Consider the following 55378-nt stretch of genomic DNA (forward strand, 5'->3'; position numbering starts at 1 on the left):
GTGTGGTGACAGTGATCGGTTACATCTTCGATCACAAGGGGCTCTGTGTGTGTGTGTGTGTGTGTGTGTGTGTGTGGGTTGAGGAAGGGCAGCTGCGTGCAGACAGATAATCAGACCCACCCGTCCATTTGTTTCAGTCAAAACTAATTAGACTCCAGATCGGTTAAAGGGCACTTCCGCTGTTGTGGATAATTGCTGACCGGAGGCCTCTTGATTGATCTTAAAGTTTGGTGCAACATGAGCTTGTGATATCAGTTATTCTTCCAAACGTGTGTTTAATTTCAAGTGTTTAAAGGAAGTACTTTATATTTTATGATAAGTCAATCGACATGTAAACTGTGATTTAATTCCTGCCTGTTTAAAACTTTGGGTCGTTTACTTAAGCTGCTCTCAAGGAAGGTAAAAGTTTTTCAGCCTCAGTGCAGCTGAAGTAGAGTCTAATTGCATATCGGAGGAGTTGCAGCATTAAAATAAATGAACTACTTTCACAATTTATTTGTGGTTACGGTTCATTGTGTTCCCAATCTAATCTAGCGGCTGCCTTAATAATTGTTGCTCTGATCCATTAATGGCGAAAGACGAACCTGGAATCTAATCTTGCTTCACAAAACTTCAGAGGTGCTCAGTGCTTGAAAATTAGATTTTTGAGATTCGATGAGGTGAGGAAAAAAGACCCAACTGGTGTTTGAAGTTAAAGGTTTAGGATATTTACCTTTTGTCTTTTAGTTATTGTTATTGTTAAAGTAAGTCAAAAAGTTTTTGTAAAACATTCATTGAAAAATCCTTCCGGATAAATATTTGCAAGGTTTTTTTTTGTTGTTTGTTTGTTTGTTTGTTTTTAAATACAGATTTGTTTTTGTGTGCATAATTATCCACCACTGACACCCCTCCACAGATACTGGTAAAAATATGAAAAGTCTTTGAATATATTTATTCAGTAGGGGGGGATTTTAACTTTAAGAGTTTTATATTATTTTTACAAAAGTATTAGTACTCAGATAAAGAACAGTACTATGTTCTTTATCTGAAGCATACAGATAAAGAACATAAGGCTCATCTTCTGTACTATCAGTTCACCACACAAGTTTTCTATTGGATCTGCGTCTGGGGCCTCAGATGACCCTAAACTAAGTTTTTTTTGTTTTTTTGTCTTTTTGGATTTGCTCCCCAAATTTCCTTGTAAAGCATTCCGGTATTTGAATCAGTTCATCATTCCATACATTTCAAAAAGATTCCCTGAGTCTTTTGAAGAGAAACAAGCCCAGAGCACCACACACCTTCCACCATACTTAACATTAGGTGTCAGGAGCTTCTGACAGAATCCATTCTTTGTTTCACAAAAGACTCCCGTGATGCGCTTGTTTCTGAAAAGCTTATGTCTTGGTCTTATCTGCCTAAAGCACACATTTATAAGTCCCAGCAGAGTTTCACAAACTCCCCATGTTTACGTTTGAGATGCCGTCTGATGGTTGTTATGGAGACTTAGCAACCCAATAATATCCCTTATTGTTGCGGTTCTGACACTGACGTTTGGAGAGTTTTTCCATCCATATTCATCCTCATCACTGTGTGTGTTGTTAAGATAAGCTTGAGTCCCTCTTCATCTTTGTTTATCACACTTCCAGTTGAATTAAATTTAGAACTTCTCCTTTTATTGCGATTTATGAAGAGGATGATTCAGTCTGAAATGGTGGTTATTAATACTTTTTAATGGAGGGCAATACCCTGCACGTTTAAATGGTTGCCATTGGTTGCATTCCCTCCTCCCTACATCGGAGCTCTTCTGTTATCCCTTTCTTTTGAGAAGCTGTCTTTAATAAGCTGTGTTGAACCAATGAAATGTGTAAACGATGCTGGACTCTGACCTCCTGGGGAAAGGAACCCTACTAACGAAAACCTTTCCAAGCATTTTAAGTAAACGCCGGTATTGTATTAACTTAGACTTCATCCCATTTGTATGGCATGTTTATAAAGGATGTCACGATCTCCTCAGTCTCATGATGCAGACTGTACTCTAGCTGTACCCTAATGTGAATTTATCATTTCTCAAAGTTTCCCTGCTTTCAGGGAACATATCTGACCGTGTCATTGAAATGCATGTAGGTAGAAATTAGGCTGTGGATAAATGGTAAAAAAAAACAAAAAAACAGTGGGTCTCTTCAACAAACCCTGCACGGATGATTAAAGCTGTAGGCCCAGAGTTTATCTCAGACAACAACAAGGTCTATTCTGGTTTCCAATTTGTGGTCTTGACCTTGAGGGAATAAGCAGCAGGATGCAGATTACTGCTTTAACTGGAAGTGCAGAAGTCAGGCTTTCCTCTGAGGAGACGCAGTGAACTGCTGACAGCAGCTACACTCAGCTTGCCCCGCCAAATGCTCCGGATAAAGACAAGAAGCTCCGAGCTGCACAAGCGTTAACTCCCAGGAGGAGACGAGTGGCGGCAGAGTGGGCACAAAGTTACAGATCAACATGTTACAGACTGAAATTTTAGACTTTTACTCTCTCTCTTCCTGATTCTCCTTGTTGTGAGGCTGTGTTGTGTGTAAAGAAGGCGGTCAATAAATGTGGCTCGGCTACACCAGTTTCCAAGACAGTATTTTACTAGATATTGAGAAAATGTGTGTAAGCTTGTCAGTTTGAAAAATCTGAAGCAAAAAATGAACTAATTCTTGGTCATTTTGTGCCAGTTTTTGGGAAAAGAAATATCTAGATCAAAATTTCTTATAAAAACAGTGGTGAATGTTTTTTTTTTTTTGCCAACTATAATATGAGGCCAAAATAAATTTTTGTCAAAAAAATGTTAGATAAAGGTGTATTCGAAGATGGTGATATAGTAGCTCCTTCAAACAGCATGTATACAAATGCAAAATGAAATTTGTTAAATAGCAAGAAACCAAGCCTCGAAGTTTAAAGCAGATATCAAAAACAGAGGCTACTTCCCAGTTTCTGAGCATTGAATTTAGTCATGTTCAAGAATTTCCAGGGTCCATGAGAAACCTGTCTTATTAATAACCTGATATTGTACCGGGGTTGTTTGCTGCAGCCGCTGCCCTTCCACTTTCTCCCTTTGGGCTGCTGTAATGAGAGTCATGTTGTTGCTATTAATCTCATGTTTTCTCCTCCAATCTGCTTCTAACTGCTGAGGTGACTAACAACAGTGATGGATCGTTTTCAGGGGCAGGAGCGATGGCTCATTCACTGATGATAAACTATACTCCTTTCTGTGACTAATGGACTAATCAGGGCTGTACGCCTCGACGGTACACAAAAGGGAGGAGGAAACCGATCTAAAAGAATGGAAGTAAATATAGAAACTGTGTCAGTGAGGGATAGTTAAGTTGATAATAGGTTTTCAGTTCAGATGCAACCTTTACTTTTTTCTGAAACTCTCTAATAATTTGCTTAAGTGTTTATTTTTGTCTCCCGACTTTATTATCAGAAGACAAGCGAGAAAAGCTGTGAGTGATTTTCACAAATCTAGAATCAAGAAATGCAAATTGACCAAAACTGCAATCAATCGAGTGGACTAAGATCTCATCTGAGTAGTGCGCAGATTTTTTTTTAAACAGCCAATTTATGCTTTTACAGATAGGGGGGAGGGGAGGGGGTGAGAGAAACGAGATAAAAAAAAATAACTTATAAGAAACTTTAGCAGAGAAGGGAAACGAGAAAGTAGAAGTGAGCACATAGGCATGCTGTTAGAAAGGAGCCTAGAGGCAACTGTTACAGAAGATAAGGGAGAAATAGAAGAGTAAACTGCAACTTTGCAAAGATGGAAAAGAAAAGTTAGCGTTATTGGGCTGCTCAGCTAGAATAATCCATAAAGTTTGGTAAGGAGATGAGTTTGCACGGCTTCTAATTAATAAAACTGACCTATAAAAATAGACAGCATACTGTAACAATGAGCAGCAATTAGTAAACACCTGGTGGAAGTGTATGTCTGCTGAGCTTATTAAACAAACTTCTTATCAGTCCAACGCTCGTCAGAATGCTGTGAAGGGCTTCATGGAGAAACATTGTTGTGATGACGTGCTGAAGGCGGCGTGTCGGAAAGACCAAGAGCTTCTTAAAGAGACAAAGACCCAATTTCAAGGAGTTAAATTGGAAAGTCAAATTTATTTTAAATCATGTTCGATATATACAGCAACTGAAGGTAACAAAAATACATTTCATGCTTTAAAATCATCAGGGGTTTAAAATGAAAAGGCAGCTACTTCTAAGACTTCAACATTTGTGAGTTCCATAAAAATAATTATGGAACAGAGTCACCTTTGAGCAGAAGCAGAGAAATGTATCCAGTGAATACCCAGCATGAAGATCCTTTTGTGAAACAGTTAAAGGGCTGTATTATGTATTTTCCAGCCACATAGTGCTGTTTTACAGCACAATCAATGTATTTTTTTGTTGTTGCCGTCAACAGCAGAACAGACTAAGCAGACAATACACACAGGATTTTATTCCCCTCTCCCCCACCCCATGAATGAATTATTCGGCAAGATTGAACTTCACAAGTTTCTTAAGTGACATCTGCCCAACGAGTAAACAGCTTGTGCTCTGTGAGAGTAATTTTATTCATAGAAAACAGTGGCAGCAATTAAATTTGTGGGCTTTTTTTCCTCTCTAAGGTTTTCAATCCAGCAGGCAACTGAAAAGCTGTGTTTACAGCAATACAAATTACAGTCCCTTGTAAAGACATTCACACCCCTTGAACCTTTTTCCATATTTTTTTCATGTTACAACCATAAACGTCTATGCATTTTTTAGTAGAGTTTAATTAACACTTTTCTGTGAAGGCGTTAGAAGTTTTTTTTTGTTGTTGTTTTGTTTTTTTAGAGAACATCAGTGAATAAACAGCTTCATTAAGACCAATAACACATGAGACAGTCATGCATGTTGTCTGGACACCAACAGACCCAAAGTACATTAATTTGTATCTTTTCTCTGGCAGGACATTGCTATTTAAAGCTGGTTAATGCAGTTACATCCTCACATCTGTTTATTCTTGTGTTGACTGGTGGCTCATGCTTCAAACTTACATTGGTAGGTTCACTGCTGATGTCTGTTTTTCCTCAAAGATTCACCAACTAGTTCTCAAATCCAGGCCCTGAGAATCAGTGTCGTGAAAAGTTTACTGATTAAACTTTGAAATATTTTGTGAATATTTGTCCTTCTGCTCTAATCACAGCTGTAAGCCTTCTGGATACATCACAGCCAGCTTTGCACATCTACAGAGTTAAATGTGTTCCAGTTCTTAATTACAAAATAACTAGCATAGATATGGAGCATCTGAACAGTTTTTCTGCAGGCTGTCAATAAGATTCAGGTGTGGAATTTGACTAGGCCATTCTAATGGATGAATATGCTCTAAATTAAACAAACCAATTCTAGCTCTGTCTGTACGTTTAGAGATTTTGGGCATTTGGAAAACCTCGTGTTCAGCTCCATCTATCTCCCCAACATTGTGGCCACAGCATGACGCTGCCACCACCATGTTTAATCATACAAACTTTGCCTCACACGCAACATTTTTATGTTGGTCAGAAGTGAAATTTTGGTCGTATGTGGACAGAATATGTTCTTCCACGTGGTTGATATGTCACCTACGTGGCTTATGGCAAACAGCAATCCACAAACACAACTTCTAAAGACTTTCATCCACCGACAGATCCTCCAACATCGACTGAATGTCTCCAGCTCCTTCAGAGCTAACTGTGTCTCTGAATAATGCACTCTTTTTCTTGTCTGTCAGTTTAGGTAAACAGTCATGTCCTGATTTGCAGTTGTGCCATGCTCTTTCCATTTTGAGATCCTGGGTTGAACAGAGCTCTGTGACATATTTACAGCTTGTGATATCATTTTATAACCCAACCTTGCTTTTAACTCCTCCACACCTTTCTTCCTGATCTGTCTGCCATGTTGCTTGGGGTATGAAACAGAAAGCTGTAAGTCCAATAAATCCAAGTTAAACCATTGATGTTTGTGTTTATAATGCAACAAAATGTGCAGAAAGTTCAAGCATATGGACCCAGCTCTTTTCAGGAAACATTGACTGTGGAGAATGGGATTTGTCACAGCATCATGTCACCTCTAATGGCCGTATCTGATGGATTTCATGCCGTCTGTGATCATCTCTAAAACCTTAAAATGAATCTAGAGCCTGACTGTCAGTCAAGTTATATCTCAACCTTCACACTTTTCAAACAATTAACTCAATGTTTTGTTTTTTTTTCTGTGTCTTAGTTGTCAGATCATGGGTTTACCTGCAAACCATGCTCTGGGGTTGTTTTTCATTCAGCCTTGTTGGTAGAGTGATGTGCAGTGCACAGCACCTGTCCTGTCTGTTTGCTTAGCGTTTGTGCACGCCCCCTGTGTGTTTGTCTGATGATAAATGAGGCTGGTAATGACACTTTAACAATGAGTGCATTAGTGTTCCTGCAGGCTTTACGTCAGCAGCCTCCAGCGGCGCTCTGAAAGCTGTTGACACCTGAATGCAGCGGCGGCACAACTTTTTATTTATGAAGCAGTAAAGCGCCGTCTGCTCCCTGAGCATCTGCTCTCCCTCAACTTCTGGCTCATGTTCTGCTGCTTTTATTGAATTATAAACTCAGTAGAGCTGTAGATGTACATCTTCTTCTTCTATAGCTACTTTCACTTCCAATAACTCTAGTGGCCATCAGGCTTTGACACTCCAGTAATGACTCAGGACATGTTTTATGGCCAACAAACGACTTTCTAACATAGAAGTTAGTGAAGCGGGTTCCTCCAAACAACAGCACGGCTTGTAAAACCCGTAATAAACCAGTAGTAAACTTCAATGTGTTTTATAGCTAACATCTGTGAGCATTTCAGCTTCTTCTCATAGGCACTTTGGAGCATCGTTTAGCAAACCCATAACAGACACCCTCTGTTATACAGTCATGACTTTTATTGAAAAAAAAAATACTTTTTATAAAAGTTGGATTTAACACAATGAGCTAATGATCAAAAATTGTATTAGTTGTACTAGTAAGGTTACATAAAAAATAAAGATTATTCAAATTATTGTGGTGGACATTATTAGTCATGAATATCTCCATTGTCTATCTCTGTCTCCAGCAGTCATCGGGCGAGTAGAGAGGTTACAGAATATATTTACTAAGAAAAACTTTGAGGTACTCAATTCTTATTTTACACATTATATGTTTAATGCATCATATGTTTTGTTTAAGTTTCACCACTCTGAGTATTTCAGGTTTAGAACTAAAGATCAAATATGAAGTTTGATCAAGATTCTGTAAAAACTGTTACTTTTAATTTTGTGCTGAGTCTAAATCAGCTGTAATAAATTATTCCAGCATAGTTTTTTTCACAAAATGGCGACTAATACTTGCAGAAGAAACATGCGAATAAGAGATACTAGATGACTGATGCCTTCTTTATTGTTGTGACGCCCCTTTAACACATGTCGCCCTGGGTGGTGAATAACATAACTAATTATAACCACTACAGAGTTTTTAAATTGAATCACTGAAAAACATGAACTTTTTGATTATATTATTGTGCGTTGAGCTGCACCTGCATGTACACAACAAAAATGTTTTCTCATTCAGACCGAGCTGCCATATGCTCTCTCTCCCGTCTTGGAGGAGCTGAGAGGAGGCTGTGAGGTAATAGTGCGCAGGAGGGGGTGTTGGTGGTGGCGGTGGTGGAGAGAGAGACGGGATATAGGACGGGCATCACACGGAGGTTTGGCTGCAGACTCGCCGGGATCCCTTTCGCCTCGCCCTCTCCAGACGCATCAGGTCAGTAAAACCAAACGCGCCGTGCGCAGAGAAAATATCCTGGGAGGGGCTGCGGGGAGGGTCGCTTGGTGTTTTGCTTCTTTCTCTGATGAGCTGCTCCTCTGTTGCAGCTCGTATGGTTTTAAGGAGGTGAGGTTTTTATCTAAATTATTATTGCCACTGTTGTCGGTGTGTGACGGTGCAGATAAGCGTATTCAGGCGGCTTTGGCGAGCTGCAAAATCCAGGAAACAGCGCGCTCTCCGAAACCGCGGGGTTTGTGTTAGTTCTGCACAAACTGCGGATGATTATACTCCCTCCTCCGTCACCCACCTGCGTCTTCTCCCTCCGTCCAGGTGAAGGCGGAACCTGCCGCCATACCGCCTGGATGAGAGAGTACGTGATGAGACAGGGAGGAGGTGGCGGTTTTTCCACTAAAAAACCATTGATGGGGAGGAGGCAGGAGGCCGGCTCGGGTCCTCCGCAGTGCCTTCACCAGCAGCCAGCATCTCGGCTGCTGATGGATGATGGAGAGTCTGAATTATTTATAGCAGCCACAGCATTGATTAGCTTTATGTAATTCGCCCCGGAGCTGAGAGGGGGCTGCCACACTGGTCGGTGTTGTTTGGTGCTTCACGGAAATACGATTTGCAATCAATGGGTGCGTGTGCGTGCCACTGTGCACGCGCATATACAACAAATCCTGTTTGATGGGAGGTGTGTGGAAATGGGTGAGAAACAGCCAATCACATGGAGAGACCTGAGCCATAGTAACTCACTCTGCAGCGCTGAAGAAATATAAATAACACAAAAACCAGACATTTATTTACTTTAATTACTTACATCTGCCTCATCTTTTTTTTTCCGCTTAGCTAAATAAATCAACTTTTTTTATTTCTTTTTTATTTCTCTGTCTAGACAGCAATAAATTCAATTTCACCACACAACAGCTGTTATGAAATTTAAAGAATAGAGCACTGTTTATTTTAAGATCTTGATTTAATCAAAATGTTAGATTTTTCTTTCAACCCAGTTTTTTTTTTTTTGTCTCTATTCTTGTCATCTTTGTTTCTGTACAATTGTCTCTGCCTCTCCGATCTGCTGCTTGAACCAGACGTGACCAGATGAGATTATTAAATAAAGTCTAAAATGAATCAGGGGTAAGACTGACTGTTTTGTGTATGCATGGAAACAACTAAAATGAATTGAAAAGAGCTCAAACGAACAGAAAAAACTGAAGCTGAATTGGTTTTCTCCCATACTTGGATTAAAGAGACGGATTTTGTTTCGCTCTTCATTTCTCGGGTTTGGTTATCAAGAACATTTCCTCAAGTCCTTAAAACTCCTTGTTATAGTTTAGAAAACAAATTATCACCACAGAAGCATAACTTTTATGAATCCATAAACGAGCCACTCTGACGGTTGTAAGAAAGCACAATAAATATTTACTGAGAAATAACGTATTGATCTGAACTGAATGTTTCTACATACATTTCTATAAAACATCCTCTACAGCTGGCTTAAATACCTTGGCTCTTGATTTATTTTGACTCTTTGTAACACTGACTGTGCTCAAGGCTTGTTAAGCAGATGCTTCCCTTGCCCGCTATTATGTTTTGGTAACACCTTCGATAAACTGTTAAAACCCTCAAGAGGTTTCTCAGAGCAGGAAAGAATGTGACTGAAAAACACGCCAACGTGTTTTTACAGTCAGCTGAAATCTGTATCTCTCTCCGGCAGCAAGTAGAGTTTTTTTATTTGTTTTCATTTTAGAGGATATAAAAGCACCACATTAGCATTGCACATTTTCTTTATGTGGATTTAGTCCTAGCTGGGCTGGAGACTGTGTTTATCATTTGTAAAAAGCCATTACTGAAGTTGTTCTAACAAATGTTAACCGCAATATTTAGTAATACATTTCTATTGTCTATATTTTTTGTTCTCAATGATTACTTATGTATTATGCGATCTTTTGTATAGATGTGGTTTAGTGGATTTTTTTAGATAAACTCCTCACTGCAGGTTTGCTGGGTTAAAGCAGAGAGTTTCAATTTGCCAATTTATTTCTCTTTGGCCATTCTGCATCAGGAAATACAAAACCTTTTGGCTCAGATAAACTAGACCAGCAATATAACATGACACTCTGCCAGCAGTTGCCTTGTTTTTCTGTCTGCAAACCTTGACAAGAACTAAGATGAGTGTTTCTCCAAAGGATTGTGTTTTTTATTTCAGTTAAACAATGCACATTTTACTGATCCATTCTTGTTGATTCATAATTTTGTCTCAATGTTGGATTTGATCTGGCAATTCGAGCTAATCCTGAAACCTGAGATCTTTTGTACTCAACCAGTGCATTGAGTCTCTGTACTCTTCTAAAGAAAACACAAACTTTACAGAATTGTTTGAATTTGCAACATCTGACTTTTCTATTTTATTTTATTTATTTATTTTTTTGTCTTTTTTAACAATTAGTTAGACTCTGGTTTAAATGACAACTCAGCAGTGAAGCATGCATCTTTTTAATCTAATCGCTGAAATAGCGTGTATCGGCAACCAAACTATTGTATGCTTCCATCTCTGAGCTGTCTGCTATGTTTTGAGGAGAATATGCTTTCATTATCGGCGTCACTGTGCTGTTCTCATGACAAAAAAAAAATGCTGGCAGAGCTGAGCAAATGAATAAAGCTGCAGCTTCGATGGCTTTGTTCTTCTTAGCAGTGAGAGTTTTGAGTGACAGCGGCGCACAAAGGTTTGCCCAGTGTGTTGGCTTCCGTGCTCCCATCTGATGCAAACACGGACCTCCGCATATGTGAGCCGTCTCGGTTCTGATCCGCCATCAACCCGCATTTAACATCCTGCTCTTTCACTGTTTCTGAGAGGAAACCCTACAACTTCCAGATTGAGACTGCATGATGACATATGAGAACATCTTACTAAATTAAAATATCATCAAAAAACAAAACTCATAGACATAGGGAGCCTCATTACAATTTACTGCAATAATAGACTCAATATGGAAAACACCTAAGTGAAAAAAGTTAGTCCCTTTATACAACATACAGTGCTCTCTAACTCCAGCTGGGGGCTTGGAGAAAATCTACGCATTTCATGAGGAACCATTTGATAAAAAGTCATTTCTAAGAACGGAGTGGGCGATTAATTTTCCCAAAAGCTCACTGGAGTAACTGCATTTTTTATTTAGGGCCAGATCAGTAGCTGGACTCAATCTTTCCAGTAACATATTTCATAATGAACTCTGAATACTTTTTGAGTTGATTTCTGGCAATAGCAGTCATTGGAACTGAACAATAGAAATTAAAACCAAAATGAAAAATGTGCAATTTACGACATGATTAGGTAAGGCTTGTCAAATATTGCAAGTTTTGTGAAGAGATGCCAAATGTTTAGGGAAATAACTTTTAATTTCTGTTGATTTTATACTATGTAACACTCTCTGTGATCTTCATTAGATGGGGCGCTGTCGTATGTGTCAGTGAGACTCCATGCAGGCTGAGTTATTGGAAACAAAAAATAAATGTTTCAGTCTATTATAATATTAGTATTGTGGAAAGGTTAAATGATGTTATATTATCCAGCCTTTACTTTAAAATGATTTTATCATCCTAGTCTGGTTTAAATGCATAGATTCTTTGCTCTCACATTGTAATGTTCTAAAATATTCAAAATCCTCAGACCTAACTCTTACCTTAAACACAAGCTACACTCACAAGATGCGAAATTAGATATTTCTTGTCATCCTGTGTGCAATTGTGAACTGGAAGAGAGTTTAGAGAGGTTTTTCTTTATGTATGATCTTTTAAAACAAAAGTAGAGCACAGTGGAGCCTGCACCTTTGAGTTGTCAAAAGTTGACATTTCTGAATTTTTAACAGTTGTACGCTCTGACACAAACTGGTGTAGCCAATAGTTGGAGGATATCCCTAACTGTGGAGAAGAGAGTATCTGGTGTCTGAAAAATTGTCTCCTTCTCAAGAGTCACAATGCAAGATCAGAATGTCATCACAATTTTCTCTCCTTTGTCGTTGCTCTTTTTCTCGGTGTCAATAGCAGGTGTAGCTCTAGTCGCTTTTACCACGAGACAAATACACATCACGGCTCACAGCATGACAGCTTTGCACACATTATTTTCTGCCTCTTTTGCTGTGAATGAATGTGTTTCAGAGGGTGCTGTTTTCAGTGTGAAAGCCTCAATACAAGCTGCTCCGGTGAGGCTGCTTGTGTGTCAACGCATGTCGCTTTTGGTGATACCGCCCTTCTAGAGTGGCCTTGAGAGCCTGCATTTATGGGTTATTGGGCTTTAGTGCACACACAATGGTCCTGACATGGGTGGACAGACAAAGAAATATATTTTTTTATTATTACTTTGTTTAACCTTTATTTTACCAGGATATCAGGGGGATTTGGCCAAGAGGCAGCAACAGATACATCAACAGTAATCTTGAAAATAAGAGCATTTTTTTATATATATATACAGTGAAATATTAATTATTATCCAAAATTAATATCTCATGCACTTTTAATTTTGTATTTCTACTGATCACCATGAGCCAGTTCAGGTTGGACCAGGACGTCTGAGGGTGCACTTCATTTAAGAGACGACCTTTTTCTTTTTCTCTGAACTGGACAATTGCTTTTCCTGTTGGCCATTTTATTTGTCTTCCCTTGTGATGAAGGGACGATGACTCAAAACATGCAAAGTTTTTCTTTTGTGTTCAAAATTAGTCGATTTACCCACCCGCCCGTCCTTTATTGACATATCTGAGCGTGAAAACCATAACTCTGCCAGCGCTCTCTTGATATCATTCTCATAGATATCTCAGGCTTCCTGTTAGGTATGTCTGTGTCTCTGCACATCTTTGTTCCTCTGTTTGTCTCGCCGTCCACCTGTCAGTTTCCTCCCACCTACTCAGGTTCCCTCACCAGCTCATAAAACGTCTCGACTCCAAATCGATGAGTCATTCTGAAAAACTGAGTCACTGACGCTCCTCTGGCTGATTATGAGTCTCGCACCTGTGTTAGATTTCATCTTTGTTTCCCCATTAGATGACTCACTGTAAAATATTTGACATTTATTGCTTCTTAATGACCACTCAGACAGTTAATGGACTTTTGGTGGGCCGCGGCTCGCAATTGCGCGACATGATTTTGACCTCTTCAATTTTCCGCTGGAATGACTGAACTCCCTCATAATTTTTCTCATATACTGGTCTGCATGTCCGGTGAGGAACCTGGGAGCCTGGCATCTCTGTTACTTCAAGAGCCACATTTCAACAAAACATTTGCACTTTTTTTTTTAGACTTATGTTCAAACTGTAATAATAAAGAAATATTTTTAGACTTTTGGGGGATTTACAGGCTTAGATGCAGCCCTGGTGTAAACATCACATGTTCTCCCAGTAACTCCTTGTTGTGTGATTGCATCAGTTCATTTTCTCCTGCTCAACTCAGCAGTGTGCAAGTTCTTCTTCTTTCCACCTGTCTCTCCATCGCTGATGCAAAGAGCCTCCGTTGCCTCGGTAATGACCCTTTGGCACCTGTTGCTGTGGATCTCCGAGTTGGCGTCACTCAGACAGCAAAGGTGTAGTTGACTTAGGAGGAGACAGAGCAGCCTGTGAGGCAGAGACAGGCTGCTCTGCTGCTTTTACTTCTCTGCTGATTTTATTTCCTGTCTGTAAGTCCTGCTTGAAGGAGAAAAATCTTCCCCTTTTTGTTTGATTGCACAAACACAAACAAAAAGGGAAGCCAGGTTCTGCTGAGAAGATTGTTCTAAGAAGAAAGCGCCTGAAAGACATGTTGTAGCAATTATAGAATATTTGTTAATGGATAAAAATGATTTCAAGGTAGTGTTCTTACAAGAATAAGTCATTGTGAGGCTTTTTTTTTTTGTTGCTTGCTGCATTTACGATCTTGATAAAACTAGTGATCAAAAGTAAAGCCCGGCCAACTTGTAAATTTGATTTTGATCGGTTTCTCTGGTTTTATTTCACACAGTTTTATTTTATTCTTGACTTTTGTCTATTATCTACCATTACTGTCCCTTTCTTATTATAATTTCTGTAGTTATGATATACTTGTGAGGGACATAAAAGAGCATTTTATGTTATGAGATCCTTTTTTCCCCCCCAACAATAATTTTCCATGAGACTCTTGTCCACAGGTGTCCTCTGACAAAGCTCCACCCCCACATTTCAACCAGAGCTCAGCATGTTGTGTCACCCCTCAGAAAACACACAAGGTTTATTGTTCAGTCAGGCGTTTAATGAATCTCTTCATCCAGAAAACCCTGTTAATTACCTGCACAGCAGTCTTCAAAGCCTAGTTAAAGAGGTTGAGGTCGGTTCACCTGGAAGCCACCTTGAAGAGCCTTTTCATGTCCCGCGTGAAGTGGTGAGGTTAGGGATTTCCTTTGAGTCGCCTGTTCAACATGGCGCTGTCACTGCGTTTATCACAGAGCTCCTCACACTGACAGCCAGTGATAGGAAATGAGACGGTTCGTTTCCCCATCTACAGTGTTCGACATCATGTAGAATAATGTCAAAGAAGGCACATAGATGTAAGAAGCTTATATACATATGTATATTTTTACAACATATCAACACAGGGTGCAGCAATGGTCAAAAGAGCAATGCTTTTAGCAAGCCAGTCAAGCAAGTAGAGAGCTGGGTTTGGCTTTAGTCAATAATAGTCTGATAAGAAGTTTTCTTTTCCGATCAAGTTGGCTCAGCCGCAGTCACAGTTTTTCCCATCCTGTCACGATGTGCATTGGGATCAATGGTGTGAAATTTATTGTTCTGCTGCATTTGGAGTTACTTTTGCCATGAAGTCAACTTCTTATATTCTTTTTTTTTTCATTTTTAAGCATTAACTGACCGTCTGGTAATGACATTTTGATCTTCTGAAGTTGACCAAACATCATAAGCTAAATTAATCACAAAGCTGTGAGTTTCACTTTCAACTCCAAACATCCAGAACATAAATGCATATTATTAGATCAATGGTGCCGTATGATTTGAGGTATGACATGAAAAATCTGTGCCAACATGGCTTACCTGGTGATCAAATTGTGTTTGCTGCTCTGGGAAATGTATTATAGTGATTTCATTGGTGTTATTTACCTGTGTCATATTTGAAGGGAGTTTTCTGACCCACATTCAGAATCAATCTTGGACTTAAAACTGTGAAAATGAAGACATAACAAAGTAACTAACGGGTGCAGGAGGATCCAAACAGGAACAGTATTTTGGCAGCATCTGAAATGGAAGGAGATTAAATAAGGGAAGACGGATCACAGAATAGAAACGGTGGATTGATATCGAATGTTCTTACAGTTTCGACAGGCTTGTGTTATTGTGGCAAAGATTATTGTCGACCCAGTGATCAGAAAGTGGAAGTGGTTCATAGCAATGGGGCAGATTGCTGGAGAGCAGACAGCCACGCCAAGGCTGAACGGTGGCAAGGCTGCAGGGAATGACCAGAGTGAGCTAGAGGACCGAGAGCTTTGTTTTCATATTGGAAAGTGAATTCTGGATTGATACAAATCTGGAAAAAAATCAGATCCCAATCCAGACCGTTTATACATGCATAACAAAAAATTAAACCAAAACAAAAAAGTAAACAATTCAAGCTACTTCCTGATAAAGTCATACTACAGCCAAACTATAAGGAAGAAATAGTCTAAATTAAACCCCGCAGGATCGTATCTCTGTGGTTAAGAGGTTAGTAATTTGGATTGTGTTACCAAATTAAATAATCATGACATAATTGGAATAATCCCAGGTGACATAAATGCAGAATCCAGTGTTTCCCGCTTTGTTCGTCTGTTTAGCTCTCCATCTCCCAGCAGCATTCATCACTGCACTTGAGCAGTTGGCAGGCGTAACAAACCTCGCCGCCCACACAGCCTCGCCGCCCACCCTCCCAGCATGCCTCTGGCCACTTACCACACTCCTCTTAACCCTGATGGAGTGAAGAGGAGGGGCAGCGAAGTGAGCACTTATCGACAGAAAAGGACAAAAAAACAACTAAGGCGAGAAACAAACGGTGCCAATATTCTTCTCCAATACATCACAATGTCGCCGCTGAATGCCTCACATCATGTCTTGTATTCCCATTCGGGACGCTTTTGAAAAATTTAACTTTATTTCCAACCTCAATCCAGGTCATTTTGGTGTATGTAACATTTTTTACTTACAGTTATATTTTTGAGCTGTTAGATCACAAAAGACTTTGATATTATTCTTGTAGTCGACTTGAATCACAAATTTGTAGTAACTCAAAGGGACTTTTGGCTATTCTTGAAATCCAGATGCTATAATGTGACTGGTTTCATGTTTTACTTTTACTACACACGATAGTTTTCTTTAATTAAATCTCAGTTTGTGTAACTTTACCCGTTGTGTTTGAGCCAAATCTGTCCTGCACATGAGAGCAGACCGTCCAACTGCGTGTAAAAGTGTCCAAATTGTTTCTCTTAGGACATCTGTCCCACAAAGACACTACAAGAAAATGTCTATTTTCTTTAACATTTATTTATTCATTTTGTTTTCCAGTCAGTGGTAAACATAGCTTGGTTCTAAGGTCTTTCTTTATATTCTATTGTACTCTACTCTATGCAGCAATTGCATTTCAACAAGCATGAAGTGCAAATGCTATCTGTGATAAAACTAAGCAGATCCAATTATCAAACAGCTTGTATTAACCTTTTGCAGCATTATCTCCCACTAATACTTTCCTGAATGACTTCATCAGTCTCCTATATTGTTCTGGAGGAATTTAGATCCACTTTTCTCACTCCAGTTCATTGAGATTTATCGATTTATATCCTTTCTCTTTCACATTTATACTACAGCATTTCAGTGAGGTTAATATTTAATTATGACTGGGTTATTGGTACACCTTAATTATTTTCTCTTTTTAGCCATTCTGTTCTCGTTCTGCTGAAGTTTTGGTAATCATTGTTCTTTTTGATCTGAGCTTTAGTTGTCAAACACATGGGCTCACATTTAAGACTAGAATATGTTGGTGTGCAAAAGAGCTCGTGGTTGACTCGGTGACAGTGAGGGGAGGTCCATCTTGGTGTTGTTTTAACAAATAACTATAATTCAGAGCTGCAAACTGCTAGATGTTTTGCTTTCAATCATTGTGATAGCAATCACTTAATCAAACAAGAGTGTACTTAGTTTTTCGCACAGCTTTTCCAACTGGGCTTTGAAAATATTGGATATTTTTGTGCACTTGAGGCCTGATTTAAGAAACAGAATGTGGTTACAATGAGATAATTTTCAGCAAGAATGAGGTGCACTTTTTTAATGATTATACTTTACAGCTAAAGCATTTAAAAAAAAATAAAAGCAAGCAGCCTTTCATGACTGAGCGTTTTTCATATTTGCTGGCAAAAATAGGGGCTTTCCAATATGTTTTTGACTATTTTCTCTTTGCTCTAATTGCTCTTTGCTCTGCTTCTGGCAGCTTTATGCTTTAATCTGATTCATTTAGCACTGGAGTGCCTTCGCTGCTTTGCCTTATAATTTTCCTCTCTTACCCTGAGTTTTGTCCCTTAGTCTTCCTGACATTTTCATCCACTCCATGCTTTTTTCTTTCCCATTATCTCACTTGCATCCTTTGCCCTAATTTCTCTTTTAATTTATCTCTTCTGTCTCTCTTTTTCTCCCTCTTGGTCTTTCTCATTCTTCAGTCACATGACTGCAAGACAAATGAGTGAATGCCTCACTGGTGATGTATATCCTCCTTCCTGCCCCTCCTTCGTCCATCCCCCTGAAGAGAGGAGACAGAGAGGTCTGCAGATACTTGGACTTTATCAAAAGTAGACAAAGAAATGCCTCCATTTCCAAACATCATCATCAAGCCCCAAACCTCGTGCTATTTTTTAAACCTATTTCCCATGAGCCATGGGGATTGCTAGTATCGCTTTATGAAAGCTGATATGTATGTTTTTATCTTTAATCGTGTGAACTTTAATCAAATTTTTTTGAAGATTGGTCCATTTTATTTTTTTTAACCACAGACATATCTGGCAGCATTTTAGTTTTACAGAACATTTTTTTTTACTTTTCTAAAGTGAGATGCTTGAATTTATAAAAGATATTTAGAATTTTTTTTTCTAAAATAAGATAACTTAAACAAAATAAAGAACCAATACTTTCCTTTTTAAAATTGAAGTACTTTAGATATTAACTTGAAAATAAAAATTAACACAAGTCACTCATCAAAGATATTCAGAAGGCTATTGGGTTGGAATTTAAATTACACAGTGGCTTTTTATAGACTAAAAATAAACCCTATCTGTCTTCTGGTCCGCTACATTACCAGTCATTAATGAAATGGAGTAGGGTGATGAATTTAATGAATTGCTAAGATAAGAAACAGTGGAAGCAGAAAGCTAAGAGATCAAGAACTTTTATCATTGGCTTTGTGTCCATTATATTTGAAACTCTTACAAGAGAAATATCCCCACCTTTACTTTTAAATTTGAGAGTTTTGCAGGTTAGCAGATTTAAAAAAAAAAACTAAGAAGTGGTGATGGAGTAGCAAATGAGTGACATTTTTGATGAGAGCTGGTAGGGAAATATCAGCAGATGATTAAATGTCAACAAACGAACAGCTTCTGCTTCTGTCAAAGGCGAACGTGTCGGCAGTGTTACATGATCTTTTGTCTTTTCAGGTTCTTTTGTCTTCATGCTGAATGGATTCACTCAGAAAATGTCACCAGCTGTTTAGTTCCACTCCATCACCAGTTGGCTTTTCGGTGACTGTCGTTGTTTTGGTTTTTTGTTAGCCTTTTGTAGCTTCTGTGAGTTTCATGCAAATTACAGTTCCAGTTGTAAACCCCTCTGTTTGTGCCACATCGCTTTATTCATTTCTATTCATAAGTAAATTAGTATTTTGCCTATTATCCACTTGAACATGTTTATATGTCTCTGCCCAGTTGTTTGGCCATTTTTTATTGTCTGTTTTGCTCTGTATTTTATTGGCTTTAGATAGTGTTCATGATTCATGCAGTAAAACATAAATAAATTAAATAAACTGACCTAGGTTGGGTGCCAATTTTCCTCTGGTATTAAATCATGTGATAGCTAAGGGCTGATTGAGCTGAAAAGCCATTTTAATCTACTGCTTACACACTTGTTCATGCAGATATTTTATTTTGACTGAACTCATTTTCTCTTAATTGTTTGAAGAAATTCTCAAGTTATCTTTCACTGTCCTACAAAACTGTTAAAACCACATCACATCTCTGCTTTCTATGGGTGATGGTGCTTCAGCTGGTTCAGGCACTGTATGTGAATTTTCTGCGACCAATTTAATTTTTTTTTTTTTTTTTTTTTTTACCTGGACATACATTTGGGACAGGATGAATGGAAATTATATCCAATTTGGTTTAGATCACATCATTTATGTGAAAATTAAAGACAAGCATATTCTAATGGCATTATGTGGAAATCTGACATACAGCCAGGGACACACCAAAGCATGACACTATCAGACATGATGCTTGTTATCTGTCACTTAAGAGAGTTTTATGATGATTAGGTCAAAAGGGTTTTCAGCATGTGACTACATCTTCTCAAAATAAAGAATGCTTTCATTTCAAGAGGGCAATAAGAGCTGGGAAAATTCGCATGAATTTAGTCACTATCTTTGCATTCGCAGTCGAGGTGTCTTTCTACGTGAACATCCATGGGTCCTTGTCAAGTCTAGCATACAGTTTCATCCAACGCTGCTGCAAAGCGTGGTTACACTGTGAGTGTAATAAAATGAGTGGTTAAAAATGGTAGTTACGAAGAATAAAAGATTCTAAATTTAAGCTGGTTTCCATCCATTACTGTAATGTTCAGGCAGCGTCACATTCCAGGCAGATCAAATAGGCTGCCAGCATTAAAAATTCAATCAGATCCTGCACGGAAATAGATTGTGAAGGATCATAGTTCATCTGTGATGCTGTTGTACAAATGCAGAGCCACACAAACGTCTTGTTAGGTTTCATTAAAGTCTGAAATATGTAAGCTAAAATTAGTTTTCTAACTCTGAAAATCCGTCAACATTAACCCAGGCCAAAAGAAAAAATGAAGTCAAAGTCAGTGGAGCAGCCTCTTTTTTTTCCTGCCAGCTTGTGCTGAGGGAATAATTTGTCGGCAGGAAGTCGTATGAATAAATAATGTTTTTGAGTGGTGAGATTGCTCGTTGGCAGATCTGAGAGCGTGGCACATCGTTAGCAGGTCATCATTAATTTATCCACCAGTGTCTGCAACATTCGTCTGCAGCCTTTGGTGACTTTTGCATTGTAAATGAATTATTTTGTAAAACGAACAGAAGTTTTTCATTTCAGAGATACAAATATTTATTGTGTTATCACAGCCTACAGCTTGTGTAAAGGAGGTGATTTTAACCAAGAAGGAATGTTAAAATGCATTCTGAAGAATGTACAAAAGAATCAGGTTGCCACCAGTGCAGAGCTTGCTCAACAGCGGGTGGATGCAAATCCATATAAATGCATAGTGAGGACTTTTGAGCAAGAAGGACAGCAAGAACTGTTCTACAAAACATGTCAGGGACACACTGACGTTTAGCAGGAAGTTCAAAAAGTTAGTTTGTGTGATGAATCCTCTTTTTCATCTACAGGAGAATCCCTCAGATTTATCCCAAAACCACTGCCATGAAAAAAAGATGCAATAAAAATATCCTCCAAGAACAATTTCTTCCAACAATCCAGGAGAATATTTTCAGCATGATGAGGCACTGGTTTTTAACAAACTTTGAGAATTTGGTTGGCAAACTCCCCAGAAGAGTGTTAGCTCCCCAGATGCACATCCACTGTGATATGGAGGACTACAGAAGTTATGCAGAAGAAGGATCAATGCTGTAATTTTATGTATTTACTAACAACAGTCAATGCAACAAATACAATCTTTTAAATGGCTGTACAGTATTAAATGAAACAAAAACAGAACACATTTTTGCAACAGCCAAGTTTCTTTCATGATTTTTTTGGCAAAAAAATTTGGAAGCTTCACTTTGTTGGCGTTTGAAAGTTTTTTTCTTTTGTTTTTTTTTTATTAGATTGGAAAGTAGAATTAACTTTGTCTGCTCCTTCTCTCCTCTTCCCTTCTTGGTCTGGTTGTCAGTTTTGTGTCGACACAGGATGACAGGCTACCTGCCAGGCTTCTATCCCAGGCACTCTACAAATGAGTTTCATTCTTTTCATGTCCCTTAAACTTGAGAGACAGCAGATATTTACTGATAATTGATGTGCAGATGAGTTCTGTTTCGATGTCTGGTGGTTGAAGCTTCACTTTGACCTTCATAAAGACCAAAAAACCAAGACTGACACTGTTTCAGCTACAATAAATGTAATTAGGATACATCACTGAAATTTATGCTATCAGCACTTTAGTAGACTTTGGAAATGTATTGACTAAGTCTTTACTTATACCTTAACATCTAATCTTTGTATACAAACAAATTAAAGGGGGCTTTGTTTACATTTCAACAATGTACGGGCTGCACAGCCAACTGAGACAAAGTGTTAAATAATTTTATCTGGTGGAACGAAATAAAAATCTGTAGGAAAATTATGTGATCCTTCCCTACATATCTGATTCTAAAACCAGCAGAGAAACCATCACTGCTATAAGAAATGTGTATATATTTTTGTTTTGTTTTGTTTTGTTTTCCGTCTTTTCTTTTCTTCTCTCATCTCCTCTTGTTCAGCTGTCATGTACATGCGCTGCTAACGTATTCATGGTGCCATTCCCATCCCAGTCTTCAGCCGGTAAACTAGGAAACAACTTCCAATTAAATGGGTCGGATCAGTGAGCCACCCTGCCTGGCCCTGATAACATTATCCCACGTCATGCACTGCTGCCAGCGCCTGGATTATAAAATAATGATAAAGAAAATTAAGAAGAAGACCAAAGAGTGATGGAGGGAAATGGTTTTGGAAGATGAGGCGAGGGAGGCTTACCCTCAGGCACTGTCATCACTAATTGTATACTATATATTTGGTTCTCTGTGAATACGCAGGGTTATGTAAGATTTCAAAGCTCTTCCACTATCACCAGAACCAAAAACTTCAATATGCTGTTGAGCTTCCGGTCCAAAGCTATCCGCCTACTGATAAGGCTCTTACATAACGAATTCATTTCTCCTGAGTCTGAGGAGTCTTCCTGGAGGCAGGTAGAAGCGTTTCCTATGATAACTTCCTATGAATTGTTATGGAGAGCAAATATTATATTGTTTTTTTTTTATATTGTTGTTTTTTTTTCTTCTATTGTGTTTTCTACAACTGAAATGTTGCAGATTTACTAAATCCAGGAATATTTCCCTTAGATTAGTTTTTTAGATCCGAATAGTCAAAAATTATGGTATGCCAAACATGAGGACTGTGAGTCCTTTCCTTGCCGATGCTGTTGTCCAAGAGCCGCGTCTTTCCTTTATTCTATTACTGAGTCCTGGAGTCTGTCTCTGCAAAGATAAGAGAACTGCTCTTTTGCCAGACCACAATCACCACACAGACCATGTCGTTAATGCAGAAGATAAAAGCCAGTTTGCTGCTGGTGGGAAGGAACAGATGGAAAAAATCCATACATCTCTAAATGTAACAAGGGGAAATTATTTCTTTTTATTATTTTATTTGTTTATTTTTGCCGTAATTTCCTACAGGAACATCTGGTATTTATATTATACACGGGACGTTCTGTAACATACGGCTGTAGCCAGATTAAAAGACACATTTCTCTCTTATTTCATTATTACATCAAACTAAAGTTTTCCTTTTGATGCCCAGCTATCAAAGTGATGTGTGAAATGTGTAAGTCAACCCAAGAACAAAACCAACAGACTCTGAGAAGGTGAGAATAACATTAATCAGAGTGAAACAAGTCCTGAACTGACACGAGCTGACCGAGGGCCGCTCACCAAGGAAGGAACTATTAATCCAAGACTAACATCATTTTGTTATGATGTTTAGCTGCAGGAGGGACTGGTGCACCTTAACATGAAGTGGAAATACTGAAGCAGCATCTCAGGAGATCTTGGGCACAAATATGTCATCCAACTGATCAATGACTTAAATCAGACAGCCAAATTGGTTACAAAGTGGTTTAAGGACAACAAAGGAAATGTTTTGTGTTGGTCATGTCAAAGCCCTGATATAAGTCCCACAGAAAATCTATTGGAAAAAAAAGCAATACGAAGGAAGACGCATGATCTGGTATCAGCAATGCTAACATTTTCTGTCCAGACAGAAGATCCATGTTCATGCCAATTGAAATCAGGCGCTTGTAGCCCTGGAGAATTAGACACAGTTAAAAATGGATTGTTGTCCCGCTCTGCCACATCTCCCCTGTTACCTCCCAGAATAAGCGGCCCAATCTGCTGTCCCATATCATTTCAGCCCTGTTCCATTCAGCACTGGCAAACATTGGTGTAGCATAATGACAATGGGCAGTCGCCGAAGGGAAAATCAGGGGAGCTCCGATTTAAAATAGAACGCTGTTCTGGTTCACTAAGTGTTATAAAGTTGGAGGATTTCATCCTGGCTGACATTGGTGGAGGAGAGCCAGTATTTAACAGGGCAACATTAAGTGCATATACGGGAACATGTTTTGGTTAATTGCTCAAATGCCATAGTCAAAGGGATTAGAAACCATGTGAAATAATTTTACTAACTGTGCTCAAAAGCAAGCCAATTTCACATTATGGTTTTAACTTGGGATATTATAAAAAAAAAGAAACACCTGACCTGTGTACTCTGTAGTCTACTTAAATCTGTGTGTATGTTCAAGAAACCTCGGCGTTCTTTACTGGACAACTGTGTTTAGACAGATAAATTATGTTTTTTTTGAGTATCGGAGTTAAAGGGACTGAATACATATGTGTATTTATTTGTTCCACTTCACAATTATGTGGTACTTTGTTAACATGTCACAAAAATCCCAACAAACTAAGCTTTAAGGAGCATTCATAATTATTCACAGCACTGTATTCTGCAGCTCAAAAAAACAATGTTTTCATTGAACAAAGTAAGCTATCTTCTACATAGATACAAATCATTTATCTTTTCTACTCAAGTAGTAATATTTCTAGCTCTACATTTTGTTCCTGTTTTTCTTTTGAGACTGCAAGTTTAAATAAGTCATGATTTTTATTCAACTCAAAAATGTGGCTGTTGATTAGCAGGTGTAGAACTTTATTGTCCAGGTTTCATTTTTATTTTATATGTGTGTATATGAGACCTGACTGGATTTGCAATGGGGGGTTTTCTTACAAATTGGGTGGTTCAGATGAATGAAGTAATCATAGCATTAACTTTCCATGAAATATTTATTTTGGTTTGGCAGAATGTGATGACTGATGTGTTTGGATTCAAGTACAGAAAGAGGCCTCAGTATTGATCCACGCTCTTCCCAGAATGGGATTCCTGCCACAGAGGGAATGAGTGTAATAAAGATCTCATTATCTGTCCACGACTTGTACATTTCCCTCACAGTGGCAAAGACGTCAGTGTTTAAAGCTTATGTAATGTGTGTAAATTGAAGCTATATGACTTCATGATGTTCTTTGATTTTTTTTTCTTGCCTTGCAGAAAGTTGTTTGACATTACAACAGAAGAAGAGAAAAGTAAAGGCGACTGGACCAACGAGATAGCTTCAGGCTTGGTGGTTACATGCTTGGTGTTCTTTGACTTTGAGGAAAAACTATTCTACCAAGCAGAAGGAACCATGGATTTTGTAATGAAGCAAGCATTGGGTGGTGAGTATGTGACTACAGTTTCAATGCTCTAAACATTTTTAGTTAGGAAGTAATTGTCAAAGATCCAGAAAATCTCCTGCAGATTCCATTGTAAACTAAACTTTACAGTAATGATGTTTAGTGCTTATTTAATAAAAATCATGTGATCATTGTTTTTGTTTCTGTATTTATCAGTACAGAGCATGCCACATTGCTAATAATTTTGCTATTCATCTAATTATCCAAATTAAAAACGTCCCACCTTCAAAGAGAAAGTTGGCACAGAAAAATTTCAAGGAAGATGCTGTTTCTAACAGTATCTTGACACTCTCCTGAATCCTTGTTATACTGGACAAGACATTCAGAATCCTAGTATTAAAGGTTTAGAGAAAACAAAAAACAGAGACAATGGGGGAATCTAGGTGAGTGAAAGAAAAAGCCCATATACTGGAACAAGTGACAATGGAGTGAAAAAGGTGAGGATGATCAGATGAATGTAGGGCACCTGCCAGGGAGAAACCCTAACCTGAAAAACCTAAAAGTGCACAAAAACAGACTGACAAACTTTTTAAAAAAGTTACACATTGGAACAGACTCCAAACCAACAAGCCTGAAGTACAGAACAACTAGTGACAGACTGTGCAAAAATAATTCAGATTCGTCCAGCCCTGAAACAAAGGTGAGGTCTTCTCTGTGTTTTTATGTTTTCATAAGACCAAAAAAATCAGAATGGATCTGCTGACAAGAACCAGTCTTGAAATATGGACTGTTTGACTCAATAACCTTTATGAAACATGATCAACAACATAAAAGTCTTTCCTGGCTGTGGTTTTTCTTTTATGGTCCCACAATCGTAATCTTGTTCTGCTTCAAACCCGTTGGCCTCCACGTCTCTTCTCATTCACTGAAAACAACATAAAGATGTCAATGTGAATCTTCTTGTAAGTCAAGGGCCTCCAGGCCCAGAGGTCATGCCTCTTTAAATCATTCCCCTCATCTACTTTCATCAGTTCAATGACCACCAAGCCACAATGAAATGAGATTTATTCCTTTACAGCTCAGCTTGCCCTTCGTCTCCCTCCTTCGGCCCGTCTCCCGTTAATTTATCCTCACCACTCATGCCCTGCCGTCCCTCAGCTTTTCCCTTTCTCCTCCTCCTTTACTGCAATCCATTAATCTGAATGCTATTTCGCGTCTCTCTTTACTCAACGTTTGTTCTCTTAATTCTTCCTCTTTTGACTTTTACTCATCTGTTTTCCACTTTTCAGCCGTGCAACCACTGATGGAGCTAATGTAGCTGATGTTAAGATTCAAGAAGTTTCGCTGATTTTGATAGCAGCCTGCGATCACTTTTAATATACTTTAATGTGACATTTATGAATACAAATGAAACGAATCTATTTGATGGAAATTATGACACTAAAAGAACAAAAGAGAATAGAAACCTCAGCAAGTCTAATTTAGCTGTGTTTACTATGTTCATGAAAGGTAAAAGAAAAATGAATAGATTTTAAGCAGAAAATTGGACACATTGCTGCTGTGGTGTAACATTTCTCATTCAACACCTGAAGATGTGTAACAACAAAGCTGTTGCTTGAGAGAAAATGTGTTGTGTGTTTAGGCTGAAAAAGGAAAGAAGTCTCCTGATGTGCAATGAACCAGCAAAGTTTTTTATGAACTCATCTTCCCCTTGTTAGCTGAAGCCTGAACTTTAACATTTTAATCATAGACAGCAAGTCCGTAATACTCTTCAACCTCCCGTCATTTAATTCTCACATCCTCCTATTAGCCATGTCACTTTGTCTTTCTATTGGTTCTTCCTTTTCACCTTGGATATGAACTTCTCCTTGGTTCTGACCCAGTCCCTTCATGCAGCAGGACCACACACTACCTTCTTCATTCTTTGCATTTTAATTGGCTCTCATCCAACCATCAATCTCAAGTTGAAAGGTCATAATTTACCACCCACAGAGAATCTGTAGAGTGTGGTTGACCCTTTCTCTTTGAACTAGACAGTTCTTATTTCCCTGACACTCGACTGGACTGTATTGGTATATAAAATCAGAAGCCAGCACTATTTGAAGGAGAACTTAAGTTGCTTTTCTGCAGTTCACTTTAGACTGTGTTGGAGAGCCTCAGGTTTAGTCAAAGAAGGTTCATGTCAACCCAAATGACTTCACTGATCAGGCTGAGGTAAAGAAATCATCTCCTGGCCCTTGTTTGACTTTATTGCATTTTATATTTGTGTTAAGTTTATCTAAAGAAAGAGTTTTTGCTTTGTTCAAGATGAAGAGATATTGATGTATTGAATTGTGATAATAATTCACATGAAGGGTTGAAAGCAACATCTCCAGTGTTCATTCTGCTGTCAGTTCTGTTTCAGACTCAAACATCCTGCCTTTCCTTCCTTTATCAGAAAATCAAACCTGTGACGTCCTTGTCTTTTCTCATAAAGAAGCTGAACTGAAAGATAAGGAGGAGATAATAACTGTAGGACCAGTGTTAGGCCGTTCGGACCCGACAGCGTCCAGCCTTCTGTTTCATTTCCTGTGCAGGTGTGAGAAAGATGAACAAGCGAGGATTCAGTGATAACCTGCAGCTGAAAGGCAGTTTAATCAAAGGCTCTAAGACCCGGACAGTTTGTGCTGCTCAGTAGCACTTTGGTATGGATGTGTTAGGTTTCTATGTGAGGATCAAGCAGGTGTTAGTGCTACAAAACAAACAGGATCATGCCGGCTGATGTATGGTGCAGGATTTTAGCCTCTCTTGTGACTTATGTGGGTGTAATTTGGAGGTAGAGGTGATCCATTATTTAAATTAGCTCAATTTTTCAAACCCTTCCACCCCTGCAGCACTGCAATCCATCTGACAGGCTGGAGGAGGAGTCAGCGGTGCACGCCTCATCTATCCGACTTTAACTTTCTTCTTTCACCCCTCATACTTTCCAACTTTGTTTGCACCTCTTTGTCGTAGCTACATGGTGTTAAAATGTGAAGTGGAAGGAAGATTATTCTTCTTTTTTTTTTTTTACATTTCCATAAATGTACATATACAAGGTGTAACATTCTCACCTGTAATTACTTTCATGCATCTTCTTTCCTCTTTAGAGAGGCCAGCAGGACACCTTGTGTGTATTTACATTAATATTTGTTTGAGATTCGATTAGATTCAGAAGACTGCTTATAACATCTAATAGCAGGTAAAAGAGGTGCAGTTTTTAATCATGACTTCACATTAACAGAAAAATATCAAATTTTAGCATAAAGCCAATTTGCAATGCAGATATCATCCATCTATGCTTTTGTGTCTCAAATAAATATTTTGGTAAAACTTTGTAAAACACAGACAAGGTTGTTGTTGTTCTTTTGTTTTTTTCATTTCTCAAGGGAAAAATGGAGATCCAAAGCAACTTGCCTTTTAATAAAAACAATAGTCACCCCATAAACCTAATAAGATATTTTGCTAACACTGGAGAAAACTACTGATAATACATGGCCAGTTATTTGTTTAAGTTGTTATAGAAACATTTTGGCAGGCTCTTTAATCTAGTTTATTCTGTACTCTGTAGACTCTGAGATTTTACCTTTAATGTTTCTCTCTTTTTGAATTCTAAGGTAGCTTCATTTAAATTAAATATTGTTGTTTTTATTTTAAAAAATGCTGAGGTTTAATTTTATGGAAAATGAAGGAAATCAAAGAATTACATCCTTGACACAAAGGTGTTTGCAAACATGCCTGCACTTATTTGAGTGTTTTAACACATTGAAGCACCCACATCAGGCAGCCTGACCTTAACCCGACTCCCCAGTGAGTCCACTGGAACATTTCACTGCCCGTTTCTCCCACCAGCTGAGTGCTAATTTGTCAACCTCAGGTTTGCTGCAAACACACCGCGCTGCAGGGCCATTAGGGCCTCTGCATGGGCCTGCTGCTGAGCGACAGGACCTGCCTCCCTCCAGCTCACTCACCCCAGAGGGTGTGTTTCAAGTCACGTTTGACGGCTTCAAGGAACAGTTTGCTCCAGATTGTTCTGCTTCTTCTGCTGTGCCTTATTAGGCCCCAGTTTTAGTATGTCACTGTTTCATAGACATAAATAACCCCAAGTTCATTCTTTTTTTTAAAGAAGGTTGTTTTTTTTTTTTTTGACACTAGTGGTTTTTATTACCTGACAGGAAATGGGCGGGAAGGAAGAGACGCAGCAAAGATCTGAAGGTTGGAGATTGAACCCAGAACTGATGCATCAAGGACTATACCTTCTGTATTTCTTCCACTACACAATACAACGTCCCAAAACTTCCAGTTCTGATTTAAAGTGCTACGACGGGTTTCAGAAAGAGCAAAAATACCGACTAATGCCGGGACTTAAGGTCATGTTCATTCGTCATCTCATACCCCACGATTCAACAGCTTGGAAATTTTGGGATTTGGCTGGACCATTGCAACATGTGGATATTTTATTTTTTAGTCGTTGTGTTTATGATTTGCTGATTTGTTTTGGGTCAGTTGAGCCCCTCTGGATGCCCCCCAATTACTTGCTACCCCACTGACTTTTTTTTTTTTTTTCAGTTCAAACAAACAAATGAGACGTAAATGTAAAGCCCAACACATCTCCACTGGCCTCATCTTCCCACTCCTATGAAAATATTCTGGAGGCGCCATTGTTTCAGGTCATTGTCCTGTTGATGACTCAGTTTGTGATGGCCTCACGTTTCACTCTTAAATATGTTGCTGTACGGATCAGCTGCCATATTATTTTTTACAAAAAATAGTTTTTCCCTTTCTGCTCTTTTGGGCACCTCACGCCCCGACTAAAGGGTGAACTGTTAATTGTTTTAAGTACAAAATCTCCCACCTGTTAATGTCTATTTTTTAGTGAGTACTAAAAGCATAGTGGTGTCCTGGTTGCCTTCACACAAATAGGTTTTCCAAATTTCCTGCTACCTTGAGAGTGTGACGATGTCATCGTCCTGTGTGAAGGTGGTTCGGTTCATGCTTTCAGTATAATCTCCAGCAACACAAGATCATGATAAACAAGAGCAAAACAATATAAGAAATGGAAAACATACATTAGAGTACATAACATGACCTAAAAAACATTCGGTTTCCAGTTGGCACGCAGCATTACCACAAGATTCATTGCAGAAAACAGATTTCCCTCTGGTGTTTCTCGACTCTGTTCTTGCTTTTCTTCAAATGAACAATCTCAGCTGTCAAACACACAGAATCTGTTTTCAGGTTCTGGTCTAACAAAGGGGTTTCTCAGAAAAGCAGGCCACCAGCCAGGCCGTCCTTACACCAGCGCCCGAGAGGCAGATCAATACTCAGATGAAGTTTTCTCTCTGCTGGACAATCCATAATTCATACACTCTCAGGTGGTCCTGTATTTACTATTGATCGGACTGAGGTAACAACAGCATTATTGATATGTTGCTTTGATGTCTGGGGAACATCTTTTCTAAAAAATGAAGAAATTATCTGGTTTTAAGATACAGAGAAAAGCCTAACATGAAATAATCCCAAGGCATCTCTCTCAAGGAAATTTAACCCGGTGTGTGGTCAGCCTGTACCACTGATATAAACTGGCACAAATCATAAACTTTTGGAAGAGCTTTCCAATATCTAATAATTTCAAGGTTTGTCATCATTTCCAGGCTTTAGATTATGGTGAATTTATTTTTTGAAGGAAAATCTTTGAGAGTCAAACCTTTTTTGCTTTGCTTTTTACCAATCACTGTCACTATTTGTGTGAATAATCAACAACTCCATGTAAAAAAAAAAAGCTGACTTTTTAATACATTGGCCACATAACATGAAGCAGAACTTGAAACTTGTAATTCATGATCAGTGTGGTGCCAGAATGTTTACACACAGGTAGGTGGGACAGATGGCCGACACCGGACGGAAGAATGTGTCGTCCCTGGCCTCGTTTGTTCTCTGAAAATCGTCCAGCTGGCTCCTCTTCGTCTGTCTTGTTTATGAGACATCTTAAGGATCTGCAGTTCATCCAGTCACAACATAATCCTCAAGAAATGCTGAGTTTGAAATATAAAATGTGGCAACTTTCTGTTTTAAATCCAGTTTAATCTCAGAAAAACTGTCATTTACACAATCTGAGTTCGTGTTTGTTTGATTGTTGGGATCCTCGTTAACCACATATGTTTGCCTGACCTCGGTCCAGGGGCCACCAAGGACATGGGTAAGATGCTCGGTGGGGAGGAAGAGAAGGATCCGGATGCAGCGAAGAAAGAAGAGGAGCGACAGGAGGCGCTGAGGCAACAGGAGGAGGAGAGAAAGGCCAAACATGCCCGAATGGAGGCAGAGAGGGAAAAAGTACGACAGACCATCAGGGACAAGGTAAATATTTATAAATTATTATGAGAAAAGATATTAAGACGAATTTAAATGATGTGAATATTCTCCCTTCTAAGCAGACTTTCTTGCAGTATCTCACTGTGGTCAGTATTTGGCTAGTCCGGTCCTGACAACAAAACATGCAGTGACGATGAACAGAAACGAGAACATTCTCCTCTGATCTGGGACAGCTTATTTCCTGAAAGGCTTTGTTTTAGCCTCATTTTCTTCATCTTTGTTGCAGCGTTCCACTTTTATGACCATGTGGAAGAGCTTCAGGCTTTAGCTCATTTGATCAAAAATACCTCACTCTGATCAACGCCGCTTACAGCCAAAAATACTTCCAGCATTCCAAGCTACAGAAGACCAGCTTCTTATTTATATTATTGGAGGTGCCACAAGAGCTACAACAAAGCTGTTTTTGATGCTTTATAGTGGTGAAATCTTTTTATACGCTACAGCAATCAAATTGGGCTATTTTTCAAGTCGTCCTTTTCCCCTGCTCAACTGATTATTGATGCAAAAGATGTATTTCAGGCATTGTGGGATGTTTGAGCTTCTGTCTGTGATAATGACCTCATTAAGGGATTGTCAGAGCACGCTTGAGATGGGTTGTTATTTCTGATATTGATCACGTGGGTTCAAAACATTACCATTTCAACCTGAAGTTGTGTTGCATCTGACAACAATTCAGCTCCTTACTTTCTCCTGATATCTTTAGAGAATCCACTTCTTTGACAGACTCTTTTCTTTGAGACTCTTCAAAGTTTTCAGCTTCGGAAATTGAATTTAGATCAATTATTTTGGAAATTATTTGGACTCATAGGACTTATTTAAAGTTAAATATGTCAAAAAATGTTATAATTTCAGTCATGTTTGATGCCAGCCAATCAAGAGAGTATAAAAACTCAATCCTAAGCATTTTTGCTTGAAATGGTTTCCTCTTGAAATAAGAAAATGTGTGTGTATTGCGTTTTTGTCCATTAGAAATTGTCCTTTTTATTAAACTCTCTTGTCACCTTCATGTCAAGCAACTGTGTCACCCTGCAAAAATGTGTTTCTTAAGGTTTAATTAACAATGACGTATTTGCTTGTTTAAATAAAAGAAAATCATCAGATTATTCTCCGTAACTTAGAAGTGTGATCTATGCTTTTCTTGAATGAGCTTCTCTTTTTTTTGTAATTTCCAACCAATCTTTTGTAAATTATTGTAATGTAATTCCAAAAGAGAAAATCAAATATAATTTAATTCTCTTGCACAAGCTACAAGGTGAACAAAAAGACTTAAATAGAGTTAGGATTAATTCCCTCTGTCTTCCTCTTCCCACCGCCTGTTTTTCTGCCTGCCAGTACGGCTTGAAAAAGAAGGAGGAAAAGGAGGCGGAGGAGAAAGCAGCCATGGAGCAGGCATGTGAGGGATCACTGACACGCCCGAAGAAGGCGATCCCGAGAGGCTGCGGAGACGACGAAGAGGATGAGGAGAGCATCCTCGACACTGTCCTTAAGTACCTTCCCGGACCTCTGCAGGACATGTTCAAGAAGTAAAACAGAAACACAAAGCGAATCAAACGAACCCTAAATTTAGGGTCCGTTCTGGCCTGAGGCCAGGCTGCAGGGCAACGGGGAAGCAGGGATCTTTGTGTCGGGGACTTTGGGTCAAGATTATATGTCAAATGGCTTTGATTGTAGATGTTTGAGTTTCAAAATTCGTCAGGAGCAAAAAGGATCTGGGAGGGGGCAGGGGTTTCTCAAACTTTTAGAGGCTGCACACTGCCTTTGTAGAGACCTTTTACTTCTTTCTTTTCTACTCTTCAAAGATTTCATTATTTGAATTTCTTTTTCCTGCATTATCCTTTCAACTGCCAGGTAGTGCATGTTCTATCCTTTTCTTACTTTTATTGTGTGTTAATTTAGATTGAAGCGTTTGTCACATTCCTTTAATGAAGAACAACATTCCACAGTGCACGCGTTTTCAAAGAGCACTGCCACCACGTTTTCCAGCAAGCTTGAGTCACCATAGTGGGTGTTTTCTACTTTTACAAGCCTAAAGAAGGTCTTTCAATGACATTTGCTACATTAGAAACGTTTTTAGGACATGTGCCTTCATATCATCTCCTCTTACAGAGGAAGTCGTAAGTGAGGGATTAATTTGTGAGTCAATGTAGTTGTTAAAAAAAAACAGTTTTTGGAATGATCTATTTTGTGTTAAAATAGCACTATTTTTCGCACAGAGGTGTTCAGAAAATCCTTCAAGAGACCGTTTTGTTTTACAAATAAATTGCCAACAGCTTATTAGACTGCCATCAAGTAAAAAATAAAAAATGTTAAGCAGGCTGAAAACTAGAAAATTTTATATTCAAGCAGATCTTCCATAACCTTTTGAATAATTTTATTTTTGTTTGTGTAAACAGATGGAAAAAACATATAAACAAAGTTAGCAGTCTCATTCACTTAGACAATCAAACAACTCAACACTGAAACGCTTGGGAGTATCTCCTTACTCCTATCATCGATGGTTGATAAGTATTTGCTCATTTAGATCACAAACTCATATTTAATTTTGTCTTTTCACTATTATAATTTAATGGATATTACTTATCAGGCAATGATTGAGAGTACTGTTTCTTTTATTCTGTTAACGTGCTGCAAAAATTTATTTCAGTGCAACCAAGATTGTTATTTTTCGATGTTCACCTCAAGTGAAGCTCATCGACATCAAGACCAAAGAAATCCTGGTGAGATCTCTCTGTTTCTTTCGTCGCCACCAGTTTGCTTGCTGGTGGAAAACTCTGCCGTACTGCGTAGAAAACAAAAGTTTAGGCCAAGCCGGAGAGGAAGCGGGTGTGTGACCTGTTGCATCTCACTGCCTGAAGAGCTGATAGTACTTCACTTTCCTGCATCTTTTAGTTCAACTAAAGAAAAACAAATAAAAAACTATAGTGATTCGTCACGTCGTATTTGAGTAGATGTACTGTGATTCAGCAACAATCTCTAGTGAAAGTACTTGAATATATGGACGTTCTTGGGTAAAAACAAAGCATGTCGGTCATTCCTAAACAACCTGATGGCGAGTCAGTGGTTAGTTATGCAGCGTGTGTGATTAATACATTGTTCCAATGTAAATAAATTTAGAGATTAATAGGACTGATGATGACGCTGCACACTGTAAAACCTGTTCCTTTATTTTAATCATTTTCTAGCTCAGATAGGACTTTTCACTAGACAAAGCCATATTGTTTAGACTGCAATAATTACTTAAAATGATTTTAAAAAAAACAGTATATTTCAACATTGAAGCTGTCTGATGTTTGTTTTCTGTTATAAAATTAGACAGAATGTTTCTGTTTGTAAATCTTCACCACTATCTTGTATACTTTATGTATACGCAAGAAAAATATATAGAAAGAAGAACCCATTGTTAGAAGTGTCTCTGTGTATTATATGTGAACTGTAAGTGTGTGCGTGTTTCTATGTGTGTCTTTCTACATGTCTGTGATGTGAGACCACGTTGTTGATTCGCATAGTCCTTGTTTAAAACTGTAAATGTGTCTTTGAGCTATAATGTGCAGAGGAAGAAGCTGATTTTGTCTCCTAGTTGTGCCATGCCAGAAGAAGAAAACAAAAAAAAAAAGATACTCAACACATTCCTTTTAGATATTGAGCATGCAAGTGTTTGGTAGAGACAAGAATAAACCGAATGTCACACACCAAGAAATATATGTGTTTAATCGTGAGCTGCTGTTTCTGTAGGAGTCTCCAGGCAACAGAATCTGTGCATTGGATCCAGAAAATCAGCTCTATCTGGGGCTTGAGGAGTCTTTCATGTTTTTTGTTTTTTTTTTTGCTTTCCGAGTTAAATAAGTGGAGGCTTCATAGTTTGTATTTTTTGGATGTTAAGCAAATATAAAGGCATCATTGAGAGCAGGAAATACTTCATGTGATTTCCAAAAACACTGCCCCTTTTTGCTCCCTAATTTGAAAAAAAGAAAAACTTTAAAAAAAACATCTTAAAAAAAAGGGTTTTCCCACCAAACCATTTCCACTGCGGAACTGGTGCAAGTCCTTCCTTAAGCACCAGTTCTTGCCGCTTCTCCTCCCACAATTTGGGCTGTGGCCCTAATAAATTGGTGCTTTCTTGTCTTAAATATAGAACCGGAGGATGTGGAAAAGTGTGAGACCAACAAACAAGCACAATCTAATAAGCACCATTTTCAAAACTTGTCTAATTTAGGACCAAAGCACAAATTTATAATTAACAATCTGGGTTAGGCTTGGAATCACTAGGTGTCTCTTATCTTCCAGCCTTTTAAATTTAAATCCAAAATTATTCATAACCCTGGCAGATTTAAAATTCCAGTCATATTCGTCCAACTAAGAAGTCTGTTAGTTAAAAATAACAAAAAAATGTAAAAAGGGTAAAAGATAACAAAATAATTTATTAACAATAAATTTGTATATGTTTGTATATTTCCACTGGTCTTTGAGATCCAGGTTTTTGAGGATGAAATGCCTCTTTACCATCGCCCTAATCTTTAGTTCCCTTCACAGATTCTCAGGCTGGACTGACCAGAATAGTGTCCCAGGATTTTCCAAATGTTCTCTAGCGAACTTTAAACTTGATTAATACTTTTTTTCTTCAGCAGTGGAGTCTTGTGCAATCAAAGTACAAAAATGTCATTCTAACTGAGTGCTGTATCATTGGTTTGATGGAAAATTACATCTAATGCTTTTTCTAAAACTCTCATCAAATGTTAATGGGCTGTTTTGACATTCTTTTGACTCCTCTGTTAAACATGTGTTTAACTCTTTTGTTTTATTTAACAAAAGCGTTAAATAAAACAAAAGAGTTAAATAAAACAAAAGCCTCAGATCAGCCACTTTCACTGGCTGCATTAACTAATCCCCTGCATTAATTACTTCCAAGCAAAGATTCCTTAAATATCTTGTGCTTCAAAGGACAGGCCCCTCTCACCTGCTGTACTTGGAAAACCTTAAATACACCTACACACGGGAGCTAGGAAAGAGAGATTTGATTACCATTTGTCATTGGCCCTTTGTGGAAACAATAGCCATACATTGTCTGTATGTCACATAGTGTCTCAGCGGGACTCATCTCAAGGCTTCACTGCATGTGAACTGTCTTTGAAAAGGGCTATTTCCACATTGTTAATGTGAGGTTAGTGTGGCATTTCTGTTGCATGTGTGCTTGTCCTCAACTCATCCTACTATATAAGATACATAAAAACCAATGAGTAGTTTTAATGCATCTTTTTAATGGTTAGAAAAAAAAAAGACAATATAGGAAACATTTGCGTTTTTTAGTAGGACAGAAGCATATTTAGGAGTGTGAGAGATAAAAGGTTCTGACAGGACAGGAAACGAAGCCCAGATGCATCAGCTCCTTCCTGATGTTCCTCTTTAACATCCCAAATGTTGATGTGATGATTAGCGGGAAAAGCATAAACAAAAAGACTGGATTGTCAAAGCATGTTCTGTTGTCAGGAGCCCCAGAAATGAATATTTAAAAACATGAGTTCATCCTCAGCTAGTCAAAAACAGCTAAGTCAATGAACATTTTTGTAGAGTGAAGCAAAATCTTTGAAGAAGGTTTCGCTTTTGTGGAAGATGTCGCAAAAATTGTCTTATTTCTAACATTTTGATATGAACTTACTGTCCTGCTGAATCCTGCCGGTAAATGATGAAAGTGCTCAGTCATCGTCATGTTTACTCTCCCTGTAAGGACAGGAGACATTCTGATAAACACTTGAGCAACTTTGAACACATTCCAGTCTTTGTTGGCATTTGCACTAGAATATGTTAATATTGTTACACTGATTTATCGGCATCTGCAAACCACTCTTGCTTTTAACATCTGCAAATGAAGACGGCAAAAAAAGAGAGGAAGTGAGCAGCTTTTTAAAACTTTAAACTGGTGACGTGGGTCCAATTCAAAATGCTTAAACATAAATCCCTGAATGTTGTTGCTTTGGACTTTCTTTTCAATTCTTTATTTGTAATTCAGGGTGAAAATTATTCCAGGGTGAAAAATGTAAAATAAGAGTATACCGTGTTTTTTTTATTTTATTTTATTTTATTTTTTTTCTTAAATGCATGTCATGTACTCAGTGTGGAGCCCAACCACTGTAAACTGCATCATCAATGTAACTGATTCATTCTTTTTGGAAACTAAATGCATTAAACAAATAAAAAACAAGAAGGTTTATAAAAATCTAATAATCTTCCTATGGCTCTGGGTACTTCCTTGCATTTGTTCTTTATTTGTTCAAAAATAATCTGAAATGTAAAGGACTTGTTTTATACCTTTTGCAGATATTTAAAGTGCATACATATATGTGTGAAAAATCACTCCGGAAGCTGTCAGATTGCCTTTTTAGTGTTACATGGAGGATTTTGTTAGAACTTTTTGTGGACTGATAGTGGGCCTAATTAAAAATTGATGATACTTTCCTGTCTGCCTGGAAAAGTTTGCTATAACAGACATGAGGCTTCAACCAGTGCTGAGCCTCAGATTCAGGAGGAGCTTTGTAGCTTTGGAAATTTGGAAATTTGGAAACTAATTTGATGATCTGAAATAAACAAGTATGACAACAACAAAAAAACATGAAACAAATAAATCTGTGAGGAGCCAAATACTTAACAGCGTTATACAAACTAAATGCATACACATTCAGAAACATCTGATTTCTCGTCTGATTTACTTCAGGAATGTATTCCTTTAATAATTACTTCTTTGCATTTCTTCAGGTTGTAAAGCACAGTCACTGTATTAGCTGCCAAAAACAGTCAGCAGATTGCTTCTAAAAAGTAGTTAGACATTAATTTGTTTTTTTATGTTTCACTGCCTAATTTGTACAGTCATAAAGAAGTTCAATTACAAAGTTATAAATTATAAAAGTTTAGATTTTTAGTCTGTGTTTTTTTTGGTCTTACAATACTGAATATGGACAGTATTACAAAGGCGAGATTGATAAGCCAATTAGAAGTAAGGTGCTGCAGATTTATTGGACAACAGGTAACAAATTATTGCCCTTTAGGAATATAAACAGATTGTAATATATCATGTTTACTGTTAATAACACACTTTCTATTTATTGTCATCAAAAAGAACATATTCAGTAAGTAGTCCAATTTTGTTCTCACACAGTTTCTTTGTTCCCATATAGTTTTTCTGCATGGCACCAACAGTGACCTGCTGCTGTCCAGTAATTCCTTCCTTCCCCCTCCTGGCGCTGCTGCCGCCTCCGTAAGTGTTTTGTAACGGATGAGTTACCAGCGGTGATTTGCTCTTTTACAGTCTTGTTAATCCTATATGAAAGACTTGCTGACAGATTAGAGTGTGTGGGCTGTTTCAGTCTAAAAGACTTTTCTTGTTTAAGAGCTTTGAATGACAGAAAACCCAGAAGTGGTGGGGAGAAAAAGAAAGAGTGTGGGAGATTAGCTGCTTTATTTCTGCCGTTGCTCATATTGAACTGAAACACTTTAAATGCCAACATTAAAGGTTGCATAATCATATGTGTGCGTGCTGCTCATGTGGGCTCTCTCAACCTATTTTCTGTGTGCATGTGTCTGTATCGCCACAGTTTATGCGTAAAGCTTGAAAACAAACAGCAAAGGCAGAAAATGGGTTGAGTTTAAATAATGCAACCACCAGATTTTGGAGAAAAACGGCAGAAAAAACTTTGACACATGGGGAAACGTCATGCAATTTTAAAAGATAAATGGGAAACTTAGACAAAGGCAAACAGGAATACTAACAAAACAAGGGGAAACACCGAGTTACAGCTTCGTAAATCAGAATATTAGCTTGCTTGTCCTTGCAAACAGAGGTGGATAAAGTACCCAAAGATTTTACTCAAGTAAGAGTAGCACTACTTCAACATATTTTTACTCAAATAAAAATAAAAGTAGCTGCCCCAAAAATTATTCTAGTAAGAGTAAAAAAGTAATTGGTAAAAAGTCTACTCAAGTACTGAGTAACTGATCAAACCGTCAATCATTTAATATTTAAAATTTTAATTTGACCAATCAATTTGACCAAAACATAGTTCTGTGGAAATTTTGAGTATTTTATTAACCAAAGTGAAAATAATTGATTTTAATAACATAATTACAAAAGCAGGCAAAAGAAAATCAATATAAATCAAAATCAGTTTATTTCAATAATAATAAAATAAACTTCTGAAACTTTAACAAAAACTGCAGGTGTTTTGTTCATTCAGTGAAGAAATTATTTACATAAAAACCATCAACTGAAAAACAATGGAGAAATAGTCAGTGGTGAAATACTGCCATCTGGTGAACACCTGAAGTCACTACAAGTACATTTCTCTATTTAATTCCAAGGTTTTGATATGCAAGTCATAAATAATCTGGCCTTCATCGGATTCTAAAAAAATAATTCAACATGCTCTGAACCTTGTCATTTTGGCAGTGTGTGTGTGTAAGTGCCAAGTCCTGTCTGAAAATATAATCAGTACTGAAAGAAATCAAGAGAGAAAAGCATGAATCACTCAAATGTTCCTGGTGAATGGCTGAGCTGATTGAACTTGATAAAAAAAAAGAGAGAGGACTGAAGGGCACAACTAACAAAATCATGTCTGGCTGAGGAAACTTCTGTGCCTTTCCAATCTTTCTCCAGCCTCTTAGGCCTTGATGATTACCAAGTGAAATGCAAAATGTACTTTCATCTGAAAAGATGACTGAACAGCTTTTAATTTTATTGATTGATGATAGTGTTAACTTTTTTTAGTTTTGCTATGAATGTTAAGTAAAATATGTGTGCTTCTGTCAGTCTTGGGCACGATTCTCTTGTAAGAGAGACTTCTAATCAATTTTGTAAAACTGAAAACATCGTATTACGGTTACAACATGTGAAAAGACTAAAATAACCAATCAAGACATCAGGTTGGAGGCTAAAGCTTGGACACAGTTGTGTCTTCCAAATGGACAACGACTTTATGCACTTCACCAAATTAGGTCCAAAGTGGCTTAAATAAATTAAAATAAACGTTGCAATACTGCAATCACAAAGCTCTGACTTGACTCCTAAGGAAATTACCGTAGGTTTGGTGAAAAGGAATGGAGTTAAATTCCTACAATTCATTTTGAGAAGGTTGTGTAAGTATACCGGTTTAAACTACAAATGTCGGTTTATCTTGCAAAGAAAAACCAGAGTCAAAAATGATCCATAACAATGTAGATAGGTAAAAAATAAACTTTTAATAACTTCCAGAAACAACTGAAATACACATACAGTAACTCAAAGAGAACAGAACTCTAAATAAAAAGTTAAAGACAAGTTCCAGAGAGGCATGAACAAACTTAAAACAATGTGCAAGTAAAATGACCTGAGTGAATAAAACAAGAAGAAAAATGGTGTGCAAAACTACTGACAATATATAAAAGTAAATAAAACTGGAAAATGAACAGGAGTTTATTACCAGGAGAAAAGATACTGCTGTACAATCATGTCATCTCGTGAAAAAAAAAAAAAAAAATTTTGGGGGGGAAAAATTAAATTTACGGTAATCATTTAAAGTGATATTGCCAATTTTAGTAAAGATGTTTGATGGCAGTAAAATAAAAATATTTGCAGCTTGAGTATTTAAACCCGTTTTGTTTTTGCTTTGGTATTTCTCCACACATGCAAAGTCCCTCATGTAACGTTTCTCCTGGTAATGTAACAGGTTACTGTTATTCATGTTAAATGTGCCCAGTTTAAAAATTGCATTGACCTTCTGCTACATCAGAAAATAAGCTGGGATACCCCTTCTCCCGAGCACGAAAGTGCAACATACTGAATGTATAATACAACGCAACAAAATACAGTCCTTAAATTCAGCAATACTTAAATGACAGTCCATCTGAACATACATAAACACACTACAGTACAGCTCGGTTATAATAAAACTAGTACAATTATTTTCCCTGACCTCAGTAACAATGTGTCTCCGCATAAATAATGAGTCCTTTCTCCTTTGATTCATCTCTTTGATACAAACAGATTCAATCAAATACTAAAAGAGCTGGTTGGAAATATTTAGGCAGAATTAATTCCTTTGAGTCACATTCAAATTTTTTCAGTACAATTCAAAACCACCTATGGATATTATTTTATCCTAATAAATTACCTTTATTACTCTCAAGATTAAAAGACAATTTATATATAAAACACAAAGACCATTTATAACAAAGTCAAAGAATATTTCTGATTAAGCTTCTTAACCATTATTTACTGGCTCATTGAGTTTTACTATTACATGCAGTTAAAAAGCTTTTAATAAAAGAAATACATAAATGAATAAATATGTGAATAAATAACTTTGACAAAACAGTTTACGATGCAACAAAATAAGAGTTGCATCACATTGCAAGTAAATTGTAACGTCAATACAGCAAAGAAGCTGGTTAAGCTGATACGTGCTAGCTTGGTACCTCTTGTGCTGAAAGACCTGATCAGTCCAATAAAGAGATCAGATGCACTGATGAACCTTTTGGAACATTGACCCAAGACCACAATCCAAATCCTGGATAAAGAGCTTCAGTGAATGTGGTGTGGAAAGTGTGGATGTGGATCAATGTGTCCGAGGAGACTCTGTAGAAGGACAGCGTTCCTGCCGGCCAGTCCAAATACACTGCTACTCTGTGAGATGAAGTGTGGGTGACCACTGTGGTGTAAGGGATGGATATTCCTTTTTTATTGTGCCAGACAGAGTAAGAGCTGCCATCATAGAACAAAGTCCAGGATTGGTCATTTCCACCAAACCAGCCATCATTTTCCTCTCCTCTCCTGGTAATTCCTTTGTAACTCACTGAAGTGTGAACCCCTCCCATCAGCTCGACCTCCCAGTAACAGCGACCTGTCAGAGCATTTGAACACATCACCTGATGGTTCCTCTCAAACCTGTCCGGATGATCGGGATATGGCTGAGCCTCCTCCATGTATGATGCCTTTGTGTTGTTGTCTGACAGTTTCACATTTCGGTTCACCGAGTTTGTGTCGACTGTGAGTTTACACCAATCTGAAGAGCAAAACAGAAAATAATGCCTTGTGAGTAAATCCTGCGATTCACAGTAATAATAGTTATAATGCAACACATTAACCTGTATCCCCTCTCCACTTTATCCCACCTGGACATTTCAATAAACACATCTATCCTTCTAACTATGTTATAAAACTATTGTTACAGCTTTTAGGCAATGTAGCAAAAAAAAAAAAAAACACATTCTAAGAAAGATATGTATAAATATGCACCCCAACAGATGGACTGTTTATTACAATGCAGCATGTTGAGGGTGAAGTTTTCCCCTTTGTTTTGTCATGTTTCATTTTGTTCATTCCTTCAGCTGTTCACCTGTAAGATATTCTGCATCCCATTTCCTCCGTAATAAACTAAGTATAATCTACGACGTCGTCCACACAGAGACGAACATGGTGAATTTTTATAAACAAGAGAAAATGTCCGTCCAAACTAGAGGATGCTGCGCCACCGACGGCATGGTAGTAGGCACGCCAGGCCAATTGGTGGCGCTGTAACACTGTGTGTGTGAGTGAGGCACACACCAGTCACAGAGAGAGATGGAGCTACTTTATGACTACATGTTTCATTTAGGAACAAAATTAGAGACTCCACAGACAAAGCTTATCTTGCTCAAATGTACTTATGTCAAAAAACTGTTCACTGTGAAAAGAAAAGAGGATTAAGTCAATCATAGAAAAAAAAAAACATTCAGCCTAAATTGGTGATAAGATTGAATGACCCAGAAATAAAAAAGAGCTATCCAAAAACATTAGCCAGCTTCAAAGAGAGAGACAGAGCCGTGACAGTCCTGCAGCACTGTATTTGAGCTGCCTTTATACCTGTCACAACCCCCTTTCAGGTGCAACTCGAGCTATATGAGGTAACCCAATCACCTTATGTAGAGAAGAATAAACATGCCAAACTTGTGGCTCTCCAGCCATCACAACACTGAAACATGAAACAGGCATTTTGAAATTCTTCCACTCTGGAACCTAGCTTCAAAAATGATTGTTTCTGGTCTCCCAAAACACCGGATCAGTGTGAACCCACAGCCTAAACATCAAAATGTTGGGTTTTTTTTGGAGTTTGCTGTAGGTAGAATCTGGCTTTTGTTCCCATTTGTTAATTTAGGTCCCAGTTTCTGATCTCATACCTGAAAATTACCAATAAGTAAAATAGCCTGGAGCTTGCTTTTTAGATGTAAACTAGTGATAAGTTCAAAAACAAAACCGTACTTACATTTCCTCAGTCCTGGTGTTAACCACTCGACTCCAGCTGGATGTGTTCTGAAGAAATTTAGTAGGGAAGAAAAATGTTGATGCTTCTTTACGTCACACAATGACAGTAACATATTTTCTTCGCCTCAACAAAGTGAAATTGACTGATACTGAATCAGGCCTTTATACCATACCTGAGAACTTGAAGCTTGGACTGTGGATCCTTCAAATGAGCAGATAGAAGCTTTACTCCAGCGTCATCTGAATGATGGTTATAGGTCAGATCGAGTTCTGTCAGCTGGAAAGAGGTGGAATTCAAAGCTGATGCCAGAGAAGCAAATCCTTCTCCTGTGACCAGACAGCCAGACAGTCTACACACACAGAACAATGCAGTGTGAGCACAATGCAGGACTTTAGAAATTATGTCATTCTCACAAACTGAAGACTTTGGTCAACAAAAGTGATGGCACTACGTTTTTCTTTTATAGATGTCGGGAAATGACAAAACTTTATTTTCAGAATAAAAATAAGGATTATATTAGATATCTTGCCAAGTCCGATCTATTTTAGTACCTACATGCTTTCTGAAGGTAGGTTACTTGTACTTCAGGATGTAGAGTAAATGTATATTGTACATCACACTTCTAGAAAATTATTAGCTAAAAAATGAGCAAATAATTAACAAAAATCTATTTGCTAAAAATAATAATTATTTTTTTAGCAAATCTTTTTCTTTGTACGTCATGATTATGGGCAACTGTTTTGCCCAATCCAATAAAAGACAAGTATGTTTTTAAAGGAAGTATGTTTTTCTGTGTCAATTTTAAGAAAAATAAATTAGGTGGTTTGACCACTTTCACAAAGCACAGTAACATTTTAAAATTAAACTAATACACTAAAATAACACAAAGCAAAAAGGCTTCAGAATGCCCAAAATAAACGCATCAGAAGTGGCAAAAAATTTCATTGGGTTCTCACCAGAACTTGTTTTCTCGGTCCTCATGTAATTTACTCGTGTAGTATTATTTAAGGTTTATTTTTCTGATAAAATACCTGACGGGTTTCACTAAGAATATTGTCCCTTTTTTAACTAGCACTTTTGCTTTGAGTCAGAATTTTACTGGACTGAGCTCAACAATCATCCAATGAGCTCATTAGTCAGGGATTACCTTAGAGTTTCTAGCCGACAGTACGAACTCTCCAGTCCAGTCGATAGCAGCTTCACTCCTGAATCCCGCAGGTTGTTGTTACTTAGTTCCAGCTCTTTAAGGCAAGCAGACTCAGAGCTGAGAACTGCAGACAAAGCTTCACAACTAGTTTCTGAGAGGCAACAATGATTCAGTCTATGGGGAAAAAGAAATGGAAAAGAACAGACAAAATATTATGTTAAGCACGTCCAAAAGATGTAATGGCTAAATTTCAAATATTGCTTTACTCCATTCTGACCTGAGAATTTCCAGTTGACAAAATGAGCGTCTCAGTCCCTCAGACAACTTATCCACTGCTGAACCTTGCAAGTTGTTGTTGCTCATGTCAAGCTCTCTCAGTCGAGAGAAGCTGCTCAGATGTGGATGTAAGATGTCAATACTTCTCTCTGAGATGGAACAACCCCTCATTCTGAAGAAAAATTAAAAACAAGACCTTTTCTGATCAGATAAAATTATCAGAAATGTGTTTGTCCTGTGCATGTAACCTTCTGGAAGACTGAAAAATAGTAGATAAAATTAGTTCAGGCAACATTGACTGAGAATCAAACACTTTTGTAAACCACATTTACCAAATTGTTTGTCTTCCTGCTTAAGGAAAAACCGGTGATTTGTTCATCTTTTCCACAAAAGGATCATTTCAAAAATATTTTTTGATGCAAGATCGGTTTTGGACAAAATGGTTTTGTCCAAAACCGATAATGTCCAAAAATGAATGGAGTTTGGGGAAATCTGTCCATTAAAGTAAAGGTCAGAAACCATGAAAGATTGTCGACCCTGAAATAAGTACAACTTCAGACACAGAACCTTCTGCTATTGAAAATATTTATCCAATCAGAAAGAAAAGAACCAAATTAAAAAAGGTTGAACTTCTGCTAACCAAATAAAATCTTGAATGCAACAGTTTACACCACAGACGTCATAAAAAACACGAACCCAAAACCTGCTCCAAAACTATAGGTGTTGCTATATAATTCAAAGATAAATTTCAAAATACTATTTTAATAATTATCCACAATATATTTTCATAATATATGCATACATTATTTTTTGCAATACAAATTATTTCATTTGTAGACAAAATAATCTCTACAGGCACCAAACAAAGTCATTTGAACTAATTCCAACAAAAATAATCGAATACTTTAAAATGAAACAAAACAGGTAATAATTGTAATACTCAATATATTAAACAGGTGAAAGAGTACCGTTACCACCTTGAGTATTAAGTTTGGTTCTGAATATCTCACCTAAGAGTACTGAGTGCGCAGTTTGGGTTCCTCAATCCCTCAACAATCTGCTTCATTCCTGAATCTTGCATGTTGTTGTTACTAAGATCCAGCTCCCTCAAAGAAGACTTGTTGCTGAGAACTGAGGACAAAGCTTCAAGACCACTTTGTGAAAGGGCACAGAAAGTCAGTCTGAAAAAAAAAAAAACATGTAAAAAAAAATTTAACAGGGTTAATCTTTTGCTAAGCTTTTACCAACAAAGCAAATGACATTGAAATAAAATGTGCACTTACACAGCTGTCTTTGAGACTTTGATCAAAGGCAGCAGCCTGAGAAGAACGTTTTCAAAGACAGAAAACCTGGTAAAGTCGAATACATCAAGACTTTCTTCTGAAGATAATAAGAAGAAGACCAGGGCCGACCACTGGGCAGGAGACAACTTATCAGTGCGTAGTGCTCCTGCAGATAAGAACTGCTGGATCTCTTGCATAAGAGAATCATCTTTCAGTTCATTCAGACAGTGGAACAGATTGATGCTTTTCTCTGTAGACAGATTTTCATTGATCTTCTCTTTAATGTATTGGGCAGTTTCCTGATTGATCTGAGAGCTTCTTTCCGTTTGTCTCAAGAGGCCATGCAGGAGTTTCTGATTCGTCTCCAGTGAAAGTCCCAACAGAAAGCGAAGGAACAAATCTAGGTGCCCATTTGGACTCTGTAAGGTCCTGTTCACAGCACTGTGGTAAAAACTGAGGATCGTTGGTTTCTTCAACAATGTGGGCAATGTTGATGGGGTTGTTTCTTTCAGATGATTGACACCAGACTCTGTGAAGCTCAAATGGACATAAAGAGCAGCAAGAAACTCTTGAATACTCAAATGTACAAAGCTGAACAGTTTGTCATCAGACAGCACTCTCTCTACTTTAAAAATCTGTGTGAACATTCCAGAGTACTCTGAAGCACCTTGGACACTGATACCACATTCTCTCAAATCTGATTCATAAAAGATTAAGTTTCCTTTCTGCAACTGCTCAAAAGCTAGTTTTCCCAGAGACTTCATCATCTGCTTCCTCTTTGAACTCCAGTGTTCATCTGTCTCATTGTCCCCATCGTATTTCACCATCTTAACTTTGGTTTGGACCAGCAGGTAATGGATGTACATCTCAGTCATTGTCTTTGGCAGCTCTTTGGTCTGACTTGTCTGAAAGACGTCCTCCACAACTGTAGCAGCGATCCAGCAGAAGACTGGGATGTGGCACATGTTGTGGAGGGTTTTTGATGTCTTGATGTAGGAGATAATCTTGCTGGCCAATTCCTCATCCTGGAATCGTTTTCTGAAGTACTCCTCCTTCTGTGGGTCATCAAACCCCCTGACTTCTGTCACCATGTCAACATAGTCATGAGGGATCCAACCGGCTGCTGCAGGTCGAGTGGTTATCCACAGACGAGCAGTGGGAAGCAATTTCCCTCTGATGAGGTTTGTCAGAAGGGCATCCACTGACGCAGGCTTGGTAACGTCAGTCAGGATCTCATTGTTTTGGAAGTCCAGAGGAAGTCGACACTCATCCAGACCATCAAAGATGAATATGACCTGGAACTCAATAAACCCGCAAATTTCCTTGGTTTCAGTAAAGAAATTTTGAATGAGTTCCACCAAGCTGAACTCTTTGCCTTTCAGAGCATTCAGCTCCCTGAATGTGAAGGGGAATATGAACTGGATGTCCTGGTTGGCTTTGTTTTCAGCCCAGTCCAGCGTGAACTTCTGTGTTAGGACAGTTTTTCCAATGCCAGCCACTCCCCTCGTTATCACTGTTCTGACTGGGTTATTTTGTCCAGGTGAACCTCTGAAGAGCTGTTCCAGTCCGATTGTCACTTCTTCTCCGCTTTGCTTTCTGGAAACTGTTTCGATGTGTTTAAACTCATGTTCTTCATTCACCTCTCTGGTTCCACTCTCTGTGATGTAGAGGTCTGTGTAGATCTTATTCAGAGGGGTTGGTTTTCCTGCCTTATCAATCCCTTCAGACACACACTGAAACTTATTTGTCAGAGTTGATTTAAGTTTGCGTTGACAAACTGCACCTGAATAAACAAAAAAATCTATTAGGGAATTATAATAAGTACATTTCGCACACTTAATTTACATGTAAAAAAAATAAAAAGATTTCTATCTCAGGGAAGATTTTCTTACTTTTGAGAATATGATCAATTAGCTGCTTCAGATGAACTTGGTCAAGGTCTTGCTTTATGACCTCCGGTAATGATGCCACCTCTACCAACACTTTTCCATCCTCCCACAGATTTACAAAATCTTCGGTATATTGTAGGCAGAAACACTCCTGAGAGCTTTTCTGTTCATGTCTATGGAGAACAAGAAAGAGCAAGTTTAAAATTAAAAATCAAACTTGAAGGAATTAATAATATCAAAACTTAAGTTGTGGTTATTGTGAATAGTAGAGATGTATTAATTAGTTAGAGATCACACTGATTGATTAACACATCGATAAGTGTGATTGGTGTTTTGGTCAAACACCAAAAAAAATTTGTTTCTATTCATTAAATGCATCAAAGACTATTTTTACTGTATAAATGCATCCCTTATTTTAAATTTACGTACACTTATATACAGATTTGGGACTCATGCTTTGATCTATAAAAGGGGACAATCCTGAAATGTCTTCATTTCACGCTGAAATAAAAAATACACCATTTCTCTCAAAGAACCTGTTGCATATTCTTTAATGTCCTGTGTTATATCCTTAGATAAAATGCAATTGGTAGGAATCAGAGTCGGAAGGTCAAAACCGCTGGTCAGCAAACACCACATGCTAACTATTAGCGCATCTCTAATAAATACCAATTAGCATGTGTTACTTTACTTTTGTTTAAAAAATTATCATGATGTAGCACAGAAAACATTTTTTGAGATGTTGGGTTGTTTCAAATTGATCTCATAATAACTGATATTGAAAATAAATGTTTGGGTCACAACATTATATCACAAGCTTGATTGTACTCGGGTATTACTGCATCCAAAATGCATCACATGAGATAATGGTGCATAAAACAAGTAAAAATGCTAAGCAACTAATGAGCTTTTAAATACCCATCTTTAAATATTTATACACTGAAAGACCAATGATGATGGGAAATTAAATGGTGATTTCCCATCATCATTTAATTTATAGAGGTTTTACATGTCTAATACTAAAGCATTTTAATCTGTAAATATTAATACATTTGAGGTTCAACATTTATAATTGCAGTAAATAAGTGCAATAAAACACTGCTAACAACAAATTAACACATTCTCAAAATGCCTCAACAAATCTGTGTCATTTCAATAACAGCTTACTTTTGTTTAGAAGATGATGGATGTATTTTAAAGAAGATGACAACATCCTTTGATGTATCACTCCTGCATGATACACAGCTAGGACTGGGTGAGTTTGGGCTCCGTAGCTGGATTCTGAAATAAAGTCAAGCAAAAAATAAATAAAAAATTATATATATGCTAAAAATGTCTAATCTAAGCATGGCAGGGGGAAAAGATAGTGTTATTAGTTGTTATTCTGCAGATTGCTGTTGGTTTTCAAAACGGCCAGATGAGAAGTCTGGTTCCGTTCATCCATCCATCCAATCTCTTCAAATGCCATATCTCTTTGATATACATCTCAGATACAAACATTTTCACTTGAATAATATCAATTCAGTCTATTTTTAAACAAACTTTCTTGAAGTTCATCTTACATCTCTTCAGCAGATAAGGACTCTGCTTTAAAGTCAAAGTGAAGGTCCTTTGATGCATCACTCCTACAGGACACACAGATAGGGCTAGGAAAGTCTCCTCTGTCCAGCAGTCTCCTGAATCAAAGTAAAATTACACAACTTTAGCACAAAAAGTAATTCATTCTGTAGATCTTCCCATAGTCACACCTCTAGCAAATTATTATTCTGTCTTAATTTAAAATATGTGAACAGTCAGTCAGACACAACTAGACTGTAATAAAAAAAACAAGAAGCTGGCTTATTTATTACAGAAAGTTCAATGAAACAAGTCTGGTTAAATTAACGAAGTTTATTTTTCCATCCCTGAGAATGTCAAAAGCAAAAGTATGTCTGCATGATTGCTCTGCTAAGACTGGCAATGACTACAATTTCAATCCTACCATTTCAGTCAGCCTGAGTGAAAACGTATAATACAGGGAGGACTCTCTTGATATCTAGTATCCATCTAGTTTCCAAACGAATGTTGCAAAGTTTTAGATCATTTTGCCAAGCCCTAGTTTATGTATCTTTCCAAAATATCAGAACATTTCAGCAGTATCATGGTTGTTATTGACAGCTTACATTAGTTCAGCAGATGAGGGCTGTCCTTTAAGGTCATTGGGAAGCTCCTTTATCACATCATTGTTGCTTGGCATACAGGTAGAACAAAACTGCAGTCCACTTCTACAACAAATCACAAAAAAAGATATGGCAATCAAACTTGTATGACAAACTGAAAATATCACAAAGCAATGTCCAAACTCAAATATTTCAATGTTTTTGATTAAAAAAAAAACCTAAAAAAGTCTCACGCTATCATCTTATTTGGAATCAAGACGATTCATTGAAGCACTGTCCAGGTTCAGCACTCTCTGACCTGTAACACAACACACATAGTATCGAGTGAATAATGATGATGATTGTCTGAATGATGAAGCAGCAGTCTATAGAGGCAACATCTGATCTGACAGAAAGATGCAACTGGTCTTTAATTAAAAGGTGTTTGTTCAAAACTAGATCACTCTAACTGTTCATTTATACAAGTCCTTGCAACCTTAAGTCGATTATCTCCAATTACCAATCAGCATTCCAGAAGCCTTGGCTAAGAAGGAGACACGTTACATGAACATTTCTAAACAAGTCTATGAATATTTAATCTATTAACACTGAGCTATATAAATTACAGAACACTTCACTGTTCATCCAAGTATACAAACACCTGATTTGTAATGGGTGAAAATAGGAAATATCTTTGACCTTAAACACCCAAAGGAAGAAGTCACATAATCTCATGATGTGAAGTCACATGACCTACTACAAAATTAGAGTGTGGCACAGAGAAAAATGTGATTCAGGGATAGAAGAAAACATATGCGAAAGTGGAATAACCATCACTTTAAAACTGCATTTAATGTTTTAAAGACAATTCCTCATTGTTTTAAAGGATAAACCACCTTGCACCACCTCACTGATATGGAAGGATGGGTGTCTAAACCTGCACCCTTTTCTTTCTCATCTGAAAAATAGTAGACCTAGCCTCTTATTGCTTCTACATGGGGGTTGGCTGGTGGTTTCCAACGTTTGACTATACAAAGCCACTATGATGTCATCCACAATTCATCACCTAATATTTTATATCGTCTTATCCTATGTAGTAACCTTAAGTTGGAAACTGAATCTGTTTGTGACTACTTCCTCTCCTCCTACTCCATAACTGGTCAAATGATGTAGTTTCACATATGAGGTCTGAATCAGCTTTTTCTGTTATTGGGGACTTCACTTCGCACGAAATGGCGTGTGAGGCTTTAGCTTTTCAAATTTCCGCCCCGTCATGCAAGGATGGACATCATTCAATTACTCTGAAAATAGTTTTGTTGGAGGGATATGTTTTATTTTAGTTTTTAAGGTTCTTACAAAATTTAGTAAAATTCTCCCGGAAAAAGCCAGAATCTGTTGTTGCTTCAGATCAAAAATAAGGCCAAGTGTATCAAGTATTAGAAGAGTTTCCACCTCTAAAGTTTGTTAACTTTGGTCTGAATAACTTGTAGAGTTTGTGAAATTGTAACCTTTTCTGGAGGTTGGGTTTCTTCTAAAACTGAAATTCTAAGCAAACCAAAACCTTGCACTACAAATTATGTGAAAATGTGCTGGTTGGATGTGTTTGGGTCAGGAGTACCAAGAATAAAATAGCAAGAAGATGCTGTGTTCCAAGCTAATTGAAATAATGAAAAATGTGATCCTTTTAGTTGCATTTTTCTGAGTTTTCAGGAAAACTTATCTGAGAAGTATACCAATTGGATTTTCAGAGGTGATCTTGCACAATGCCTTTTCCTTTATGAAAAAGGCATGCAGCTTTAGTTAGTTATTTTGTTTATGTTCCCACACCCCACAATTAAAAGGAAAATTAGTTAGTTTGTTTTAAATAGACTAAACCAGGGGCACATCAATAGGTGGCTGATGACGGAGGAATAAATCCAACAACCTTCCAATTGCAAGTGAACTCTATCCACTGAACCACAGTTTCCAACAAACAAACAAAAAACACACCAAAAGTGAAAGCGTCCCAGATTATAGATTATTTCTTGCATTCCAAAAACTGTTTGTTGAGATTCAGATTTTAAAAAATCTGACACAAGAAGAGTGGAACCATTTTTAAAGTCTTTTAAATCTCAAATAGGGTTGTTGTAAAAGAATATTTAAGTAATCGAGGTACTCAAATCATTCGAGGAATCATTACAGCCCTAATCTCAAACCATCTTTTTCTCCTTCCTTTAGTTTACAATTTGATTTAGGGAACATGTTGGGAAATGCAGGACTGTCTTTGCTTCTTCTGTAATCGAAGAAAACTATTTACTTCCCTTTTTTTTCCACTAGAAACAAGTCACAAGCGCAACTTAATGTGGCATTGTATCACCATTTTTCTGGCTGGTGAGTAAAAGTCATGGCATTTATGTTACACTGCAATGTTTCTCTTTTACCTAGTCAATGACACCAGTAGTGGTTTCGTCATTACTGTTCACCAGTAATGGTGAAATCACCTAGTTCAACATATCAGATAAACTTTGTGGATTTTGAGCCAATCATGATGACAGGCAGAAAAGTCTTCAACCCTTCTTGGCCATGATAAAGAAACAAATAAACAAGATGGGTTTTTAAACAATTAGTTTTCCCAACAATCCAAAAGGAATAAACAAGAATGAGAATGAAGAAAAAAATATTCCAGAGTTAAAATTAGTTATCAGCCATAATGAACCTGATTAAAGATTTTCTGTGATTGGTTATGGTTAGAGCTAAACTGAGAAAAACTGGCCTGATGTTTGTGACTGAAAACACTGTGGTTTCAAATTCCAGACAGATCTGTAACCATAAAAGGATTTACTTTCAGGATGGGCACATGCAAGGTTTCTGCTCTTTTAAAACCTGTTCCTCAGGCTTTACCTTTAAGCAGCTGTCACTCTGTGACTGCTTAAACTTCCTAAAGTGGAAATATGAGCCACATTAGAGAAAGCTTTAGCAGCCAGAGAGCTATAGTATTTCTTGTTTGATTTGAAGGCCTTAGAACATCAACCAAGTCTTTTTATGTCCCATTTACTTTCACCACAAAAGAAAATCATCCCCATGAGCTAAATAGATTAGTAGTTTCTGATCTAGCAGCTGCAGTTATGGTAGTTTCAGTCTTTCCGCTACTGAATTTAAGAGTTCAAACCCAATTCTAAAGTCACTCTTATTTTCTCCCTAAAAGAGTTGAGTTGTAAATTCATGTTAGGTCTGCCTTTTAGGAATTTACCAAGGACCCAGTAAAGTGCATGAAAAGTCTTTTGACTACTGACCTGATAGCGAATTAACTATTGAGAAGAGAGGTAGACAAGATAAACAAATAAACCTTACTGTAATTATTGATAATGAACAGATAAAATACTACGCTATTGATTATCTGCAGTTACAGTCTCACATTTACTCTGCATTAATCTATTCAGATTTAAGCAAGTGCAAGGTTGCTAAAACAACCAAACCAAAATTACAAAGGCATCATGTCTGTTTTTATAGGTCTGCTTTCACATTTTGGAAAGATCGATCCTAAAACACTCTTCCTTTCATCCGTGTTCATCTGTCTTATGCAAAATTGCTTTAGCGTTACGCAAAGTTGCAAAGCTTAACAACAGGGACATGTTGTTATGTTGCATAATAGGGACATATAGTCAGACCACGGGTAATGTATTTACGTAAACGACCTATCACTAGGGTAAATGCAACATCACTGGTGTTGTGCACAATATTAAAATAAAATGAAATAACAATAATAATCATAATAATAATAAAACATTTGAATCTAACTGTATTTTTGGGATATATGCAATTTGGTGCGCCGAATAATTCTTTCGTTGTGCAATGTCTTTTTTTCGTATAAAAATGCCAGGACAACAATGAACGTTTCATAATTTTATCTTAAATAACATATAAGCCGATTAAAGTTGTCAGATCCAGCAGAAAGTTCCAAAAACGGATAAAGTGAATGAAGCTACTTACTGTGTCTCGACAAAAGTTGAAACAATACAGAAAACAAGTGAAACTAACCTCCTCCTTCTTCTTCTTCATCTTCTTCTTGGTTTTTTTTATTGGCGGTTGGCAACAAACTTTCAGTAGCATTACCGCCACTTACTGGTATGGAGTGTGGTTCGTGATGATCTATATACTTTTACTTCATACCTAATCCCTACATTAATTTCTGACTAAACATACACTCACACATACACACCTTCTTATATAATCTTACTTGCATATATCTTTATATACCACTCTTTGTTATTCTTTACACATTCACCACATGGTTTCTGTTTTTTAAGAAACCAAATAATTATTTGAATATGTCTACTCCCCAAATTCCTCCTCAAAAAATCTGATAAATTAAACCTTTCTTTAATACCTTCACACTCTCTCAACATGCATCTTCTCTATTCTTCATAAAATAACATGCTCTATTGTTTCAAACTTCTCACAATAATCACACTTTTCAGTTTTATGCTTCTGTATTTTAAAAAGAGAATAATTAAGCCCTGTATGACCGAACCTTAACCTCGTTATTATACTTTCCTCCTTCCTGTTTCTTCTTCCCTTTCTTTTCCTTCCTACAAACTTCTGAATTTTATAAAACCATCTTCCTGTTAAACTTTCATCCCACCTTCTCTGCCATATTTTCATCAGCTATTCTTTGATTTTACTTTTCCCTTCAGATTTACCTGTCCTAACTGCAAAACTAATGGGATTATGTATTGCGTTCTTTGACATTTTATCAGCCATACCTCAATTACTACGAATTCTAGTTCTTTCCCTTTGACTAAAACCTGATATTGTATCCCTCGTTTTATAAATTTTTCAAATCCGCCTCACACCTCCTAATTCTTCTCCCTCCTCCTCCTCCTTCTCCTCCTCTTCATGCTCCTCATCCTCCTCCTCCTCTTCTTCTTTTCTGTTTTAACGGCGGAAGGCAACCAACTAAAGTTGCATCAACCGCCATCTACTGACCAGGAGAGTGGTCATTGCAGTATGTCAAATGCTAAGTTCAGAAATAATTACATAAATAACTATAAACCGAAATTCCATTACTAATCCTTTTCCCAATTTCAACTTGAAGCTGTGGTGCAAAAATCGCTGTTCCTAACCTATTAATTATATTTTGCGATGCATCAATATATGTAAACACCAAGAATACTGATTTAAGTATTCTTCTACAATATATTTATTCATAATGAGATAATTATCTTTGTTCTTCATTTCAAATAATAAAAAATCTACTTTAGGAACAGAGTATCCAAGATGTTATTGCAGGTACAATAATTATCTGACATATATTTAATTGGTCATTCATTAACTTTAGAATTTACTATGCATAATGTATTCTTTTCCTTTTCCCAACCATGCATCAAAAGATTAGTAGAAGGCATTGTCATCAGTCTGGACCTTTGCTGAGGTCGTTCTTTATCAATAATACCTGCTTTTAGTCAATACAAGGCATTCTCGCTTTTGAGAGACTTGTCCTGTCA

General features: G+C 37.5%; 2 protein-coding genes across 3 annotated transcripts; one reads left to right on the forward strand and one right to left on the reverse strand.

Moving 5' to 3' along the window:
- Positions 1 to 7658: 7658 nt before the first annotated feature.
- Positions 7659 to 34873, forward strand: cplx2b (complexin 2b). The gene is made up of 4 exons (XM_007550295.2): positions 7659 to 7784; positions 24385 to 24551; positions 30709 to 30884; positions 32232 to 34873. Exons 2-4 carry the CDS (start codon positions 24521 to 24523, stop codon positions 32424 to 32426), a joined length of 402 nt encoding a protein of 133 aa, XP_007550357.1. The 5' UTR covers positions 7659 to 7784; positions 24385 to 24520; the 3' UTR covers positions 32427 to 34873.
- A 5228-nt stretch (positions 34874 to 40101) lies between these two features.
- LOC103136863 (protein NLRC3-like) lies at positions 40102 to 53942 on the reverse strand. 2 transcript variants are annotated; one of them, XM_016670615.1, is made up of 13 exons: positions 53913 to 53942; positions 50150 to 50214; positions 49920 to 50021; positions 49320 to 49433; positions 48925 to 49038; positions 47761 to 47930; positions 45869 to 47651; positions 45596 to 45766; positions 44587 to 44757; positions 44310 to 44483; positions 43335 to 43511; positions 43163 to 43209; positions 40102 to 41923 (listed from the first exon to the last, which is right to left on the reverse strand). In XM_016670615.1, exons 2-13 carry the CDS (start codon positions 50155 to 50157, stop codon positions 41358 to 41360), a joined length of 3597 nt encoding a protein of 1198 aa, XP_016526101.1. In that variant the 5' UTR covers positions 50158 to 50214; positions 53913 to 53942; the 3' UTR covers positions 40102 to 41357. The 2 variants fall into 2 exon arrangements, with proteins under 2 accessions (XP_016526101.1, XP_007550358.1); XM_007550296.2 differs by having other exon boundaries at positions 53865 to 53918.
- Between the last annotated feature and the right edge of the window lie 1436 nt (positions 53943 to 55378).

This window comes from Poecilia formosa, unplaced genomic scaffold (assembly GCF_000485575.1).
Source record: "Poecilia formosa unplaced genomic scaffold, Poecilia_formosa-5.1.2 Scaffold35, whole genome shotgun sequence".
Taxonomy (NCBI): domain Eukaryota; kingdom Metazoa; phylum Chordata; class Actinopteri; order Cyprinodontiformes; family Poeciliidae; genus Poecilia; species Poecilia formosa.

Bases quoted from the DNA above. Each gene is read 5' to 3' on its own strand.
- cplx2b (XM_007550295.2), top strand. From the start codon at position 24,521: ATGGATTTTGTAATGAAGCAAGCATTGGGTG. The intron at 24,552-30,708 runs GTGAGTATGTGA...ACCTCGGTCCAG, and splicing joins AATGAAGCAAGCATTGGGTG to GGGCCACCAAGGACATGGGT. The intron at 30,885-32,231 runs GTAAATATTTAT...TCTGCCTGCCAG, and splicing joins GACAGACCATCAGGGACAAG to TACGGCTTGAAAAAGAAGGA.
- LOC103136863 (XM_016670615.1), bottom strand. The intron at 45,767-45,868 runs GTAAGTGCACAT...TTTTTTTTTCAG, and splicing joins AAAGTCTCAAAGACAGCTGT to ACTGACTTTCTGTGCCCTTT. The intron at 44,758-45,595 runs GTGAGATATTCA...ATTTTTCTTCAG, and splicing joins TGCGCACTCAGTACTCTTAG to AATGAGGGGTTGTTCCATCT.